The following is a 72,089-nucleotide window of genomic DNA, read 5'->3' on the forward strand; positions in this document are numbered from 1 at the left end:
CTTATGCCGAATTTTGGGATTTTGATCGAGATTTTGGTATCGGATTTGAGTAATTTTGGTATGAGTGAACTCATGAGTGAATGGGTGTTCATATTTTGTGACTTTTACCCGATTCCGGGACGTGGGCCCGGGGAGACCTTTTGGCGAGATTTTCTAATTTCTTGCTTTAGCTTTGATTTCATTAATTATATAGATTTTGGCTAGATTTGGGTCATTCGGAGCCGGATATTCATGGAAAAGGCATTGTTACCGATTGATTGAGCTTGGTTCGAGGTAAGTGGCTTGCCTAACCTTGTGAAGGGTAAATCCCCTTAGGATTTGGTGTTGTTATGATATGTGAGCGCCGTGTACGCAAGGTGACGAGTGTGTACATGGGGTATTTGTGAAAAAACCTGATTTTTACCGAGTAATAGCCAGTTTTTATCTTATCTGAGTATACTAGCATGTGTAGTTATCTTGTTAGCCTAGAATAGTATGTCTACGTGTCCTAATTGCCTATTTAAACTCTTTGCAGCATGTTTAGTAAATCCCGATTCTTTCTTGACTTGTACTTAGTCTAAATTATAGGTTTTCTTATTGTAACTGTTATATTCATTTGTTTGAGTTTCGTATTTACTTTGGGACTACGGGACGGTATCCCGGGAGATCCCCCCCTGCATATTTACTTTTGAGACTACGAGGCGGTTTCTCGGGAGATCTCCCTGCACATTTACTTTTGAGACTACGAGGCGGTTCCTCGGAGTTCTCCCTGCATATTTACTTTTGAGACTACGAGGCGGTACCTCGGGAGATCTCCTTGTACTTTTATTTTGGGACTACGAGACAGTATCTCGGGAGATCCCCTGTTGTTTATCCATGTGTTCTGCGTTGCTACTTTGCTATGTTCTCCTTGTTTAAATTCCAGCCTCTTAGTATATTGTTATACTCTCCTGCTTATTTATTATATACCAGTAGGGCCTTAACCTGACCTCGTCATTATTCGACCGAAGTTAGGCTTGGCACGTATTGGGTACAACTGTGGTGTACTCACGCCCTTTCCTGCACATGTTTTCCGTGTGCAGATCTAGGTTCCTTTTACCAGCCTCATCCTTAGTTGCAGTCGCTGCTATTTTTGGAGAACTTCAAGGTACATCTGCCCACGCTCGCAGATCCTCGGAGTCCCCCTCTATCCCCTTATGTTGATTCTTCTTTTATTTCTATAGACACTGATGTATAGAACAGTTAGAACTTCGTAAAAGCTTGTGACTTATGGTGTTCCGGGTCTTGGGAGTGTCATGTATATTTCGAGAGTTGATTATTGTATATGCCGAGCGGCATCTCAATTGCTTATTAAAATATCTGTTACTGTTACTATTAATTTTTATATTTTTCATTTCATTTCCGCAAGTGTTAGACTTACCTAGTCATAGAGACTAGGTGTCGTCACGACGATTCACGGAGGGAGAATTTGGGTCGTGACATGATTTAGCCATGAATATTGTTGTTTAACGTTGACTTAACCTTGATTACAATTCACTAATATATGGTTGTTTCTTCAATTCTGTGATTAATTGCTTAATTGTCTGGCCAGCAGTTAGGTTCTATTTACTATTTATGCTATGTTTGGAAAAGCCATGTTTAGATTAGAGAAGAATTGAAGAGAGCACGATCTTAATTCTGGGGGAGGGGGGTAGATTTGTGGTTAGGATAGAAATATACCTAGTCACTGTACTTAATTAATAGGGCAAGCTTAATGCGTTCTTAATAGATTGATTTCATAGGAATATAAGCGTTAATCTACTTTGAATAAGCGAGTAGTACTTCGGGAGAAGGCTACGAGAGCAATTGTTCGATTAATTAGTGTCACACCTCCTTTTTCCCGAAAGATAAGGGAGTTTTTCCAATTAAAGTGACATTAATCGAAATGGAATTATTTATTTAATTAGAGTCGCCACATGGGATAATTATGGTGTCTCATGTCACCGGTTTATTTTAAATCCCAAATCGAGAAAATTTGACTCTATTTATGGTCTGCGAATACAGAAGACCGGGTAAAGAATTCTGTTAACCCGGGAGAAGGTGTGAGGCACTCCCGAGTTCTGTGGTTTTAGCACGGTCGCTTAACAAATTACACTTGGCTTATATGTCTAATTATTATACGTTTTAAACCTATATGTATTACCGCTTCTATACAGCTTTTAATTATTTATGGAATTTATTTGAACGAGTCGCGATGTCGCGCACTCGTTATTTTTGTACATATTGCAAATCACGCAATGTGAAATGCACCCGCGCTTATAACATATTTATTATTATTATTTGAAGTTGAGGTCAAGTCGCGTGAAACGCATACTCGAATTGGGGTTTATGTATCATGACTATTCCACGGGAACCGTACCTATAGTCACGATGATTTATTATTGATCGCGCCTAAAGCAAACTACGGTGTTTATAAGTTGTGCGTTTTCCTAAGTTTGAGATTGCAGTGAAAGGCCATGGATTGTGAAAATTCTACTGACTCTGAAGTTATATGAACTGGGCTAAAATAATCCAACGTTCAAACACTAGGCTATTTAAACAAATTGCAATTACTAACACAACGTAGAGGTACATATGCAATTCATTCCATTAAATTTTCCTAACCCATTTCGTGTTCAAATTTACGGTACTGATTCATCGTTTTCAAACCACATCCATGTCAAAATCATAAGCCTTTTTAGTTCAGCAGAAGGTTTACAAATTAAAAAAAGACACTCTAATGAATGAAACTTAATTATGAATGATCAAATTATTTACAGAGTCGATGTGGCAACAATTCGGGTGATTATCACAATGCCATTCATATTACAATGACTATATTCAAATCTCAGCTTTCAACACCAAACTGTTACTACAATTTCCAGTAAACTCACAAATCAACATGTGCTTCGATGGAAACTTCACTAAATAATAGAATCACATACGAGAAAAAGCTAGGCAGATCTGCTGAAATTAAACAATTCTCAAGTAAAAAATATAATTAAACTTAACATGATTAGATAACCAACGCAGCATTCTTAGAAGGAAAGTAAGGATCAAATTAATTCAAATAGGCAACATGTTTTAATTTTACAAAGGAGAATAAGAGAGATCAAGACTCGAGCATATCCACAAAAATAACTGAACCGGAACTCAATAGTTTAATCATTTTCTAAAAGCATAAGATAGAGAAGTATCAAACTAACTTGGTCGCACAAAGAAAAAACTAGGATAAACTAAATAAAGGCAAGGACAAATTCAAATGGAGCTCAATGACTCTAGAAACAGCAAAATCAGCGAAAATCAAATGGCAAATTGAATCAGATCTCTTTAAAACCCGAAAGTGTGGAATAAACACAACAATAGAAGAGTAATTTTAGAAATTTCTTTTCATTCTAATCTCCCTCTGATTTTCGAGCCTTTTGTTCCAAATCTGAGAAATGGCTTTTGAATTTCAGAATCAAATTCATATGCTAGTTAGTACTTTTGAACGTGTGTGTGTGATCAGATGAGAGAGTGAAGGAGGAGGAGAGGCGGCCAGGGTTCTTTCTCAAGGGGAGGGACTATTATGGAGGGGGTTGGGAAGATAGTTCGTTTAAGGGGATGGGGAAGAAGAAACGACGTAGTTTAGATGAATACTACGTCGTTTAAAGAAGCTTGTTGGATCGGGCATACATGTGGGCTGAAACGGGTATAGAGGCAAAACTGAGCGGATATTTGGGATTGAAAGAGCAGCCCAATTCAATTGTAAAGTCAGCAGCCATGTTCTTTCTTTTCCTTTTTTATTATACTTTTGCAAAACTAGCCATTTTGGACTCAAATTTTAATTAAATCCAATTTGTGTGGCCAAACTATTTTAAATATTTTACCTACTGATTGACTAATGACCTAATTAATTAACTAATATAAAAATACATTTTTTGATTTTTAGATATTTAAATAATGCATTTAACAATGTAATTAAATCCTAAAATGTAATTTAAAATCTAAAATGCTATGAAATTAAGATTTGAATATTTTTATGATTTTTATGATTTATGATATTCCTAACAATGCGAATAAATGCAAAACCAAATAAAGAAAAACTCCAAAAATTCATAAAAATCATAAAAATTATATTTGGACTATTTTAGGACTAATTTCCATGTGGGGCAAATATTAGGTGCTCACAAATGCCCCTCTTTGCTCGAGAACATGAAGAGTTTTCGGACAAAGATAAAGTGAGCAATCATGAATAATTTTTGCCCGTTTGATACTCCTTTGGAAGCATTTTAAAAAAGTTTGACCGAACCTTGTGTGAGCAGCTTGACAGTGTCCTATGTCGCGTGACAACCATTGCTCATTGTATGCTTCTCTTGACATTCTTGAAGGCTTATCGGGAGGTCTTATTAGGAAGGTTTTTGTATAAGGTTGGAAAGAAAGGATGGCATGAAAGCTCCAAGTAGACTCAATATGATGGGTTGTACACTTACAACTCTTGGAATCGACTCTTAAAAAAAAAACTAAAACAAACTCATGTCCCAGTTTTAGATACTGGGAATTTTTGGATTTTTTTTTCTGAATTCTTATTTGGTTGGACCGAACCGTGTAAGGCTGCCTACGCATCCTTTTTTTTAAAGGAATCAGGTCAAACGTAGTTCAAACTTCTGACCTAACTATTATTTTTTTTCCATCTTTCTTTCTCTTTCTTTTTTTCCCTTTTTTTTTCTTTCTTTTTTTTCTCTTTTGTTTTCAAAGCAAGTTGCCCCAGCCTTTATTTTTCTGGGAGCATGGACCTTTGACTGTTCTTTTCTTCTTCTTCCTTTTCTTTCACTTGAACTTTAAGAATTGCCCCAGTTTGTACTCTTGGGGCATGGACCTCTTTTTTTTATTTCATTTTTTGACTAATAACTCTAAACTTGATTCCAAGATGGGGGTGTTCAAAGAAAATAATACAAGATCAAAAGGGGTAACGAAGGGTATAAAGTGTTTGGATAGCTGAAAAAGGGCCTCCCAGCCTCGAGCACACCAATCATAGTATCATTTCGTGATCACAGCATTGATGAGCATGTCTGTCTTCTTAGTGTGTTGTGGTCCAAAGACACTTCCCACCCATTGATGTCAAACTTTCAACCAATTTCAATTGATTCAACATTCTCAAATCTGATCTTCACAATGATTTTGAAGGTAAAGATATTTAACCTCCACGGGTATGACTATTCTAGTTCCACTTGAATTTTACTCGAACTTAATTCCAAGGTATTTCAACTCTTTTTCATCCTCAAAAGTGTCTTTTTATCAGTTATCCAATTCAAGCTTAAATCAATTAAGATCTGGCCAAACATTCTTCATGCATGTCATGTCACTAGAACTAGCAGCGAAAGAACTAAGCATGGAATGACACAAATGGACAAATTGTATTTCATTGAGTAAAGGATGGAATGGTTTAACAACATGACAAACAGCCTAAAATCCGAGTTACAACCCTAAAATAACTCGGATAATGAAAATAGCAACAGAACAGACAGACAAAACTCACACAAATAAAATAGAGGGATAGAAGGGGTTGACTCAATAAAACAAATAAAATCTGGATCATAACCCTGAAATAACCCAGATAATAGAAAAAACATCAAAACAAGCTACCAAGATTCCTTCCTAGTGAGAAGGGAATGACTTTTCACTTGCTAAGCCTGACATTTAGCCGCAAAATTGCTTATCATAATCATCAGGGCCTTCTCCAATGTCAATATCATTAACTTCAATCAGCAAGTTCCCAATAGGATACTCACGTTCCATGTCACCACGTATCATCCCCACAAAGTGTGCATCATCATGTACAGGTAAAGGATTCTGCGCGATATTCTGGGTGTCGCTGTCTTGGATCACAATCAGTTTTTCCTGAATCATCCTTTCAATTTCTCTTTTCAAATCCTGACAGCTTTCAACATTGTGCCCCTGGGCATTGGAATGGTATTCACACCTTTTAGAGGGTCAAAGCTTCGTGCACGTGGGTCCACATGATTTGGAGGAATAAGTGCAATCATGTGATAATGCTTTAACTTCTCAAACAAGCTTGCATAAAACTCTCCTATTGGTTTAAAATTATCTTTCAACCTTTGTTCCCCTCTATACCCCTGGCTTGGATGTGGATTATGGGGCACTTGAAAATTTTGTGTAGGCTAGTGGAGATTTTGCGGTGCTGGTGCTCGCCTTCTGGGGTATCTTGGTGGCTGGACAACATGCTGAGGTGGAGCAACAGAGTATTGTGGGCTCTGAGGTGGAGCAACATAGTTATGTCGGTTCTGAGGTGGATAGTAGTGCTCAGGGGAATCATAGAAAACCAGATGAGGCTGGTCATACCTTCGAGATATTCGCCTAGGACCTCTTCTCGACCCTGATGTCATCATGGTTTCTTCATCCTTCTCATTCATGTCACTAAAGTTAGCAGATTCAATTTGGACAGCCTGAGTTGCGGCTTTGAGAACTGTTTGACTTATAATTTTGCCTGTCTTAAGGCCATTCTCAACCATTTTCCCAATTTTGATTGCTTCCGAGAAGGATTTGCCAACTGCGGACATCATGTTTTGAAAATAATCTAGCTCTTGCGCCTGAAGGAAAATAGTGATTAGCTCGTGTTCATCCATGAGTGGCTTAACTCTAGCCGCTTGCTCTCTCCATTTAATGGTATATTCCCTGAAACTTTCAGTTGGTTTCTTCTTCAGGTTTGAAAGGGAATTACGGTTTGGGACAATGTCGATATTGTATTGGAACTGTTTGACAAAATCCCGGGCCATGTCATCCCAGACATGCTAGTGAGAGGTGTCTTGATCCATAAACCATTCGGAGGCTACTCCCATAAGGCTTTCCCCGAAATAAGCCATCAGCAATTCTTCCTTTCCTCTCGCACCTCTTAGTTGATTGCAATACCTTTTCAGGTGGGCTATGGGGTCTCCATGTCCATCATACTTTTCAAATTTGGGAGTCTTGAAATCAAGTAGCAAACGAACATCAGAGAACATACATAGATCCTTGAAGGCAATACTCTTCTGACCAGCCAACCCTTGCATGTTTTTCAATTGTTATTCTAAGCTTTTCATTCTTTGGGTCATTTCTTCCTGTGCCATCTTTCGGGCAGGTTTCTCAATCTTTGCAGGAAGATCAAATAGGTGCGAGTGGTACTCAGGAGAGTGGTATTTTTCTTGTTGGGTAGCAAATTGTGACTCATAAGTTTTCCTCTGCACCACCGTCGGTTGTGGGATGGTGAAGACGGGCATAACTATAGTGGTTGTCTGATTGGTTGTCAATGGCATACTTTGGGAGCGGGCAACAGAAGTTCTAGCTGTAGTCGTACAGTTGGATAAATACTGAACCCAGGTGGATAGGATTGATCAGACAATGAAATCGGAATGGTAGTAGTCGAGATGGATGTGAACTCTGGGAAACCATGAATAGAAAAAGGCGGTCCTTGGCCATCGGCCCATGCTTGACACATTTCAGTCATTTGCTGCTTCAGTACTCTATTTTCCTCAACCACAGTAGACTCTTGTTGAACCCTCTAACCCTGAGTCTCTTGAGCACTTATAACAGCTTCGATGTCAGTTGTGAAGGCATTTTTCCTTTGGATCTTGTGTTGCCAGCTTACCACAAACCGACCACCTTAAACTTTCTTTACAATTTCAAACAAGAGACACGTTAGAATGGACTCAGTTGGTCCTTATTATTATCAAGGGTTTTTTTTTTAATTTTAAAATGGTCGATCGAACCTGATGTGGGTTGCTTATGTATCATGTGGGAACATGAATCAGATCTTGTGTAGTTCGAGAAAATCAGGAATGGAGTAAATAAACTAACTTTTATTTTTACTTTTTATATCACTCAAACAATGAAAGCGTTTAGAAAAAGAATATATATTTTTTGCATTTCGTTTCTTCTTTTTTTTTGGAATTTTTGAAAGAAAGGCTTTTAAAGAGGAAAGCAAATATATTTTGTATTTTTGGTTTTGAATTTTTTTTTTTTTGAAATTTTCGAAAAAAAAGACTTCTAAAGAAGAAAGAAATTTTTTTTTTGGATTTTTGATTATTACTTTTGGATTTTTGGGAAAAAGACTTCTAAAAAAAGGTGGATAATATTTTTTGGATTTTGATTTGATTTGTTTTCTTTTTTCGAATGAAAGACTTCTACAAAGAAAATATTTTTGGGTTAAAGTTTTTTTTTTGGGATTTTCTAAGGAAAGACTTCGAAAGAAGGAATTAAAGGAAAATATTTTTGGATTTTTAAAAATTGAGGGCCGGAACCGATGAGGTTTGCCTACGTATCTCATATCCGGTGAGAATCAGACCCGCGTAGTTCGGCCAGTTTTGACGGAATAGGGAAACATGACTTTTTGAAAATATTGGCTTATTTTCTTTTCTTTCTTTTTTTCAAAATTTTGGAAGAGTTTCGGATTTCAAATACCTACCTCTCACTCTTTTTTTTTTTATTTTTTTTTATTTTCTTTCCCTATTCTAGAAGTCAGTCAACATACAAGCTGAAACAAACAAATGCGCAAGTAGCACGTAAGATGCATCAGGATGGTCTTTTTAATTTGAGTACACCTGTCCTAGACGGACCCAACCCCTGTGTTGAATCCCCAAAGTCAAAATGCACGTGATGCAAACAAACATACCTACTAGGGATACCGCATGAGGTTATGTTATTCTAGATTTAAACCCTGGGGTATATTATTCTAGACATGGCTTACCCGAGCGGACAATTCGAGCCAGAGTGGGCAACGCACCGGGAACCAAAAGGCCATCCGGCTTTGTAACTGATATGATCCTCGTTCTAAATTAGGGTATGACACTAACAGAAAATAAGTCATGACAGCGTATACTTCCCATAAAATTTAGAAGACTCAGAGAGAAGAAGGGCATCGCAACAGTTTTATATACAATTCATGCAATATCAAAGCGATAAAAAGCGACATTTAGCACATTAGGCTCAAATACGTAAAAAAATCAGATAATAAACAAAAGCCAAGTATAACAGTTATTCTAAACTCGAATTCTGAACCCTGAACCAGAGATTCTGAGTTCTTGTCCCCAACAGAGTCGCCAGAGCTGTCACACCTCCTTTTTCCCGAAGGATAGGGGAGTTTTTCCAATTAAAGTGATATAAATCGAAATAGGATTATTTATTTAATTCAGAGTTGCTGCTTGGGATAATTATGGTGTCTCAAGTCACCGGTTTATTTTAAATCCCAAATCGAGAAAATTTGAGTTTATTTATGATCCGCGAATACAGAAGACCGGGTAAGGAATTTTGTTAACCCGGGAGAAGGTGTGAAGCACTCCCAAGTTCTGTGATTTTAGCACAGTTGCTTAACAAATTACAGTTGGCTTAAATATCTAATTATTACACGTTTTAAACCTATATGTATTACCGCTTCTATACCGCTTTTAATTATTTATAAAATTTATTTGAACGAGTCGCAATGTCGCGCACTCGTTATTTTTGTACATATTGCAAATCACGCCACGTGAAATACATCCGCGATTTATAATATATTTATTATTATTATTTGAAGTTGAGGTCAAGTCGCGTGAAACGCACACTCGAATTGGGGTTTACGTATCATGACTATGCCATGGGAACCGTACCTATAGTCATAATAATTTATTATTGATCGTGCCTAAAGCAAACTACGGTGTTTATAAGTTGTTCGTTTTCCTAAGTTTGAGATTGCAGTTAAAGGCCATGGATTATGGAAAGTCTATTGACTCTAACTGGGCGAAAATAACCCAACGTTCAAACACTTGGCTATTTAAACAAATTGCAATTATTAACACAACATAGAGGTACATACGCAATTCATTCCATTAAATTTTCCTAACCCATTTCTTGTTCAAATTTGTTGTACTGACTTATCGTTTTCAAACCGCCATGTCAAAATCATAGGTCCTTCTAGTTCAGCAGAAGGTTTACAAATTAAAAAAGACACTCTAATGAATGAAACTTAATTATGAATGATCAAATTATTTACAGAGTCGATGTGGCAACAATTCGGGTGATTATCACAATGCCATTCATATTACAATGACTATCTTCAAATCTCAGCTTTCAACACCAAACTGTTGCTACAATTTCCAGTAAACTCACAAATCAACATGTACTTCGGTGGAAACTTCACTAAATAATAGAATCACATAAGAGAAAAAGCTAGGCAGATCTGCTGAAATTAAATAATTCTCAAGTAAAAAATGTAATTAAACTTAACATGATTAGATAACCAACGCATCATTCTTATAAGGAAAGTAGGGATTTAATTAATTCAAATAGGCATCACGTTTTAATTTTATAAAGGAGAATAACAGAGATCAAGACTCGAGCATAGCCACAAAAATAACTGAACCGGAACTTAATTGTTTAATCATTTTCTAAAAGTATAAGACAGAGAAGTTTCAAACTAACCTGGTCGCACAAAAAAAAGCTAGAATAAACCAAATAAAGGCAAGAACAAATTCGAATGGAGCTCAACGACTCTAGAAACAGCAAAATCAGCGGAAATCGAACGGCAATTTGAATCGGATCTCTTTAAAACCCCGAAAGTGTAGAATAAATATAGCAATAGAAGATTAATTTCAGAAATTGCTTTTGATTCTAATCTCCCTCTGATTTTCGAGCCTTTTGTTCCAAATCTCATAAATGGCTTTTGAATTTCAGAATTGAATTCATATGCTAGTGAGTGCTTTTGAACGTGTGTGTGTGATCAGATGAGAGAGTGAAGTAGGAGGAGAGGCGGCTAGGGTTCTTTCTCAAGGGGAGGGTCTATTATGGAGGAAATTGGGAAGATAGTTCGTTTAAGGGGATGGGGAAGAAGAAACGACGTAGTTTAGATGAATATTACGTCGTTTAAAGAAGCATGTTGGACCGGGCATACATGTGGGCTGAAACGGGTATAGGGTCAAAACTGAGCGGGTATTTGGGCTTGAAAGGGCAGCCCAATTCAATTGTAAAGTCAACAGCCCTGTTCTTTCTTTTCCTTCTTTATTAGACTTTTGCAAAATTAGCCATTTTGGACTCAAATTTTAATTTAATCCAATTTGCGTGGCCAAACTATTTTATATATTTTACTTACTGATTGACTAATGACGTAATTAATTAACTAACCTAAGAATGTATTTTTTGATTTTTAGATATTTAAATAATGTATTTAACAATGTAATTAAATCCTAAAATGCAATTTAAAATCTAAAATGTTATGAAATTAAGATTTGACCATTTTTATGATTTTTATGATTTACGATATTCCTAGCATGCATAAACAATACGAATAAATGCAAAACCAAATAAAGAAAAACTCCTAAAATTCATAAAAACCATAAAAATTATTTTTTTACTATTTTTAGGAGTAATTTCCATGTGGAGCAAAATTGAGGTGCTCACAATTAGCAACCATGAGTGAATTGTATGAAAGGGAGATTTAACTAGAACGCAATAGGATTGGTGAATCGATCACAACCATGGAATATTTGTCTATACTGAATACACAACAACCATTTTGTTGCTTGATAATTTAGTTACTAGTTATAATTATTGTTTAGTATAATCACACCTTTGAACTCGAATTGGCTCGACTGAATAATAATCTTAGTGAATTTAGTGGATAGTTAATACAAGTCTCTATGGGTTCGACACTCGACTTATCATTTTATTACTTGTACGACCACGTATACTTACGTGTGTGTCTGGGAGCAACAATTACCCCTAGAGGGAGAGACCACAATCGATCAGTATATACAAAACTCACGTTCTTTCTTACAAACACGAATTTTAGCAAGTAAAGGAAATGAAGAGTGATTTACAACAGAGAAAGACTTTTCATGGAGGAAGAGATTCTTGATTGCTCTTGATGGTGGCACGGTATTGGAGTTTCGAAAGAAGTCGTGAAGAGGAGAGGGAGTAAAGTCATGGAGTGGTTTAGGGGTTTATTCTATTAAGGGTATTTCGAGGACTAAAGAATAATATTAGAGATAGAAAAGTAAAAATTTTGGATCCTGTTTGGATTAGCTTATTTGAAGTAGTTGATAAATGTTAGATGCTGAAAAGCACTTTTAAGTGCTGAAACTGATTTAATAAATAAACAGTTACATGTTTGAATATAAGTGTTGAAATTGATAATAAGTTGCTGCAGTGTTTGATAAAAAAGTGTTGATAAGCTCTTTTTCTGTTAAAATGACAATCTTAGAACTGGTTACACTTATAAGAGTGTAATTTCTTCAAAATTTTAGATTCGAGATCGATTCAAATACAAAATATTATATTTGTCATTTTATTTTAAATATAACTGTGATTAGATAAGATAATTTTTATGATAAGCATATAATCATAAGTTATATAATAATAATTAATAAATTGACCAAAAAAATTCAGTAAACAAATAAACCTAAATAGGACAAACTATTTGAACAGAAAAAACAAACACTTAATGCGTACTGTTTGTGCCAAATTAAACTAAACATTCAACTATCGTAAATATCATGGGCAATTAGATCACGAACTGCCATCCAAAAATTATTATCTCCTTCATTTTCAACATTTTTTATATTTCCAACATTGACGCGTGCAGATCTTCCAACATCAGGATCAACAAGTGGCACATATCTCTCATTCTCAGCTTCTTGGAATGCATTGTCCACTTTATATTTCTTTCTAATGTAATTGTGAATTGCCATTGTAGCCAGTACAATATCTCTTTAAGTGTCACTATGATAGAAAGGCATATCTCTCAAAATAGACCATCTTGCTTTCCATACCCCAAATGTTCACTCTACAATATTTCTACAAGAAGAATGCAAATAATTGAACATTTTTTTATGTCCACTTGGGGCTCACAATTGCCGTATTGCACCTTGATAAAATTCTGCAAAGTGGTATCTCACATTATCCCCTTTGTATGGTGCCATATATCCCTTCATATGTGAATATCCTGCATCAACAAGATAATATTTATCCCCAGATAGATATGAAAAGTTCAGTTCGGGTCTACGAAGAGCCTCACCAAATATACGATTATCATGAGTAGCTCTTTCCCACCCAGCCTATGCAAATGTAAAACACATATTAAAGTCGACAACAGCAAGAATATTTTGAGTAGGGTAACCTATGCGCCCGATATATGATATCTCTTGACCTTGAGGTAATCTTGATTTTACATGCGTGCCATCAAGTGCTCCGATACAATCCTAAAAATATATACATGGATAAATTAAATGTAATTTTACAGCAAAAGGTTTTTGAGTTATAATGTAAAAACATAATAATATACTAATTAAAAAATGGTAAATTACTTTAAAGAAAGGAAGATATCATTGGTTACATGGCTTGTGATCTCCTGTGCCATTATTATAATTTGGATGTGGTTGAATTATATCTCTTGCAAGTTTACCAATGGCCTTTAAAACACTATAAAAATGTCTATGAATTGTTTCTCCTAAGTGCTGTAAAATCTCTTGTACTCACCGATTCCCGGTACCATGTGCACAAATCATCAAGAACATCCCTAACTCCTCATACACAGACATCTCACGTGTGGGTTTAAGATCATATTTATCAGTTAGATCTTTTCTTAAATCAAGAAACACTGACTTCCTCTGTCGAAAATTTTCATAACAACGAGTCTCATTTCCATGTAATATCTCGTCGATAAATATATTCCCAATGTGTTTAGATGTACGACATGGTTCCTTGCAAATGTATTTCTCATAATATATCAATATACTCTTACATGCAATTTGAAATAGTGCCATCCATTCCTTATCTTCTTGACTTTCCTCTTCTTCATTTTTTTCATTTAACAAGTCACTTGGATGACTAAATATCAACTTGTCAATATTCCAACAGGCCATTAAACTGAAAATAAAATAGATACACATACTGTTATGAATTAAAAATAATAAATACTAACTCTAAATTAGAGAGTCATCAATTATAATAAAAAAGTATATTGTTATGAATTAAAAATGACAAATGCTAACTCTAAAGTAGATAGTCATCAATTAAAATAAAGACATATAATGTCTAAACAAAAAATAATCATACCACCATTATGTCTGAACATGACACCAAATATAAAAAAATTATAAACTTCCATGCATATAGTTTAAAGAGCAGATTAAATAATATTTAATGCCAGTGTAATATCTCACAATAACTTCTCATACTGGATTAGATGGATTGTTCGGCACGAATGATCGTCTGTGATTATACTCCAACCAAGATTACCTTGCTTCATCAGTAGATAATTTGATAAATGCATGTCGCATCTCTTTCTGTGTCACCAAGTTTACAGCACAGCTAAAAATATCACTCCCTTCAAGAATACCAGGAATATTTTCTAAAATATCCATTCACTTCTCAATGGTTGGTTCTGATGCTGCATGAGATGTGCTTTTGTTAGATATAAACTCAATTAAGGAGTGTATCTCCTCTTTTAGCGATAATGAATTATTTTTTGTATTGCGCTTTTTCACTTGACTACTACTGCCACTGCCGTCTATTGACTTCACTTTCTAAGTGATGGCTTGGGGAATGTAATTGAATCTATATTCTGCAAGTCGTAACTTTCATCACTCCTTTCATTATTCCATTGTTCTACGTCATTATCATAAACATTATTTGTTCCATCATCATCTTGTTCTAACCCAACTTCAGACTCTTGTTCTTGATTCGCTGCACGTGCTCTCTCTCCAGTGGCAATAATATCAGTAAATAGAGCATCAGAACGGAACCATATCAGAGAGAGGTCTTTGTTTCTATATTTTTTGTATTTAGAATTCTCCTATAAAAATTTAAAATTGCTTTAAGTAAACAAAGGATATTAAGAATTAAAAGAGTTATTAAATAATTATAGAAAAACACAAGCAATTGTCACAACCCAAAATCCGACTAGTCGTGATGGCACCTAGCCCAACCCGTTAGGTAAGCCAATTAACCACTAACCAATTCTAATAATAATTAATAAATTAATTAAGTAAAGAAATATCTGAATCTAATACATTCCCCAAGAACTGGTAGTACAAATCATGAACTTCTAAGAATAGAATTTACAAAGCGGAAATGAAATAAATACATAGTCTATTTGAATAGTACATAAATAGAGTTTTACAAATCTAAAGCTACCACGAACAAGAGGCAGCTATAGCCGGGATGCAGTTATATCTTCAATCCAGCTCCCATCGAACACAGCAACAACAACAGCCAACATCTGCACGCAAGGTGCAGAATTATAGTATGAGTACAACCGACCCCATGTACTCAATAAGTAACAAACCTAACCTTATGTTGAAAGTAGTGACGAGCTTGTACCAAGGTCGGGTCCCAACTTCAATAACCAATAATAGTTCATAACAACATAAAACAAGTAATACCAGAAGTAACTCAACAATCAAATGTTCAACAAAACATGATTTCTGAAAATAGTTCCGCCTTTCGAGTACTTCAATCAAAAACCCAAATCTTTTACCAGAGTTACCAAAAATATGAATAAGTTTGAAGACAATAATTTTCCCAAAATCCTTTCCATAATAAATAAGATGTTTCATTTTTCTTTCCAGATAACCAGTGTAAAACAAATGCATCACTATGCCCATCTGTCAACATGTGTGAGAAATCATGAATGATGTTAACGTACAGCATGAAGAAAATACATCTTTATGTATGTATGTCATGTGTGCATGTCAATGCAATGCATCTCAGAGATGAACTCATGTACTCACACTCTCAGAGTACTCAATCTCACTGTCTCGCATTCTCTCTCACTATGCTCAAGGCTCAGCACACTCAATCACTCAGCACTGTATAATACCCACTGCGGCGTGCAGCCCGATCCACATATATATAGTTGACTGCGCTCACTGGGGGTGTGCAGACTCCGAAGGGGCTCCTTCAGCCCAAGCACTATATTGTTGCGGCGTGCAGTCCGATCCAATATTGTTGCGGCATGCAACCCGATCCAATATTGTTGCAGCGCGCAACCCGATCCTATATATATATATCCCAAAGGCTTGTTGCGGCGTGCAACTCAATCCATATAAAATATAATCAATATCATATGCTGCGGCGTACAGCCCAATCCCAGAAGGTCACTCTCACTCAGGCCCTCGGCCTCGCTCAGTCGTCAATCTCTCCAGTCTCACTCACGGGCTCACAATGCCATGAAACTAGCCCGATAACAATGATATGATGTATCAATAAACAGCAACTGAGACTGAGATATGATATGAATGCATGAATATGACTGAGTACAATATATCAATGATATCAGTTAGATGACAACAAGAAATGACCACTATGGGTCCTAACAATATCAGCATAAAGCCTAAACATGATATTTAGCATGATTGATAGCTTAACTACTTTATCACATTGTGATAACAGAGATATCAACAAAATAAGGCCACTATACAGTGCCATGGAAACAACGGAATCACAATTCACAGGGTGCATGCCTACACGCCCGTCACCTAGCATGTGCGTCACCTCAATACTAATCACATAACACATATTTTGGGGTTTCATACCCTCAGCAGTAAGATTAGAAGAGTTATATACCTCGAACAAGCCAATACCAATGCCGAGCAAGCCAAGCGATGCTCCAAAGATACCATCTCACGCGTTCTGACCTCCGAACGGCTCGAAACTAACAAAAAACAACTCAAATGCACCAAACAATGCTAAAGGAACCAATCCCTATCGAAAAAGATCAAATCTTGAATCAAAAGCCCAAAATCGGCCAAAAGCCCAACCCGGGCCCGCACCTCAGAACCCAGCAAGATTTACAAAATCCAACAGCTCATTCAATTACGAGTCCAACCATACTAGTTTTACTCAAATCCGCAATTCGATGTTCAAAACACAAAAATTTATATTATGAAACTTTAGGCCAAAACCCCCAATTTCTTCTTTAAAATTCATCAACCAAACGCTAAAATCGAAGATAGATTCATGAAATATAATCAAAACCGAGTAGAGAACACTTACCCCAATTCATAGGGTGAAAATTTCTTCAAGAATCGCCTCAATCCGAGCTCCATAGCTCCCAAAATGAAAAAAATGGTTGAAACCCTCGAAATAGAGTACTTTATAATCACTTAGCGAATCAATGAATCGCGATCGCGAAGAAGAAAATGCACTGCCCCTGAAAATACACTACGCGATCATGTAATAAGCTATGCAATAGCGAAGCACAAACTTCTCAGTCTCGAAAATAACCTACGCGAACGCAGCCCCAGGCTCGCGAACGCGATGAAGAAGCCATGAAGACCTGCCCAGCTCAGCTCTACAATTCGAACGCGTGAACACCTATGCGAATGTGATGCTCGATCTGCAGTAACCTATGCGAACGCGGAAACTCACCCGGGCCCCTCGGGATCACGTCCAAACATACCAACAAGTATCATAACATAACACGGACCTAGTTGAGGCCTCAAAACACACATAACAACATCGGAATGACGAATCACTCTTCAATTCAAATTCAATAAACTTTGAAACTTTAAACTTCCACAACCGATGCCGAAACCTATCAAATCACGTCCGATTGACCTCAAATTTTGCACACAAGTCACATTTGACATTACGGGCCTGCTCTAACTTCCAGAATCGGAATCCGACCCCGATATCAAAAAGTCCACTCCCGGTCAAACTTTCCAAAATTTTAACTTTCGCCATTTCGAGCCAAATTCAACCACGGACCTCTAAATCACTATCTGGACGCGCTCCTAAGTTCAAAATCACCTGACGGAGCTAATGGAAAATCAAAATTCTAATCCGAAGTCAAATGCTAAAAGGTCAAACTTGGTCAACTCTCCCAATTTAAAGCTTCAATAATGAAATTCATTCTTCCAATTCGATTCCGAAATACCTGAAAACCAAAACCGATGATTCACATAAGTCAAAATACATCATACGGAGCTACTCACACCCGTAAATAACAGAGCGAAGTGCAAATGCTCAAAACGACTAGTCGGGTCGTTACAGCAATGTACCTTTATTTTTTGCTCCCACCAATCATCACCTGCAATAATAATTTTTCTTGTGGGATCCCATCCTAAACCTGTCTCACCTCTCATTAACTGTTTAAAAAGAGTCCACTCGGATTTCATATGATCCTAATGGTTTTTCATTTGTTTTCTAGTATATTGTAAACCCATCTTCTTATTAAACTCATTTACCATATTCTTCCCTCCATCTTTCGACAAGTAAGTGTTTGGCCTATTTCCTTTTCTAACTTTTTGCTCACATAATTCAATGAATTTAATGTGTGCATATTCATCCCACTTAGCATTATTTTGTCCCAAAATAGTATCCGCCATAATTGAATGTAAATAATCTGAAGAGAATACAACATTTAGTTTATCCGAATTGAAAATTAGATGACAAATACCAATAGAAAGATCATTGCAACACAAGTTCAAAAAGATGCAAATATGACAACAAAAAGGAACGAAATACAGATATGCACGAGAGGTATGAGAATTAGCAAAAAGATAACCTTACTAGAAAGTAACAGTCTTCTTTTCTTTTTCGGAACCTGATCTTGAATGTTTTGCATAACAAGGAGCTCTCTATATGACATGTCTGATGTAAATTCTTTTTATATGACAAGTTCCTCCTCATAATCATATCTCAGAAGATTAAGATTATTGATAGAAAATTTGTTATATTTTTGGAGTGATTCCTCAGAAGACCGTTAAATCCTTAATTAAGCTTAGCAATATCTATATGATCTAGCTAGCTAGATTTTGCTTTGACCACTGCTCTCATAAAACGATCTAATTCAGAAAGTGAATCTGAGAGTCCAATTTCTTTATATTCCCGCTAGTCATGTTCATTCACTTGTAATTTCAAAAATTTCTTCACTTCCTTTTCCATATGAGTTGCCTGCTAAGCGTGGCTACTTTTTGCAACTTTATATAACTAGATAAACTATAGAATGGCACAGTTTTCCAACTTCTGATTTATCTTTGATATTCTGTAATAGGACACTAACCTACTTGAATACATAATCACCGAGGAAACGTCATTGGAGCATCAGGTCTCTTTACTTTCAATTCCAATTAGCCCGTATGAATAAAACTATGAACAAGAGATATATTAGAAGTATAGAACATAGTTTGAACTGAAAAGAGGTTTAAATATGTAGGCTAGGGTTCCTATAATATTACAATAAGATTTGTAATTCAAAATATAAATTTCAGTTTTAGTAGTTAATATTAGTTATCAGAACAATACTGCAACAAGATAGTTGAAGACCTAATGCATAACTTTATAGGATTCATCAGGGAGGACACTAGTATTTACATAAATACAAATATGCAAAGAAATAGAGAATTTGCTTACCTCAAATATTAGTGAGAATTGCAGACTTGAAGAGGCAGAGGGTTTAGGTTTGAATCAATACGTGAGGCGGTGAAGAAATAGGTTTGACATAGGGATACGTGAGTTTTGTTTTAAAAAGCATTATTTTAGGGATAAAATAGTAAAAATCTTGGTCAAATTTAAAGTGCTTATAAGCTAAAAAATCATAAGTTGGGGGTGACCAGCTTTTGGCTTATTTTTGGCTTATACGCACTTTTAACTTTGCCAAACACGTAGATAAGCCGAAAAGTATTTATAAGCTAATTTGACCAGCTTATACGCTTAGCCAAACACCCTCTTGGTCAAACAAAAAGTTCTTATAAGCAGAAAAATCATAAGTTGGGGATGACCAACTTATGGCTTTTGGCTTATGCTTATAAGCCCTTGACTTATAAGCACTTTTAATTTTATCAAATGCGTAAATAAACCGAAAAGTGCTTATAAACTAGTTTGACCAGCTTATAAGCTTAGCCAAACACCCTCTAAATCTGACAACTAGTTTTCCCCACGACATTGTAGAATTTCCACCTCTTAAACTTAAACAATTTTTAATGTTCGATAAGAACAAAACAAATGGCACAATCATAGTTGATTATAGTTATAACTTACGAGTAACAGTTGAGAATTTTTATTTAGTACTACTATGGAGTAGGGATGAAAAGAATTAACAAAATTGTCAAATTATTTAGGACAACTAAGCATTCAAAACCAAGATATAATTATGTAACGACCCCACCGATCATTTTGATCATTTGCATTTCCGTTCGGTGGTTCGAGGTTGCGAGTAGCTTAATATGATATATTATGACTAGAGTGTATGGTCGGTTTCAGTTTTTGAGCTGTTGGGGATTGATTTGGACTAATGATTCTCATTTTAGAAGCCTTAAATTGGAAGAGTTGACCAAATTTGACTTTTGCGTATTTGATCTCGGATCGGAGATTTGATGATTCCGCTAGATCCGTATGGTAATTTTGGACTTAGGCAAATGTCGGGATGTGGATTTGGAGGCTCCTAGGTTATTTTGGCTTGAATTGACAAGGTTGAAAAGTTGGAGGTTTGGAAGGTTGATAGGTTTGGTCGAGAGTTGACTTTACAGATATCGAATTCGGATTGAGATTTCGGGAGTTGGTATAGGTCTGTTGTATCATTTGGGACTTGCATGCAAATTTTGAGATAATTCCGGGTTGATTTCATATGGTTCGACATGAGTTTTGAAAGTTGAAAGTTTATTAGTTCATTAGGCTTGAATCGGGGTGCAATTCATAGTTTTTATGTTGTTTGTCATGATTTGAGGCCTCGAGTAGGTCCGTGTTATATTTTGGGATTGGTTGGTATGATTGGACGGGGTCCCGAGGGGCTTGGGTGCGTTTCAGATTGATTTCAGACCATTTTGGAGGTTGCATGAGCTGCTGGTTTCTCTGAGTTTTCAGGTGCTCCAGTTGAGCTTCGCGATCACAGGAGCACAGATGCGATCGCAATGGGTATTTTGTCAGTTGGGCTCATTGTTCATCGCATTCACGAGGGAGCCATCATGCTCGTAGATAAGGGAATCTGGGCTGGATAAACTTGTCCTTCGAGTTCGCAATCGCATTTCAGCAAAGGAGCTGGGGGTTTCGGTCAACGCGTTCGCGATGGTCTGATAGAGTGGAGCTACACGTTCTTGGGGCAGGAGTCACATTCGCGAAGTGCTTTTGCTGGCAGTGCTACTTTTCTTCTACGCGATCATGAGGGATATGCAGCAATCACGATGCATATAACTGGCAGTGCTTATAAGTACTCTATTTCGAGGGCTTTTGTTATTTTATCATATTTTGAGTTAGAGAGTTCAGTTTTGGGCGATTTTGGAGGGGATTTTCATGATTTGGATTGGAGTAAGTATTTTTTACTTAGATTTGGTTATATTTCATGATTCCAATCTCGATTTTAGTGTTTGATTGATGATTTGAATTGGAGAAATTGAGAATTTTAGTAAAAACTTTTTTAAAACATAAATTGATGATTTGAAGGCCGATTTGAGGTCAGAATTAAATTATTTTGGTATGGTTGGACTCGTATTTGAATGAGTGTTCAAAATTTATGAGTTTTGTCGGGTTTCAGGGTACAGATCCCGAGGTTGACGTTTTGGTTGGCTTTTTTATTCTTATTCAAGATCGAATCTTTATTATTCGGAATAGTTTTCTATGGCTTTTATTTATGATATTAAGTTATTTTGAATAGATTTGAGCCGTTTGTAGGTTGATTCACGCGAAAAGGAGTTATTAGTAGATTTATTTAGCTTCTTTGAGGTAAGTATCTTGCCTAACTTCTTGTGGGGGAAACAACCCCGTAGGATTTGATCTAATTGTATTATTTGAATTATGTAAAAGATTTGTACACGAGGTGACGAGTATGTACCCGGGCTTATATATCGAAATTGACCGATTTAGACTCTTAGGTTATAACTATGCTTTTAATTGAAGTTGTTGTTATATGGAATATCATTCATTGTCGATTTATTTCCCGTTTTATTTTATTGTTGTTGAAATTCTTTTATACACTATTGAAGTCATGGGCAATGCTTTATTGTGATATTGGTATTATTATTTTGGCAATATTATGGCATATGTGGAAATATTGCGGGGATTGGTTGTTGTTGTGCGGGACATAAGGGTGGAATTTCATTATTGGCGATTGTGTAGAGCGATACGGGTGGCTATTAATATACTGTTTGGGTGGATATTGTGTTATTGTTTGGATGGAGTGATACATGTGACTATTGTGTTATTGTTGGGGCAGAGCAATATGGGTGACTATTGATATATATTATTTTGGCGAAGCAATACGGGTGGCTATTATGATATTGTCAATACAGTGGGATAAGGGTGGCTATATGGGGATGTTATGTTATGGTCTGGGGGCATGTTTTTGATGAAAGAGGAGTATTATGGTAGTTACTTTTGATTTCCTTGTGTGTTTCATGCATATTACATGATTTGTTGTGTTGTTCCCAATATGCTACTCGGTGTCTCTAATATTAATTGATGATTCGAGCTGTGACAGTACACTTGCACATGCATATACCATAACATGTCATCTATACTAGTCCAGGAGTATGAAACTTAATGTTCATTGATCATGTACATGTATTCTTGTATATCTGCTTTCTTTGCGATGTGGTTTGGACTGGTAGCCCGTGACCACGCTGGGTAGATTGTGATATTGTGCCCGTGACTGCACCAGGCGGATTGTGATATTGAGCCCATGACTATGCCGGGTGGATTATGATATTGTGCCTGTGATCATGCCGGGCGATTTGTGATATTGACACGTAAGTTATCCGTACAACACGTGAGTTGTCAGTGCGGTTGCAGCTTAAATTGTGGCACAAGGTCTTTTTCGTACGGGGTATGTCTTATGTTGTGGCACTAGGTCTTTGCCATGCAAGAGTGATTGATAATGTGGGCACGAGGTACCATGTGTCTAAGATTCGTGATTTGTGACTTGAGATTTTTTATTATGAGGTGTGGTGCCTCGGGGTGACTCTTGTTGTAAATCCTATGTCGAAACGGTTTGATGATTAGAATTGTCATTATTTTTTCTTAATTGTTTTCACTTGTATTTTATCTGTGCTTTGATTATTTTGTTGCTTTATCATATGATTTCTCTTTGTGCCATTTGTTGACTTTGCTTTCCGCTAGCTTTATATTGATATGCACAGGTTATTTGATTAGTGAGTGTCTTTACTTGAATCTTGTCACTACTCCATTGAGGTTAGTCTTGATACTTACTAGATACCGACCATGGTATACATACTATACTTTTGTTCATTTTTGTGCAGATCCAGGTATTGGAGCTAGCAGATTCAAGTAGTAAGATCTTCTTGATCATGAGGATTCAAGGTAGAGCTGTTTGATCGTCGCAGTCCCTTGGAGTCCTTTCCTTACATTATTACTGTCAATTCTTTATCCGAATAGTATTGTATTTTGAGTTTTCTATGTATTTAGTAGAGTTCTTGACTCTGTACTACCTAGTCTTGGGGAATTTGTTTTGATTATTGCCGCATAGGATTGTATCACTTTTATTTCTTTATTTATATTAAACCATGTTTTCATTATGTCATGTTTAATTGGTTTAACTGTTGTAAGTGATCGGCTTACCTAATTTTAGAGACTAGGTGCCATCACGATCCTTAAGATAGGATTTTGGGTCGTGACAAGTTGGTATTAGAGCTCTAGGTTCAAAGGTTCTACGAGTTATGAGAAATTTTATTAGAGTCTTGCGGATCTGTACTAAGACGTTTTTTTTTGTCTTCGAGGGGCTACAAAACTAGTAGGAAAATTCCACTTATTTCATTCCTATCGTGCAGATTTATTGATTTCGGAGTTTGAGCCTTTGTAATTTTATTCTTTCACGGATGGTGAGGACACTCACTACCGAATCAGCTGAGAAGGCACTCGTGCCCCCTGCTAGAGCTGTGAGAGGCCAGGGCCGAAGTAGGGGCCGAGGAGGGGCACACGCTACAGCAAGAGCACCTGCCAGAGTAGCAGCTGATGAGCTACCAGTAGCTCTAATTGGGGTGCAGGCACCGGAGGGGCCTATACTAGCCCTAGACTTCAGGAGACTTTAGTGCACTTCCTGAGCATGTTTGGTACATTGGCTCAGGCGGGATTGATCCCAGTCGCACCAGTTACTTCTTAGGTTGGGGAAGAGCTCAAACTCCCTCTACCCGTACTCCAAAGCAGCGGGCCCATATTGATCAGGTTTCGAGTGTTATGTTAGTACAACCCATTATCAAGGTTCATCTTGAGGTCAGGTAAGTGGCATCAGAGGAGGAGCAGAAGAGACTTGAGAAGTTCAAGAAGTATTTTCTTCCTACTTTCAGTGGTGCAGTTTCTGAGGATACGCAGGGTTTTCTAGACCAGTGTCACCGTATTCTGCGCACTATAGGTATTGTGAAGGTGAGCGGGGTTGCCCTTACTACTTTTCAGATAACAGGGTCGGCGTACAGATGGTGGCAGGCTTTTAGGTAGTTCATCCCACAGACCCTTAGGGATGTGTGGCGCACCGAGTTTTAGCAGTTGCGGTAGAGGACTATGACCGTGTCCGAGTATGCTATGAGGTTCAGTGAGCTATCTCATCATGCACCTGCTTTGGTTTCTACTGTTAGATAGAGAGTCCACAAATTTATCAAGGGGCTCAGTTATGGTCTCAGACTTGGGATGGCATGGGAGTTAGAGATCCATTTCAACAAGTTATGGAGATTGCCAGGAGGTTAGAGCATATTCGGGATCAGGATAGGGAGTCCAAGAGGCCTCGAGGTCCTAGAGGATTTAGTAGATTCTACTCTTCGGCTCTGACCCATCATGGCGAAGGAGAGATCTTAACAACACTTGTTCATTTGAGCAGTTAGCCGAGCATTTTTATTCTTATTCAAATAGTACCCCAGTCATAATATTATACCAACTCTCGTCTTTTAGTCTCTTATTGCACTCTAATTCACTGCTCTTTACTTGTGCTGAGCTTTAATTGATAGTATTTTGCACTTATTGTGTATTTTATGCCTTGTAGGAATGATTCCGAATTATGTAGATATTGTGGAGCTAAATCAAATAATTGGAGCTTTGAAGTTTGAGTAAAATCCTAATGTATAAGCCGGGATCGTGTTCGGGGGTCGAGGATCACTTCTGGACGTCAAAAATCAAGGAAGAAGCAACACTTTGAGGAAATGCACTAATGTGACGCACCATTCGTAGTATTATGCGAGGTACAGTGCAAATATGCGTCAGAAATTTGAGAAGTTCAAAGACATGTAATTTTTGGGTCTGATAGAAAAATTCACTAATGCGAGCCATAGTGCGTAGCATCAGTACAAAATTCTGTCAGACAAGCTAAGTTCAGAGAGTTTACGACCGAGAAACTTGCACTAATGCTACGCACTCTGCGTAGCATAGTGTGACGCGTGAAAAGTAATAAGTTTGCAAATTTTCCTATTTCGGCTAAAAAGAGTGATTTCGTTTGGGCCCGACCCTACTTGGTATAAATGCATGGAAAACTGTTATTTTCTGGACTTTTGACATACTTTAGCCCTAAGGAAGCCAAGGAGAAGTTGGAGAAGCAAAAGCACAATGATTTCATCATTCCTTCCTCAATCAAGACCCGAGTTTGGTTTGAATTTATATTTTCCAATATGTTTATTATATTTGTGATGAATTACTCCATATCTATTGAGTAGTTAAATGGTTTGATGGATTTGGTGTATTGATGATTGTTTGAGGATTATAACTCTAGTTTTATGTATTAGAACGTTTTTGGATAATTTAATTATTGCATCTATAATCACTAGTTCATGTAATCGAGAGAGGCATAACTTGTGATATCTTTTCATTATATTGTTGGTTGAGTTCGTTAATTCTTCACGTGCTTAAATTGGTTCATCTTGTGAGGTTAAGACTTAACCGAGAGAGGAGGTTTTGTTGAACGTTTGAACTAATAATTGTGTGAATTTGAGAGACTCACTTGAACATTAGAAGTGAATTATCTAGAGTTAGATCCCAAACAATTATCTTGCACCTATCCTATCCCCTATTTTCTCCAATTGATACCTTTCTTGCTTATCTTTGTTTCGATTGTCATTAGTCAATAGCTTTAGATTCTTAGTTAATTTTAGTTAGAAATCATATAAATCTCAATTGTTGATCATCTTGGATAGAAATCAAGCTAGAAACTAGGAGAATACTGTTTAAATTCAATCCCTGTGGATACGATATTATGCTATACTATATTTGATTAGCGAGCATAATTTAAGTGTGTGTTTCGAAGGAGCGCAAAACACAACACCAAATTATTGCTCGCTAGTCAAAGATAGTATAGATTTATTATCGTCTCCACAGGGCTTGGATTTAAACACTGTTCGAATAATCTCCAGTTGATTACTATCCAGGAAAATTAACAATTGATTTGATAACTGTTACCATGGTGAACTACTAAAAATTAAGCAAATAACAATTGATCAAAAAAGACAGCAAATGAGCAACAAAGAAATATCAATGAGTGGGATAAGGGTATTTGACTAGATAGGTGAAAGATAACCGATTCGGGATCAAATTCTTGAGTTAATTCACTCTATAATATGGTTGATTCTCACGAATTCAACCGATAATCAGATTGCACTTGAAGTTAATGTTCGTCTTTCGATTAAACTTTAATTCAGTAATTAATCCAATTGAAGCACGGTGAATAATTGCAACAATCAAATGATGGTTATGATCTAAAGGGTAACTTCTCACGAATATTTTCCTATTTTCTAGTTAGATTAACAATTCAAGAGGCTCTTTCGATTACCTATTTGAATGACACATTTAAACTAGAGCATAAGATACGACAAAATTCAATATCAAACTCTTTCGTCGATTAAGCAAAACAACAAATAACTCACAATATAAATTAAAGCTCCATCAATTAATTCTAAAAAATATCAAGAATCGAATCCCTAATAACGTTATCAAAACACCGTATCTGTCAACACCCTAATGGAAATTACTCCATAACAATGGAGTAATACATCTCAAATAAGTTTAAGAACAAAGAAAACATCAAAGCTAATGATCTCGATGCAAACTCCCGTATTGCACCGATTGCAGGTTGTATTATTGATGAATTCTTGAGTCTTCTTGCCTTGGCTGGTTCTCCAAGCTTTCGTAGGTCAAACATCCCTTCAAAATCATGTTTTTGGGGTATTTATACCGTGTAAAAACAAGCCCGGATGATACTACTCTTTCCTAGCCGAACATGGATATCACTTTGATAGTTTTGCACAGCCGCGCTGCCCCATGCGGCGCGCTAGTGAGGAAATCCAGAGAGCTCGCATTTTTCATGTCATACTACTTTTGCACTACCGCGCCGCACCTCGTGGCGCCCCATGCGGCGTGGTAGTGGCTTTTTCTTAGAGTAAATTCATGTGTTCACTTTTTGATATCCGGACTTGTTCCTCGACGCCCGAACGTGATCACGGCCTAATTTCTTGGTTTACTCAGACTTCAAAACTCCAACTTGTTCGATTTCGCTCTAAATTACCTAAATAGCTCAAGAATCATTTCCTACACACGTTAAATGCAATAATTAGAGTGCAATACTACGGCTAAAATACTGGTTTCTAGCCTACCATCTTTAGGGCAGCAGTTAGACTATTGCTCGTCCTCCGCAATCAAACTGCACTTCACCTAGGGATGACCTTTTCATTAAACAACATCCCTAACACATCATGCAAGAATGTTTAAAATCAACTAAGCACCCTATCATAACATCTTGACCTCAAGACTCGACTCAAAAACACCACGCACATTTTCACAACGTGTGCACTTACTCTAACATAGAGGTCAAAGACTTTACCTTACCTTCACAAGTCATGTGCCCTCTCACAAACAATAGAGACTAGTTCCATATACAATAAAATTCAAGAGCAATTGGGACTCAAGATAGAAAGAATTCACTCTCTCTTAGACATAAACTTCATGCGCCACAGAATACGTACCATATGCTTGCCCGTAGTGTAATACTCTACTAATTTAGCTCATTCAGTCAAGAATCAAGTAGGACTTTAATTGGTTGTAATGTAGGCTGCGGGACGAGCAGGATACATTTTGATATAGTGACTACACCTCCCTAAGCACTTTAATACATATATATTAACAATTCCAACCTCACACTTATGTTGAACCAAACCCCAACCTTCACATCATATTAACATCAAGCTCCCAATTTCTTTAAGCACAGACAAAGCAAGATTTACCACAAGCAAGGAATAGTTTTCTTTATAATATATACAAACACCAACATTTTTTCTTTTTCTAGATTCTAATATTCTCTTCTTCTTTTTGCAATTCCCTACAAGTGGTTCTCATAATAAAATATTTTCAACAGTGCACCTTTCCCTTTTCTATAGTTCCACTCCAAACCCAACCCTACCTCCACCTAGCTTTTACAAGCTCATAAAAAACTCAAGTGCTCAAGAGAGGTCAACGGTTCAAACAGATAGGCAATTCAAACAAAGGGGTCAGGCTTGTATTGTGGTTACCAAAGAAATAGGATTACAGACTCAAAGTGGCTAACAAAGATAAACATTAATTAGGTGGCCAAAAGCATATACCTGGCTAAATAAAGAAATGCTTATATCACTTCCTAGACTGAACAAGACTGCTATTTCATTTTGCAAACACACAGGGCAAGTTCTAGACATCAACTGACATGCACATAATATCAACGAAAACCTCACTCACATATTGGCATTTAACTCACTCAGGATCAGATCTTTCCCGACGGTCTAGTCAAAGTAGTTAAGTAGAGTTACGTTCAAGCAATTTAAGGCACTTATCTAAAAGCCAAGAACTGAGCCTAGGCATCATGACTAAGGCACTTACCACTCTTAATGCATATGCAGTCTAGGGAAATTGCTTCAAATTAGCACTATGACTCAAGATTCTTGTAACGACCTGGCCGGTCATTTTGAGAATTTAAGTCCCGATCAACAAAATAAGGCCCTGAACAACTTCGTATTATGTGTATTGACTTGTGTTCATGGTCGAGTTCAGTTACCAGATGTTTCAGAGTGATTTGGGACACTTAGTCCCTAAAACGAAAGCTTAAGTCTTAGAATTTTGACCGTAGTCGAAACTGTGTGAAGATGACTCCGAAATAGAGTTTCGTCAGTTCTGTTAGCTCCGTTGCATGATTTTGGACTTAGGGGCATGTATGGACTATGAATTTGAGGTCTGTAGCTGATTTAGGCTTGAAATGGCAAAAGTTAATTTTTTAGAGATTTTGACCGGAAGTGGAATTTTTGATATCGGGGGCGGAATGCAATTCCGAGAGTTGGAAACAGCTCTGTTTTGTTATTTGGGACTTGGCTGCAAAATTTGACGTCATTCTGGGTTCGTTTGATAGGTTTCGGCACGAGTTTTAGAAGTTGGAAGTTTTGGAAGTTCATAAGTTCGATTTGTGGTGCGATTTGTATTTTTGGCATTGTTCGATGTGATTTGAGACCTCGAGCGAGTCTGTGTTAGGTTATAGAACTTGTTTGTGTGTTTACACAGGGTCCCGGGGGCCTCGTGTGTGTTTCGGATGGGCCTCAGGCCAATTTCTTCTATTTTTGGACTGCTGGTTTCTGGTGTCTGGTGCTCTCTTTCGCGATCACGTAGCTCCAGTCGCGATCGCGTAGTGTTCTAATGATCTCCCCATTTTTTTCTTCATCGCATTCACATTGTACCTTACACAATCGCGAAAATCTGCTTTCTTCTACTTCACGTTTGCATCTGTTCCCTCGCATTCACGCAGTAGAAACTAGGAGCTGGGGGCTGTTGGCTATTTATTCTTTGCGTTCGCATCATTTGCCCCAGGTTCGCATAAGCTACTGCCCATTGTTCATCGCATTTGCGTCCCTTCACTCGTGATCGCGAAGGGTCTTTCTTGGCAGCCTCAATTCTCTTCTCTGTGATCGCGATGCATAGTCGTCTGGGCAGAATATATGTTTTACCAAATCGAGGGTTAGGCAAATGTTCACCATATTTTGACTTGTGGAGCTCGGTTTTGAGCGATTCTTTGTGGGTTTTTCAAGCTATTCGATTGGGTAAGTGTTCCTCATCTAGAATTTTATATATTCCATAATTTTATCTTTATTTTTATCATTTAACTTATGTTTTGAGTTGAGGAAAATGGTAGTTTTTGAAGAAAATTTCCAAAATGAAAAATCATGATTTAAGGGACGAAATGGTATCAGAATTTGATAATTTTTGTATGGTTGGACTCATATAGGAATGGGTGTTCGTGTTTTGTAAAATTTGTCGGGTTCCGAGGTGAAGGCTCGGAGGTCGACTTTTGGACCGATTTTTAGATTTTGATAAAAATTGAAGCTTTATGATCCGGAATAGTTTCTTATGAGTTTTATTGTGCTTTGAAGCTATTTTGATTATATTTGAGCCGTCCGGAGGTCATTTCACCCGAGAAGTTCATTTTTGAGTATCGGTTTGTCTTCTTGAGGTAAGTATCTTGCCTAACTTTGTCTGGGGGATTTCCTCTTAGGATTTGAGTCTTCTATGTTGATTGTAGTCCATGTACGCGAGGTGACGAGTGTGTACTCAGAATTATTTGTGGAAAGTTGGCCTTTTAGGGTTCTTAGGTCCTTATATTCAGTGAGTATGAAGTTGTTCTTAATATGATTAAGTTCCTATTTACTAGTTTCACCTCTACATGCTTTAATTTGATTTAATTGCTTCGAGATTCACTCTTATTGCGTATTTGACTCTTATTTGATGTAAGTAAAGATTTTACCTCTTCTATTGTCATGCTATCTTATCATAACTGCTTATCTTTAATTGGAATTATTGTTATCTCATCTTTTAATTGTTGAGTCTTAATTGAGGTTATGATTATCTTTCTGCTGCTTATCCTTAATTGAATTGTTGAATATCCTTCGTAATTTCTCAACCTTAAGAGAAGTTAGATATCTTACATCTTAGTCGACTTGTTTTATTTGGGATTATTTGACTCGTGTTAGCTTCCCTGTTGTTGAAAGGTATATTGTGGGATCGTTGCTACATATTAGCTTTTCCCTTGTTGAGCTGTTCTATTTACGCCTAACATCCTTTAATGTGGTTATTCCTTGTGAATTGGTTGTAGCATTTCTTTTTTATTTAAAGTTCTTGAGTTGATTTACTTGTCGTACTTTGTATTATTATCATTGTTGTTGTTGTACTTGTTGTGGTGATGCACGAGATTTCTGCCGTGCGGTTGTTGTTATTGTGATGCACGAGGTTTCTGCCGTGCGGTTGTGGTTAATGTGATGCACGAGGTTTCTGCCATGCAGTTGTTGTTATGCGGTTGCACGAGGTTTCTGCCGTGCTATTGTTACTATTAAAATTTGCACATGCGGCGTGACAAGGCGGGATATATATTTGTGTGGGTTGCGCATTTAGCGAGACAATGTGGTAACATTGTTATGCACATGTGGCGAGACAAGGCGGGCACTTACCTTATTATTGCACTTACCGGTCGGTCGTTTTGAGAATTTAAGTCCCGATCAGCGGCATAAGGTCCTGAGCAGCTTTGTATTATGTGTATTGACTTGCGTGCATGGTCGAGTTCAGTTACCGGATGATTAAGAGTGATTTGGGATACTTAGTCCCTAAAATAGAAGCTTAAGTCTTAGGATTTTGAACGTAGTCAAAACTATGTGAAGACGACTCCGGAATGGAGTTCTGTTGGTTCTGTTAGCTCCGTTGGGTGATTTTGGACTTAGGAGCGTGTTCGGACTGTGAATTTGAGGTATGTAGCTGTTTTAGGCTTGAAATGGCAAAAGTTAATTTTTTTGAGATTTTGACCGGAAGTGGAATTTTTTATATCAGGGTCGGAATGCTATACCGAGAGTTGGAACTGCTCTGTTATGTTATTTGGGACTTGCCTTCAAAATTTGACGTCATTTCGGGTTGGTTTGATAGGTTTCGGCATGAGTTTTAGAAGTTGGGAGTTTTGGAAGTTCATAAGTTCGATACGTGGTGCGATTTGTATTTTTGGCGTTGTTCGCTGTGATTTGAGACCTCGAGCGAGTCTGTGTTAGGTTATGGAACTTGTTTGTGTGTTTAGACGGGGTCCGGGGGCCTTGGGTGTGTTTCGGATTGGCTTCGGGCCAATTTCTTCTATTTTTGGATTGCTGGTTACTGGTGTCTGGTGCTCTATTTCGCGATCGCATAGCTCCAGTCGTGATCGCGTAGTGTTCTATTGGTCTGCCCATTTTTTTTATTCATCGTGTTCGCATTGTACCTCACGCGATCGTGAAGGTATGCTTTCTTCTACTTCGCGTTCGCATTTGTTCCCTCGCTTCCGCGTAGTAGAAATTAGGAGCTGGGGGCTGTTGGATATTTCTTCTTCGTGTTCGCATTATTTGCCCCGCGTTCGCGTAAGCTCCTGCCCATTGTTGATCGTGTTCGCGTCCCTCCACTCGCGATCACGAAGGGTCTTTCTTGGCAGCCTCAATTCTCTTCTTCCCGATCACGATGTATAGTCATCTGGGTAGAATATAAGTTTTCCAAATCGAGGGATAGGCCATTTTCACCATATTTTGACTTGTAGAGCTCGGTTTTGAGCGATTCTTGGTGGGTTTTTCAAGCAATTCGATTGGGTAAGTGTTCCTCATCTAGTTTATATATTCTATGATTTTATCTTTTATTTTATCATTTTATTTATGTTTTGAGTTGAGGAAAATGGTAGTTTTTGAAGAAAATTTCCAAAATGAAAAATCATGATTTGAGGGACGAAATGATATTGGAATTTGATAATTTTTGTATGGTTGGACTCATATCGGAATGGGTGTTCGGGTTTTGTAAAATTTGTCAGGTTCCGAGGTGCAGGCCCGGAGGTCGACTTTTGGACCGATTTTTAGATTCTGATAAAAATTGAAGCTTTATGATCCGGAATAGTTTCTTATGTGTTTTATTGTGCTTTGAAGTTATTTTGATTAGATTTGAGCCGTCCGGAGGTCATTTCACCCGAGAAGTTCATTTTTGAGTATCGGTTTGTCTTCTTGAGGTAAGTATCTTGCCTAACCTTGTGTGGGGGATTTCCCCTTAGGATTTGAGTCTTCTATGTTGATTGTAGTCCATGTACGCGAGGTGACGAGTGCGTACTCGGACTTATTTGTGGAAAGTTGGCCTTTTAGGGTTCTTAGGTCCTTATATTCACTGAGTATGAAGTTGTTCTTGATATGATTAAGTTCCTATTTACTAGTTTCACCTCTACATGCTTTAATTTGAATTAATTTCTTCAGGATTCACTCTTATTGCCTATTTGACTCTTATTTGACTTAACTGAAGATTTTACCTCTTCTATTGTCATGCTATCTTTTCATAACTGCTTACCTATAATTGGAATTATTATTATCTCATCCTATAATTGTTCAGTCTTAATTGAGGTTATGATTATCTTTCCGCTGCTTATCCTTAATTGAATTGTTGAATATCCTTCGTAATTTCTCAACCTTAAAAGAAGTTAGATATCCTACATCTTAGTCGACTTGTTTTATTTGGGATTATTTGACTCGTGTTAGCTTCCCTATTGTTGAAAGGTATATTGTGGGATCATTGCTACATATTAGCTTTTCCCTTGTTAAGCTGTTCTCTTTACGTCTAACATCCTTTACTGTGGTTATTCCTTATGAATTGGTTCTACCGTTTCTTTGTGATTTAAAGTTTTGAGTTGATTTACTTGTCGTACTTTGTATTATTGTCATTGTTTCTGTTGTACCTATTGTGGTGATGCACGAGGTTTCTGCCGTGCGGTTGTGGTTATTGTGATGCACGAGGTTTCTGCCGTGCGGTTGTTGTTATTGTGATGCACGAGGTTTCTGCCGTGCGGTTGTTGTTATGGGGTTGCACGGGGTTTTAGCCGTGCTATTGTTACTATTGATATTTACACATGCGGCGTGACAAGTCGGGATATATATATATGTGGGTTGCACATGTGGCGAGACAAGGTGGGAATATTGCTATGCACGTGTGGCGAGACAAGGTGGGCACTTATCTTATTATTGCACACGTGGCGATACAAGGTGGGCTGTGTGAGGGATTAATTTGTGATGATGTTGTGATAGCCTGGGGGCATTCTGTTGTTGATATTTGTGTAGTGGTACACTTACCTATGTGAGCTTTATCTTGTGAAAGTTGTGAGGAAGTATTCTACATGTAGTCCGTTCTTTTTTTCCTTATGCTTATTTGCTGGTATGGACTATGTTAGGACACTTGCACAAGCATACACGTAGTTAAGCACTATTATCGGATAAGAGGTTTTCTTGATATTGTTGAGCATAGATGCTCACCCTTGTTTACTTGCTATGTGAGAATGTCTCTATTGGCACGTGAGTCGTCAATGCGGTTATGAATTGTAATGAGGGCACAGGATTCCAAGTGTTAGAGTTCAGGTATTGAGACCCATGAGTTGTGAATTGTTCGAGGTTCGGTACCTCGTGGAGTTGGATGACTAAAACCTGATGTAAAAGCAGTTGAAGTTGCTGAGTTATTACTTGTCCTTGCTGTATCTGTGACTTCAGATTTAGGTTGTGTTCCATTCACTTTTCTGTGACATTTTTATGGTATTCCGCTGATACTTGATGTTTCCTTTCTTATTGCCATTACTGTATTGTGAGCCATATTGCATAGTCCTTATGTAGATATCATATTTCTGCTGTTCATATGCTTATACTTGTTCAGTTTATTAGACCAGTGGGTATCTTGACTGTTCCTCGTCACTACTCCACCGAGGTTAGTCTTGATACTTACTGGGCACCGCTGTGGTGTGCACATTCTACACTTCTGCACATTTTTGTGCAGATCCATGTATTTGTTCGATAGTAGCTGTGCGGGTCGTTGCTGTGGAGACTCACGGTAAACCTGCTCCTGCGTTCGTAGGCTTCGTAGTCACCTTCAAGTTTTCGTTTTGCACTGTTTATTCTTATTTCTGGACAGTTGTATTTAGAAGTTTTCTAGCAAACACTCTGTAGAGCTTATGACTTGTACTACCGGTTTTGGAAATTGTAAATTTTAAGAGATTTCTATTTCAAATTGTTGGATGTTATTTAGATAATGTTGTTGTTTCAATTAGCGTTAGGCTTACCTAGTCCCTAAGACTAGGTGCCATCACGATACCCAAACGGAGGGAAAATTCGGTCGTGAAAATTCTTTACTCCTATAAAAAAGGAAACTAACTACACCCTGTACAAGTAAAAACCTTGGAAAAAAACCGCGGAATAAAGAAAAATCAAGGGGAAATTATTACTCTACCTATCAAAAGAAAATATTTTTATTATTTTTCTTTCGACTTTAATCCCTCAAGAAACCTGTCGAATGATATCCATCGTTGGGAAAAATCAAAAATTATTCAAACTTTTATGGTTTTTTTCTAATTTTTTTCTATCTGTAACTACTACAACTACCAAACAAAAAACTAAAACTAATATACATAAATACATAAACGTATCCCCAACCCCCATACTTTAAGTTGTGGCATGTCCCCGTGACACACAATTAAAAAGCATAAGGTAAAGGAAACTTCCATGAACATCTAGTCGGGGTTTGAGTCGAAGTCGGGCTCCATTTCTCGCCTTCGAACTAATGCGTACATCCAGGCAGACAGCTTCTTCTCGACCTTTTTGGGGTACACACCACACTTATCTTTCTCACTCAATGCAGCCTTCTCTTTCGAGCTCTTCACTTTCCACTCAACACTCACAGCTGATTTCCTTTTTGTGCCCCATTTGCTACATTCATATAAAAAGTCACCGTCTCCTCACCCACTCTAAGAACGTGTTTCCTCTGGTTTATATCAATATATCTCTACCCGTCGCTAAGAATGGTCTTCCCAGGATGAGGGGGACCTCTTTGTTCTCCCCCATATTCACCACTATAAAATCCACAGGAAATACAAACTTATCCTCCCGAATTAACACATCTTCCACTATTCCTTCGGGTATTAAAGTCGTTTGGTCCGCCAACTGCAAAGATTTTGGCACCAACCTTATCTCTCCAATCTCCTTCTCCAGTTTCCTATAATAGATAGAGACATTAAATTAATTGAGGCACCAGAATCACATAATGATTTATCAAAATAAATAGTTCCAACAGAGCAAGGTATAGTAAAACTCCCTGGATAGTTCCAACAGAGTTTGTTTTGTAAGATCGCACTACAATGCTCTGTGAGCTTGAACACTGAGGTCTCCTCTATTTTCCTTTTCTTTGTAAGGATCTCCTTCAAGAATTTGGCATAAGCAGGCATTTGTGAGAGAACCTTTGTGAACCTGTATCAGCACATCTAAAAATTTCTCAAACTGCTTGTCCAACGTTTCTCTACATAGCTTTTGAGGGAAAGGTAAAGTAGGAATAGGTTTTCTCTCCTCATGTTCCTCCATTTTTGCTTTTTCTTTCTTCTTCTTGGTCTCATTTTTCATCGGGCCTTTCTTCTTTTTGTTATCATTACTTTTGAGCTGCGCCCCACTTTCTTTTGCAATTAATCACATCCTTTTGGATTGGGGTGGGATCCTTCAACATTTGCCCACTCCTCAATGTCACATCATTCACTATTTCTTTGAGATTCTTTTTAGTATCAGCGGGGAGAATGCTGGAACCCTCTCAGATAATATTGTTGTAATCTGTCCCACTTAACTCTCTAGGTTTCGCAAACCAGTGCCCAAATCTTTGATAGCTGCTCCTTGAGTGTCCAGCCTCTCATATGTTTTGATAATGAAAGCCTTCATTAGATCCTCTATACCATGCTGAATGGGTTGTTGAGGCTAAAATTGCTGCCTCTGCTGATTTTGGAATGTTGGAGCTTCTTGTCCCTACGGTCTAGAGTTATTTTGTTGCCAAACATTCACAGTACCTCCAGGTGAACTCCACGAAAAATCGGGGTGCCTCTGACCCATTGCATTGAAATTGTAGTTTCCCACAGTATTTACTTCCTCAATTGAGTCTTGGCACTCATGAGTAGGGTCTCTTCTTCCACATATATCACAAGCTGCGTGAGGCTCACTTTGTATCTAGGCTAAGGTCAGCTTCCTTATCTCTTTGTCCATAGCATCAAGTTGTACCTGCACAGATGTGTTAGCATCAACCTGGCGAACACCAGTTGATCTTCTTCTTTATGCACTCTCAGAGGGCCATTGATTTACATCTTCAGATAACTCATCAAGAATTGTAACTATCACCTCTGGAGTCTTCTTCATCAATGGGCCTCCAGCTGCATTGCTTAATGTTCTACATGAGGCCAGTGTCAATCCTTCCCAAAAGTCCTGGAGTTGCATCCAGAGTTCAATTCCACTATGTTTACACTTTCTAACAATCTCCTTAAACCTCACCCATGCTTCAAAAATAGTTTCAGTATGTTTCTGGCAGAAGTTATGGATTTCACTTCTAAACTTGCCCGTTTTAACTGAGGAGAATTATTTATCAAGGAATTTTCTGGTCATCTCCTCCCTTGTTCTAATCGAACCTGTGGGCAAGCCTCGAAGCCACTACCTTGCATCATATGTAAAGGAAAAGGGGAATGCCCTTAAATACATTGCATCTTGTGACACACCATTGTACTGAAAGGTGTTCATAATCTCCTTGAAGTCCATTAGATGTGTGTTTGGATCTTCGTTTGGCTTCCCTCTCAAGACACATCAATTCTGAAGGGTTTGAAGCAACCCTTGCTTTAACTCGGAATTGTTTGCTGCAATTGGAGGTGGTCTCACACTTGATAATCCTTGATTGTAGACCGATCTAACATAATCGCCAAGTGGTCTCCCGGGCATGGGAGCTATATTTTCGAATTGGTCTGCACCTAAGGGTTGATTTTGAGCAATTCTACGACCCCTCTCTACTTCGTAGATAATCTGTGCATCTCCAATAGCTGCTTCTTCAGCATCCTGTGCAGCTTGTTCTCATCATTGGGCTGCTTCTCTCGCAGCCAAATCTACATTATAATCACCGTTTCTAGCTATATCTTCTTTGGTTGAGGTTGCCCAACCTTTTCTAATGTCTTAGTGAGATTTCTTCCCTTCCTCAGCTGTCGCAGTTATTTTTTAATTTCTGGCTCGTATGGTGGCACTTCCTTCGCAGAAATTCTATTCATGCACCACTTTGAACCTGTAACCTGTGCATAGTCAAAGAACACCAAATGTAGAAAAGAGAAAAATAAAATAAAAATAAAAGAAATATTCATGAATTAGCACTACAAACTATTTCAAACACAATTGATTGCCAATCCCTGGCAACGTCGCCAAAATTTGAAGAGCGCAAAACATAATACAAAATTATTACGCGCTAGTCAAAGATAGTATAGACTTATTATCGTCTCCACATGGATTGGATTTAAATAGTATTCGAATAATCTCCAGTTGATTACTATACAGAAAAATTAACACTTGATTTGATAACTTTTACAACGGTGAACTACTAAAAATTAAGTAAATAACAATTGATCACAAAAGACATAAGATGAGCAACAAAGAAATATCAATGAGATGGATAAGGGTATTTGACTAGATCGGTTAAAGATAATTGACTCGGGATCCAATTCTTGAGTTAATTCACTCTATAATACGGTTGATTCTCAGGAATTCAACCAATAATTATGTTGAACTTGAAGTTAATGTTCCTCTTTCGATTAAACGTTAATTCAGTAATTAATCCAATTGAAGCATGGTGAACAATAACAATAATCAAATGATGGTTATGATCTAAAGGGTAACTTCTCGCGAATATTTCCCTATTTTCTAGTTCGATTAATAATTCAAGAGGCTCTTTTGATTACCTATTTGAATCACGTATTTAAACTAGAGCATAAGATATGACGAAATTCAATATCAAACTCCTTTTTCGATTAAGCAAAACAATAAATAACTCATAATACAAATTAAAGCTCAATCAATTAATTCTAACAATTATCAAGAATCGAATCCCTAATCACGTTATCGAAACACCATATTTGATAAACACCCTAATGGAAATTACTTCATAACAATGGAGTAATACATCTCAAATAAGTTTAAGAACAAAGAAAACATCAAAGCTAATGATCTCGATACAAACTCCTATATTGCACCGATTGCAGGTTGTATTACTGATGAATTCTTGAATCTTCTTGCCTTGATTGGTTCTCCAATCTTTCGTAGCTCAAAAGTCCCTTCAAAACCGTATTTTTGGTGTATTTATACCATTTAGAAACAATCCCAGTAAACTACCCTTTCCTAGCCAAACTTGGAGATCACTCTACAAATTTTGCACAGCCGCGTCGTGCCGTGCGGCGCGCTAGTTAGGAAATCTAGAGAGCTCGCATTTTTCTTGTCAGACTACTTTTGCATTGTCGCGCCGCGCCTCGCAGTGCCCCATGCGGCCCAGTAGTGGCTTTTTCTCAGAGTAAATTCATCTGTTCAATTTGTGATATCCAAACTTGGTCGTCGACCCCAGAACCTGATCCCGGCCTAATTTCTTGGGCTTCTACTCAGACTTCAAAGCTCCAACTTGTTCTATTTTGCTCCAAATTACCTAAATAGCTCAGAATCATTTCCTACAAGGCATAAAACACGTAATAAGTATAATTCACTATCATTTAAGCTCAAACACAAATAAAATGCAATAATTATAGTGCAATACTATGGCTAAAACACTTGTTTCTTACCATCATTACGGCAGCAACATCTGAGGAGGAGAAACTTAGACTTTAGAGGTTTAAGAAGTATTACCTTCTTACTTTTAATGGTTTGGCTTCAGATGATGCACATGGTTTTCTAGAGGAGTGCCACTGTAATCTCCACACCATGGGTATTGTGGAGACGAGCGGGGTTGCTTTCACCACTTTGTAGTTGTCAGGAGCAGCATATCAGTGGTGGAGGGTGTATGAGGAGGGTAGCCCATCCGATGCAGCTGCACTTCCAAGGACTTAGTTTTTAGAGATATTCATGAGAGATTATATTCCTCAAACCCTTAGGGATGCATGGCACGCAGAGTTTGAGCAGCTGCACCAAGGTACTATGACAGTGTTAGAGTATGCTGTCCGATTCAGTAATTTGTCTAGGCATGCACCTACCTTTGTTTCTATCGTCAGAGAGCGAGTTCTTTGGTTTATCGAGGGACTCAACTATGGTATTAGATTTAGAATGGCTCAATATTTGGAGGAAGATACCCCATATTAGCAGCTGGTAAAGATTGCATGGAGGTTGGAGGGTATGCGGGGTCGTGAGAGAGAGGACATGGAGGCCAAAAGGCCTCGAGGTACTGGAGGATTTAGTGGTAGCCACGCTGCAGGTACAACCAGTCATGGTGGAGGCTATAAGAGTCGTCCAGTTCACTCAGCACTTCCAGCTTCTAGTGATGCTCCGGTTATTCTGAGATCTCAGGTTGAACACTTTGCTCAGCCACTTTCTAGTACACTTCCTGCACCGGGTGCCTTCAGTGGTCAGTCCAATCGACCAGGCCCGAACGAGTCCCAGCAGCCACACCCACCGAGAGCTTGACTTGAATGTGGTGATATCCGTCACATGGTTAGAGACTGTCCCAGACTCAGGAGGGGTGCACCTCCTCAGACTACTCAGGCTCCACGGATTCAGTCAGGTCCACAGACTTCTCAAGCCATGGTTGCTGCCCCAGTTGCCACTCCATCTACACATCCAGCTAGGGGTGGGGGACAAGCAGGTAGTGGTCACCCTAGAGGGGGAGGCCATGCTAGATTCTTTGCTTTTTCAGGTAGGATGGAGACAGTTTCTTCAGACATAGTTATTATGGGTATGGTTCCGATTTGTCATAGAGATACATCAGTCTTATTTGATCCGGGATCCACTTATTCATATGTGCCATCTTACTTTGCTCCATATTTTAATATATCTCATCATTCTTTAAGTTCTCCTATTTATGTGTCCATACTTATTTGAGATTCTATTATTGCGGACCGTGTGTATCGGTCGTGTTTAGTTGTTATCGGTGGTTTTAAGACCAAAGTTGATCTATTGTTACTTAGTATGGTATACATTGATGTTATCTTAGGCATGGACTGGATGTCGCCCTGTCATGCTATTCTTGATTGTCATGCCAAGACTGTGACATTAGCTATGCCAGGTTTGCCACAGTTATAGAGGAGGGATGCATTGGTTATGTTCCTAGCAGGTTTGTGTCATTTCAAAAGGCTAAGTGGTTGGTTGAGAAGGGGTGCATTGCTTATCTAGCATTTGTGAGAGATGTCGGTGCTGATACTCCTACCATTGAGTCAGTTCCGGTAGTGAGAGGCTTCCCAGATGTGATTCCAGCAGATCTTCCGGGCATGCTGCCCAATAGGGATTTTGATTTTGGTATTGACTTGTTGCCGAGCACTCAGCCCATTTCTATTCCACCATATCGTATGGCCCCAGCAAAGTTTAAGGAGTTAAAGAAGCAGTTGCAAGAGTTGCTGGGTAAGGGTTTCATTGGGGTGCTCCGGTATTACTTGTGAAGAAAAAGTATGGTTATATGCGCATGTGTATTGATTATTGATGGTTGAACAAGGTTATAGTGAATAACATGTATACATTGCCACGCATTGATGACCTATTTGATCAGCTACAGGGTGCCAGAGTTTTCTCAAAGATTGATTTGTGGTTAGGGTATCATCAGCTAAAGATTCCGATCCGGATATTCCGAAGACTACCTTTATGACTCGGTATGGTCACTACAAGTTCCTTGCCATGTCAACCAAAAGGTAAGATTCTACACCCTAACCCTTATTTTCGGAATTTAACTAAAAATGGGTAATTAGTAAATCAATTCTTGGGTGTGGGAGTTGTTTATTTTACATACATGTACAATCTAGGGTAGTAGGGAGATTATTGAGCTCTTTTAGGTTAACTTTGGGTAGTGGGGTGAAAGAATCCACCATAGAAGGACCTTAAAACCTTAATGCACGCCTACTGTTTGGTAAAATGCTCAAGTGAGGTAGAATTATGAACTCCTTCATAATTTGTGTTCAATTTTGCAATATCTCTAAATAGATCGAAGTGGCTAGGATCTCCGGAACATTATAATAAATTAAAAAGCTCGAGGTAAGGTATGTTGGCTAAACTTCTCTCTTAGAATTGAATTCCCACGATGATCTTGTAAGTCCCGAAGTATCCATTATGTATTGACTTTTCTGAATAAGTTTGGCGTCGGATGATGTATATATATGAATATGTTCAAATGTGTTCCGGAATGTTCTTATTAAATTATCCATTATCAAATATGTTCAAACGAGTATGTATCAAAATGTTGTGACTTCAAGTCAAGTCCAAATGAAAGTGATAACATCAAATTGTATAAGCGATCGTATGTACCTAAGATCCTAATTTTCTCAAGTATGTATTTAAAGTCTTAAATTAAAAAGCCTTGTTGTTGATTATCCATGATAATGATTGAAAATGGAATAGTGAGCTTGAATTATGTGTACAGCCAATGTGCCAAGAATGATATTGCGTTATGGCCAATAATGCCAACAAAATGAATGTCAGGTAAAAAAACATGAATTGAGTTGTAAATACTTTTAATAATAAATGCCTTGGGAGTATCTTTTAGCCACCGAGGAAGGGTAGGTCGGAACAACCTAACCCCGAAACTACACGTGTCGGTGTAGGAGTGAGTGACGGGTAAATCCCCGTGATAATGTGATGAGACTGTTTCCCCTTATATGGGATGAGATTGGTGTGTTGAGATGTTTTCCCATTAAATGGGATAAAGATTATTGCTAGCGAGATATGATGTGATGTCGATCCACACGGCATTGTGGTGAGATGGCTTAGCTGATCGGACGCCATGCCGCGTACATGGTGGTATTGTGAGTGTACGTCTCGGTGTGAGACAGCTTAGCCGGTCGGGCTGAGATTGGAATCCGTGCTAAAACACGGTGGTGTACCGATGCTAAAGATCTCCTAACTCAAATTATCAAAACCTACTTGAAATTTACGTTTCCCCTAATTTGACACTTTGATACCGTTTGAGTCTATTATTGATATCATGTTTTATTCTCCGTTTAGTATTGCTCGTTCTATTGAGAGGGTGTTTAGTTTTACATACTAGTACTATTCAGTATGTACTAACATCCTTTTTTCCGGGGGCGCTGCATCTTTAATGGATGCAGGTGGTTCCATAGCAGGTGGTATTGATCAGTGATAGCAGCACACCCTCTCCTCAACTGATTTGGTGAGCCCCACTTCATTTCGAAGTCCTGTGTCTTCTATCCTTTGTACATAGCGTTTTGAGGTATTGTCGGTGCCTTGTTGCCGGCACTGTCATAGCACTCTTTTGTTCCTGTTAGACGCTCTGTAGACATAGTGTGGGTTGTATCTATTTTTGGGAAAGTTAAAACTAAAAATGTTGTAATTGTATCATTTGTTTCACTTTAACTATGAATGTACAATGTACTGTTTTGAACATTTGCTAAGGGCGTAACTAATGGAAATGAAATGGTGTTGTTCACATGACTTCTTACTAACTAATTAATGAAATGTACTCTTCTCTTTATTTGTGGGTGAGTTGGGTAGACGGCACCGTGCAGGCTCGCTCGACCGGGGTTACTCTGTTGAGTGCCGGTCGCGTTCCCCTCGAGGTCGGGGCATGACAATCTGGGTGCCGCTATGATATATCATGATTTGAGGCAGCACTATTAGTGTAGGAGAATGAAGAAACAATGAAGTATGTAGCTCGGTGCCTAAATTGTCAGCAGGTGAAGTAAGAGCATCGGCGGCCAGGTGGTTTGCTTCAGAGACTTGAGATTCCCAAGTGGAAATGGGAGAGTGTTACCATGGACTTCGTGGTTGGGCTCCCACAGATTCAGAAGAAATTTGACGCGGTATGGGTGATTGTGGACAGGTTGACCAAGTTGGCTCATTTCATTCTGGTAGTGACTACATATACTTCAGAGCAGCTGGCTCAGATCTATATCCGCGAGATTGTTCGACTTCATAGCATGCCGGTATCTATCATCTCTGATCAGGGCATGTAGTTCACATCGCATTTTTGGAGGACTGTGCAGCGTGAGTTGGGCACACAAATTGAGTTGAACACAGTATTTCACTCATAGACAGATGGATAGTCTGAGCGCACCATTCAGATATTGGAGGATATGCCTCATGCATGTGTTATGGATTTCGGGGGTTGTTGGGATCAGTTCTTGCCAATTGTGGAGTTTGCCTGTAACAACAGCTACCAATCGAGTATTTAGATGGCTCCTTATAAGGCCCTATATGGGAGACGGTGTCATTCCCCAGTTGGTTGGTTTGAGCCGGGAGAGGCTAAGTTATTGGGCACCGATTTGGTTCGAGATGCCTTGGAGAAGGTCAAGTCGATCCAGCATCGGCTTTATATAGCCCAATCTAGGCAGAAGAGTTATGCGGACTGGAAGGTTCGTGATGTTGCATTCATGTTTGAAGAGCGAGTCTTGCTCCGGCATTCACACATGAAAGGTGTGATGAGGTTCGGGAAGAAGGGCAAGTTGAGCCCTAGGTATATCAAACCTTTTGAGATCTTTGAGAGGATTGGTGAGGTGGCCTACAAGCTTGCATTGCCACCTAGTGATAAGTTGGTATTTTACCAACTTATCACTTCTTGATACTTAGGATTTTGTATGATTTTGTTGAGAAACTAAAGCATTTATTGAGGTTTATTGGCATATTTTAGGTATCAAGTGATTTAGAGAAGATACGGAAGAAACCAAGGCAAAATGTGTTAAAATGAGAAAAAATGACTGTTGCTAGATAATGCTCTTCGCGATCGTGAATATTGACATGCGATCACGGAAGGCCAGGAAAATATACATCGCGAACGTAGGGCAAATTCTGTGAACGCGATGAAGAAAGTTGATCAGTGGTTGTCAAGTGCCCTACGCGAATGCGGGTTCTGGTTTGCGATCGAAGTGCTTTCCAACATTACTCTTCGTGATCGCAGGCCTCTTTTCGCAAACACGATTCACTCAACTGGGCAAAAATCTGTGCAGTTTTGACATTTTACGTTTTGTATCCCTAAACCATTTAATACATGACCTAGCTCATTTGTAAGACATCTTTGGCTTATTTTTCAGTCCCTTGACTAGAGAACACAAGTTTTGGAGCTAGGGTTCTTGCACACACACTTTGGTCTTGAAGATTTGAAGATTTTGGTTGAGAATTTCTTACCCATTTATGTTCATTTATTCATTTCCTTGCTTTGTATTGAATATGTAAGTGTGTAGTATTTTTTCCAACACTTGAATCTTGTTTATGGGAATATTCACATTTAAAGTGTGGATTAAATATCTTGTTGTGCTTATGTATTGAATGATTTTTATTTATATTGAAGTGAGCTATTGTTTCTTTAATTATTCTTCATCTTTAGTGTTTCCAAAGGGATTAGCTAACCCTAGGACTGGCCCATTAACTTCAAATTAGTTTTGGAAAAGATAATTTAGGGTTGGAAAAGATTAATTAACAAGAAGTTGAGGCGTTAACCCTCACTTTATAGATTCTACCTAGGGATAGGATTGAACTATTTGTAGCCATATTCGGGTGTACTTAATCTCTTAATTGGTTTGGGGATAATTCAATTAGGAAGTTTTGTTATTCTTCGGAAGAAGCTAATATAGAATTATTACCTGAGGCTAATTAATATAAACTCACTCATATTTGTAAAATCATGAAATACATTAGATCGTTACTTGAGTGTAGTTCCAATTGCATCCATGCTTGTAGCCATTGATCATTTTACTTGCTTTCTAGGTTAGTTTATATTTTAACAATTAGTTATAATATTTTCTAAAATCCTTTCTAAGTGTTTGTCTTAGCATAATAAGTGATAATTCTCTTACACGCCTAGTCGCCTACATATTGTTCTCTGTTGGATTCGATCCTGACTCATAGTTGGGTAAATTATATTGCATGCGACCGTGTCCATTTAATTTTTAGTAGTAGATTTGGATGTCATCACCTAGTTTATCTGCGATTCATCTGGAGTTCAATGTTTCTATGATTCGGAAGTATTATGGTGATCTGTCTCATGTTTTAGACTTCGGCTCAGTCAAATTGGACAAGGATTTGACTTATATTGAGGAGCCGATTGCTATGTTGGACAAACAGGTCCAGAAGTTGAGATCAAAGAACAGTGCTTCACTGAAAGTTCAATGGAGGGGTCATTCGGTCGAGGAAGCGACCTAGGAGACCTAGCATGACCTGCAGAGTCATTATCATCACCTTTCTCACCACATCAGATATGTCCTTATGCCTATTTGAGGACAAACGTTTATTTAAATAGGGGGAGAATGTGACGACCCGACCGGTCGTTTTGTGTTATTGCGCCCCCTTTCCCCTTTTTATGCTTCACACATTTGTGTTTATGGTTTTATAACTTACGGGGTTGGTAAGCTTCATTCAGGGAAGATTTTGGGTTGTTTTGGACCTTTTGATTCTTGACTTAGAAGATTAAATTAGAAATGTTGTCTAAGATTTGACTTTTGAGAAAATGACCCCCGAAATAGTGTTTTGATGGCTCCAATAGCTTCGTATCATGATTTCGGATTTGGGCGTATACCCAGAATTGAATTCCGAAGTCTGTAGGTTGATTTTGTGTGGTTTTGCGCAATTTGGCAATTTGAAGTTGAAAAGTTTGGCCGTAGGTTGATTTTTAGCTATCGAGTTCGGAATTTGATTTTGGGACTTGAAATGGGTCCGATTTGCTATTTAAAACTTGTCTGTAAAATTTAGCATCATTTGGAGTTGAATTGATATGATTTAGACGCTTAGTTGCAATTCTAGTAGTTCTTGAACTTTACTTTAAAATGTAACGACCCGGCCGGTCGTTTTGAGTGTTAGAGCTCCGATCCCCTATTAACTGCTTCTCCCATATCTATTTCTGCTATTGTGACTTGCCGGAAGGTTTCATTTTGGTTTTTTGGAGTGTTTTGGGACACTTAGTCCCTAAATGGATGTTTAAGCCTTAGGATTGGCACTGTAGTTAGAGTAGTATGAAGACGGCTCCAGAATGGAATTCCTTCAATTCTGTTAGCTCTGTTGGGTGATTTTGGGCTTTGGGGCGTGTCCGGATTGTGTTTTGGAGGTCCGTAGCTCATTTAGGCTTGAAATGGCGAAAGTCAAATTTTTGGAGTTTTGGGCCGGTAGTGGAATTTTTGATATCGGGGTCGGATTCCGATCCTGGAAGTTGGAGTATGTCCGTAGTGTTGAATATGACTTGTGTGCAAAATTTGGGGTCAATCGAACGTGGTTTGATAAGTTTTGGCATCGGTTGTAGAATTTTGATATTTCAAGTTCTTTAAGTTTGAATTGGAGGGTGATTCATGATTTTAGCGTTGTTTGATGTGATTTGAGAGCCCGACTAAGTTTGTATGGTGTTTTAGGATTGGTTAGTATGTTTGGTTGAGGTCCCGGGGGCCTCGGGTGAGTTTCGGGTGCTTAACGGACTAGTTTTTGGACTTGAAACATAGCAGATTTTCTTGTGTTTTTGGTGCAGACAATCCTTCATCACGTTCGCGAGAGAGGTCTCGCGATCGCGTAGAGCATCTGGGAAGGGCAGCTGAGTTGTTCTTCGCGTTTGCAACGTCGTTCCCGCATTCGCGAAGGTATGGAACTCTAAGGCTATGCGTTCGCGATACGGACCTCGCGTTCGCGTAGAGTCAACGGTCAGATGGGTTCCAGGCATGATAGCTTACGCGTTCACGATGAGTGTCCCGCGTTCGCGTAGGGTTAGGCTAGTTAAGCTTCGCATTCGCGACCGGTGCATCGCGTACGTGATTAGTATATTTTGGTCTGCAGCAGCTTGTGCTTCGCGAATGCGAGGCTTTGACCGCGTTCGCGAAGAAGGGCATACCTGGGCAAAATTTAAAGTTCAAAAATGAGGGTTTTGAGTTCATATCACAAAATTGAATTGGGAGCTCGGTAGAAGACAAAATTTCAAGAGATTTTCAGAGGAAGTCATTGGGTAATGATTCCTAACTCTTTTATGGTTATAACCCAATAATCTAACATTAATTTTATCATTTAATTTCGGATTTGGGGTGAAAAATTGGGAAAATTTGTGAAAAGTTTTTAGACCAAATTTTGGGGTTTTGATCGAGATTCTTGTATCGGATTTGAGTGAATTTGGTATGGTTGGACTCGTGAGTGAATGGGTGTTCATATTTGGTAACTTTTTTCCTATTCCGAGACGTGGGCCCAGGAGGCTTTTGAGCGATTTTTCAATTTCTTGCGTTAGCTTTGATTTCACTAGCTAGATTAGTTTCTTGTAGTTATATTTATGCTATGTAATTGATTTTGGCTAGATTTGGGCCACTCAGAGCCAGGTATTAGTGAGAAAGGCATTGTGACTGATTGATTGAGCTTGGTTCGAGGTAAGTGGCTTGCCTAACCTTGTGTGGGGGAACTCCCCTTAGGATTTGGTAATGCTTTTGATATATGAGCCCCGTGTACGTGAGGTGCCGAGCGCGTACACGGGCTATTGTTGCAAAAATCTGTTCTCATTAAGTAAAATACCTGTCTTCCTTTAACTGAGCTTCACTAACATATGAATTTATCATGTTTAGTCTAGAACAACATGTCTACGTGTCTTAATTGCTTATGTGAACTCTGTGCAGCATGCTTAGTGAAGTTCCTACTTCTTCCTTAACTGGTACTAATTTAAATCAGAAGATTTCATGATGTAGTTGTATTTCTTTTGTTTGCACTGCATATTTACTTTGGGACTATAGAATGGTATTCCGGTAGATCCCCCTGCTCTGTATATTTACTTTGGGACTACGGAACGATATTCCGGTAGATCCCCCTGCTCTGCATATTTACTTTTGGACTACGAAACAGTATTCCAGTAGATCTCCCTGCTCTGCATATTTATTTTGGGACTACGAAATGGTATTCCGGTAGATCCCCCCCCTGCTCTGCATATTTACTTTGGGACTACGGAACTGTATTCCGGTAGATCTGTAAGGCCCCGTTAAAATGTTTTCTAATTATTTAATATTTTAAAATATGCCAACGGTATTTGGGAATAATGTGTTAGAGTATTAAAGGAGACCTATGGGATAGAATCACATTATTTCAAAATGAAAAGTATATGTTTAAGGTGTGTTGAAACATACTAAGGAGTTTTGTGAATGGAAAGAATTCGTGTGGAACAAGTAGGATACATTAAGTGGAAAGGATGTCTCAATTCGCACAAGATCCTACTTCAAACGCATGCTGCTACCAAACTATAACGACTTATGAGGTGATCTACCTATCATATTGAAGCCCTTTGAGTCTATTATCTAACGCTTCAAACCGTTCGTGGACATTCCTACAAGAAGTTATGTTCAAATACCCAAAGGCTAGCATGTAGCTCGCTACAAAGCTCGCGAGGCCCGGTCTGTATCACGCTAGACCAGGTTATAACCCTCGCGAGGCCAGGTCTGTAGCCAGATCCAAAATTTTTGAGTATCCATTTTCCTATGTTTTAAACCCGACCCTAATCAGTTAAAATACCTACCTTGGACCATTTTGAACATATTTTCTGATATTTTGAGAGTGAGAGCGAGAGAGTCCTAGAGGGAGGAGTGAATATTCATCAAAATTGCTCTTCAACTCTCACTTAAAACCTTGAATATTATCAAGAGAGGCACCTAGGTCTTCTTCCTAAGAGGTAAGATTCTACACCCTAACCCTCAATTTTGAATTTTGTCTAGAAATGGGTAATTAGCAAGATAATTATTGGGTGTGAGGGTTGTTGTCTTGCATGCATGTATCCTTGAAGTTTATTGGGTGTGAGGGTTGTTGTCTTGCATGCATGTATCCTTGAAGTATGTGTGGAGGTTGTGAGTTAAACATGGTAGAAAATGGGTTGGGGAAAGATGTTACCCTTCATAAGGGGGCATTAAAACATTGATGCACACATAGTGTTTGATAATATGCTCAAATGCGCTAAAACCATGTTCATCTTCCTAATTTTGGTTCAATTTGTTATATTTCTAAAATAGATTGAAGTTGCTAAGAATTCCGGATCATTTTAGAGTTTAAGGAAGCTCCATTGAGGTATGTTGGCTAAACCCCCTTCTTCTTAGAATCAAATCCCAATGTGTTCATGTAATTGGAGTAAGTCCTTGATCATTATTGAATTGTCTATTCCTAATGTGGTTGTGTTGAAGGATGTTTGTTCAATGTTCATTCTAAATGCTTCATCGTGTCATCTTGCCATTTGAGAAATTGTTCAAAATGTGGAATATCTGTTAGGAATGTTAAGACTTCATGTCAAGATCGAAATGAAGGTTGTTGTGCCAAATTGTATGAAAAGCCTCTATGTGCCTAAGATTCTCAAACTTGCTCATATGTGAATCTAATGTCTTGAATGGGAATCCTTGTTGTTGAGGATAATGATAATGATATTTGAATGTAGAAAAAGGGGACTGGAAATATGAAATACAGTCAAGTGCCAAGAATCACTTTGTAATTGAAATCACTAGTGCCAATGAATTGAAAGTATAAGAAAGAAGTACTATGTGAAATGATTGACAGAAAATGGTTGATGTCTCAAGTGAGATGGCCTAGCTGATCAGGCCGAGATCGGACTCCATGTAAGAACACGGTGGTATCGTGGATTAAATTGTGAAAATGGTTGATGTCTCAAGTGAGATGGCCTAGCCGATCGTGCCGAGATCGGACTCCGTGTAAGAACACGATGGTATTGTGGATGGAATTGTGAAAATAGTTGATGTCTCAAGTGAGATGGCCTAGCCGATCGGGACGTGATCGGACGCCATACCGCACACATGGTGGTAACTGTGCTGGAAATGATAATTGGAATTGTGCATATGGTTGATGTCTCAAATGAGATGACCTAGTCGATCGGGTCGAGATCGGACTCCGTGTAAGATCACGGTGGTATTGTGGATTGTGGCATATGGCACTAAAGATTACCCAACCTAATAAGATAGAAATTGACTTGAGAACTTATATGATCCTTACTTGATGTTTTAGTATTGCTTTGAAGCTCTTATTGAACTCATGATTGTTTCCCACTTGTATTATTGTCCATTCTATTGAGATGGTGTTTTAGCTTTACATACTAGTACTATTCGACGGTACTAACGTCCCTTTTGCCGGGGGCGCTGCATCTTTAAATGGATGCAGGTGGTTACATAGCAGACAGTGTTGATTGTAGTTAGTGGTGCATCATCATCTTCTCAGTAGACGTGATGAGCCCCATTTCATTCCGTGGTCATGTATTGTACCTTTTGTTTATATTGTGGCCACATTTTGAGGTATAGCCGGAGCCTTGTTGCCGGCACCATCTTTACTCTCTTTTGTATCTTTAGAGGCTCCGTAGACACTACGTGGGTTGTATATGGGTGTTGGGAATGTTAAACCAGTTATGTTATGTTTGATCACTTGTTCCATTCGAACTTAAAGAAATATGTATTTTGAGACTTAAAGGCGTAATGGCTAATCAAATGATTTAGCATCGTATGTATGAACTTCCTGCTGTATAATTTATGAAATCATGTATTTTCTTGATCATGGGTGAATTGGGTAGAAAGAATCGAATAGGCTTGCTCGACCGGGTTTACTCGGCTGAGCGCCGGTCGCGCTTCTCGGTTTTGGGGCGTGACAAACTTGGTATCAGGGCCTAAGGTCTTAAAGTGTCCTAGGATGTCTCGAGAAGCCGTGTATAGTAGAGTCCTTCTTATCGGTGTGGTGTCGACCACATCTATAATGAGGAGGCTACTTGGATATTTAGGAATAATACCCTTATTTGATATTGTGAATCGTGCGATGAAACTGATTTTGAAATTGTTCTTCCTCTAACTCGTGCATTGAGGTTCCAGGTAAGTTTAAATGCTCTTTTGGTTTATTCCAAGTAATGTTGTCATGTGACATGACGAATGGGTAAAGGCCTGAATATTAAACAGATGGTACATTTATCATGTTGAATGAATGGTATGGCCATATGAGACAAGTATATAGTACCATGCGCATACTTTATATGAGAAGAGTGCTAGAAGTGATTATCCACCTCCAAAGAGGCATTGACGTGATAAATGAGACCTAAGATTAACTAGTACAAGTGGATAGTGTGGGAACCATGTGTATGATTCTAAGATATAAATTTGTTACATAGGCACGTGATATATGAAAGGCATGGCCTGGAGAGTAATGATAAATGTGTAGGTCTCTCACATGGGACAAAAAGTTATGAAAGGAGAGTCAATTGAACCCACAATGATAAGACCCTAGCACTATCAATGTTATAAAAATCCCAGGAATGTGCGAAGTTGTGTTACACTCCAAAAATTATATTGACACGAGGGATTTGGATCCCAAGCCTATGTGGCTGAATAAGAGTAGAGAACTTATGAGGTTAATACCATGGGGACTTAAATCTCCCTAATAGTCAATCATATACAAGAGGACTAGAGATGTGAAACATGTGTCCCTCGAATTGCTAAATTCAAGACTTGTGTCGAAAGGTGAAACATTCACCACAAGTGGGGAGGGAAGGACCATGGTGAGGCTACTTAAGTGCAATAAAACAAGAGTAGGGCCATGTAGCTATGATGTTTGGATATTTTGTTGAAGACATGTGTAGTCCAGAAAAGTGGTAAAGGATAACGTGATTCTCTGAAAGGAAATGCAAAAGATAAACCATTAGTACAAAAATAATGGGGAAGGTTAAGAAATGTATATTCTTTGTACGTGGCAATATACATGACAAGGTCAGCGATACTAGAAACTAAGAGTAAGGTTTGCAAAAGGGTTTTATATTATTAGAGAGTCAGGGACAATGGAACCCAAGGAAGTACTATAGATCAAATGTGAAAGGCTTGCGAGTTCTTAGAATGAGTTAATCACAGATTTGCGATTTAGCTATAGTTCCAAGGCATTAAGAAAGACAGAACGGGTAGGAGAGATAAATATGATGTTATAATAACCCAAGAGTGCATATGGACTTGATGGAGAGTCTTTTAAGAATCTTACAAGAAAGTAAGTGTTATGTGATACATGGATGAACACACTTTCCCATAGATATCCCAACAAGTGTCAAGAAGCGAGCAGGATGAATTCCCAACTAAGGGAAAAGACCACGTAACGTATGGAAGAGCACATAGCTATTCACTAACTTGGAGGAATGAGTCGAGAAGAATTGGAAGAAAAATCTATAAATTGAAATGGTCATGGTTATCGCAAAATAGTTCATATCAGAATGGTGGACTCGCCTAGAGCACAAGCGTTAATATAAGATATAAAGGATCAACTGTAATGCAGCCGACTTGAGTGACACTAAATATCAACTAAAAGATTTAGAGGGAGTTCACATCTACATCTTACATTAGAAAGTGAGACTGCTGGTGATGAAGTGGTGGTGTGATGAACTCAACAAACCAGGCACAATGATACTACGAGTTCATGAGAAGCAGACAAGTGTGTGGAACAATAAGGCTGTCAACTATGAATTAAGGGCAAAAAGGGAAATGTTCGAAACAGATTGAGAGAGGATGAACACTTGTTACGAACCAAATATGTTTAACATGATAGCTCTTAGACTGTAATACTAGTAAACACTATTGGTGACTACAATACGGGGAATAAGGTGAGTTACTCATCAAGGATGGAATCAGATGGACTAAGTCCTACACTTATAAGGAAAACAAGAAGTCGTCGTTGAAGAATTTAGGAGGATCTCAAGTTTCAGAAAAGGCCATGTTTAAGCCAATGACTTTTGGTGAAGTGAATATATATTAAGGGTGTTGATATGTGTTTTGGGAAGTGTTTAACAGTAAAGAGGGATCGTGAGAATGTTCACTATGGAAGTAGAGTGGTTTCTTAAAATCCTATAAGACTTATAAGGAGGAAAGATGGTGACTAAGAAAGGTATGAGCACGATGTTACTTCACATTTGAGGCATTGCCATGCAGGTTGATGTTATCAGGGTGTGCGCGCAAGCTAGTAGATGTTATTCATTTGAAACAGATGGTCGTATAAGAAAACTCACCTAGTAATGTATTTTGTTGAGAAATTTGGGAAAAACAAGTTGCAAGTACTAATAAAACTGTAACCATATAAAGGAAATTTTTCTAGAACTCAATTCCTAGGAGGTCATATGAAAGAGAAATGTGATATAGATGTTCCACTAATGATGCAATGTGGCAAAACGATAATTTATGCTTCTAGGCAAATCAAGAATCATATAAAGAACTACCCAACACATGACTTAGAACTTGTGGCGGTGGTTTTTGCATTGAAAATTTGGCGTCATTAATTGTATGGGGTCCATGTGGATGTATTCACGGACCACAAGAGTCTTTAATATATTTTCAAAAAAAAGGAGCTGAATTTGAGTCAGAGAAGATGGCTTGAGTTACTCAAGGATTTCGACATTGATATTCTATATCATCCGGGGAAGGCTAATGTTGTGGCAGATGCTCTTAGCCGGAAATCTACGGGCAGTTTAGCACACTTGGAGGCATATCAAAGGCCACTGACTAAGGAAGTTCACCGATTGGCTAGTTTGGGAGTTCGTCTTGCAGACTCTAGTGAAGGAGGGGTAATTATGCAAAATAGGGCTGAATCATCGCTTGTTGTGGAAGTCAAAGAGAAGCAATACAACGATCCATTGTTGGTGAAATTGAAAGAGGGGATACATAAACATAAGACCATGGCCTTTTCTCTTGGCATGGGTGATGGTACACTAAGGTACCAAGAGCGTCTATGTGTTCCAAATGTAGATGGTCTCCGAAAAAGAATCATGACAGAGGCTCACACTTCTAGGCATTTTGTGCACCCGGGTTCTACAAAAATATATCATGATCTTAAGGAAGTCTTCTGGAGGAATGATATGAAGAGGAAGGTAGCGACTTTGTGGGAAAATGTCTAAATTGTCAGCAAGTGAAGGCCAAACACCAAAGGCTCGGTGGGTTGGCATAGAACATAGAAACTCCAATGTGGAAGTGGGAAATGATTAATATGGACTTTGTGGTAGGATTACCTCGTACTCCTCATAAGTTCGACTTGATTTGGGTGATTGTGGATCGACTCACAAAATCAGCATACTTCTTGCCGGTTAAGTTTACCCATACAGTAAAATAATATGCTCAGTTGTATATCAAAGAAATAGTCAGGCTACATGGCACTCCGGTTTCCATCATTTTTGACCGGGGAGCACAATTCACTGCTAAGTTTTGGAAGAAATTTCAGCAAGATTTGGGTACTCAGTTGAATCTTAGTACAACCTTTCATCCAGAAACTAACGGGCAGGCAGGGCGGACTATTCAGACGCTTGGGGATATGTTGCGCGCTTGTGTTCTAGACTTCAAAGGTAGTTGGGATGATCATTTGCCACTCATATAATTTTCCTAGAACAATAGCTATAACGCTAGCATTTAGATGGCACCGTTCGAGGCTTTATATGGTAGGAGATGTAAATCTCCCATTGGGTGGTTTGAAATTGGGGAAGCAGAGTTAATATGGCCAGACCTCGTGCATCAGTCTATAGAAAAAGTTAAAATCATTAAGGAGAGGTTGAAGACTTCTTAGAGTAGTCAGAAGTCCTATTCGGATGTTCGGCGTAGGAATTTAAAGTTCAAAGAAGATGATTGGATATTCTTGAAGGTTTCTCCCATGAAGGGTGTAATGCGATTTGGTAAAAAAAAATAAAAAAAAGAAAAAGAAAAAGAAAATTGAGTCCAAGGTATGTCGGACCGTACAGAATCATTCATAGGATTGGTCAAGTGGCGTACAAACTTGAGCTACTACCTGAGATGTCATTAGTGAACCCAGTATTTCATGTTTCTATGTTGAAGAAAGTAGTTGGAGACCCGACACTCATTGTTCCGGTTGAAACTATTGAGATTAATGAGGAATTGACTTATGAAGAAATTCCATTTTCTATTCTTGTTAGGCAAGTCCGAAAGCTAAGAAATAAAGATATCGCCTCTGTGAAAGTGTTATGGCGACACTGGCAGGTTGAAGAGGACACTTGGGAGGCCGAAGAAGAAATGAAGAAGAAGTACCCTCATTTGTTTGAATAGCTATGTAATCATTTTTATGAAATTGTTCCCTATGAATTGTATGTCACTTGTACAATTTATGCTAAGGGTGTTCCTTTCCGGTAATGTATTGCTTTTAAGGACAAAGTTGGTGTTGTTGCATATTATGTTGCTTCGTTGGATTATGTATATGTTGTTAGGATTAGTTTATGAGGTTCTCTGACACGTGGATAGGCCCAAATACAGAGGAGACTCTGCCGAAATTTCTGAAAATTGTTTTTGGAGTTAGTCAAATTTGGGAGTTTGAGATGTGCGAAAAAAGAAGAGTTGTGTTATGTTAAGTGTTTGGGGACGGACTCTATTCCTCATTCGAGGACGAATGATCCTAAGCGGGGGAGAATGTAAGGCCCTGTTAAAATATTTTCTAATGATTTAATATTTTAAAGTACGCCAACGGTATTTGGGAATAATATGTTAGAGTATTAAAGGAGACCCATAGGATAGAACCACATTATTTTGAAATGAAAAGTATATGTTTAAGGTGTGTTGAATCATCCTAAGGAGTTTTGTGAATGGAAAGAATTCGTGTGGAATAAGTAGGATACATTAAGTGGAAAGGATGTCTCAATTCGCACAAGATCCTACTTCAAATGCATGCTGCTACCAAACTATAATGACTTATGAGGTGATCTACTTATCATATTAAATCCCTTTGAGTCTAGTTTCTATTGCTTCAAACCGTTCGTTATTTGGACATTCATACAAGAAGTTATGTTCAAATACCAAAGGCTAGCCTGTAGCTCACTAAAGAGCTCGTGAGGCCAGGTCTGTAGCACGCTAGACCAGGCTATAACCCTCACGAGGCCAGGTCTGTATATCGTTACCAAGATTGCAAGGCCAGGTCTATAGCAAGATCCAGAATTTTGGAGTATCCATTTTCCTATGTTTTAAACGCGACCCTATTCCGTTAAAACACCTACCTTGGACCATTTTGAACATATTTTCTCATATTTTGAGAGTGAGAGAGAGAGTGTCCTAGAGGGAGAAGTGAATATTCATAAAAATTGCTCATCAACTCTCATTTAAAACCTTGAAGATTATCAAGAGAGGAACCTAGGTCTTCTTCCTTAGAGGTAAGATTCTACACCCTAACCCTCAATTTTGAATTTTGTCTAGAAATGGGTAATTAGCAAGATAATTATTGGGTGTGAGGGTTGTTGTCTTGCATGCATGTATCCTTGAAGTATGTGTGGAGGTTGTGAGTTAAACATGGTAGAAAATGGGTTGGGGAAAGATGTAACCCTTCATAAAGGGGGCTTAAAAACATTGATGCACACATAGTGTTTGATAATATGCTCTAGTGCGCTAAAACCATTTTCATCTTCTTAATTTTGGTTCAACTTGTTATATTTCCAAAATAGATTTAAGGTGCTATGAATTCCGGATCATTTTAGAGTTTTAGGAAGCTCCATTGAGGTATGTTGGCTAAACCCCCTTCGTCTTAGAATCAAATCCCAATGTGTTCATGTAAGTGGAGTAAGTCCTTGATCATTATTGAATTGGCTATTCCTAATATGGTTGTGTTGAAGGATGTTTTTTCAATGTTCATTCTAAATGCTTCATAATGTCATCTTGCCATTTGAGAAATTGTTCAAAATGTGGAATATCTGTTAGGAATGTTAAGACTTCATGTCAAGATCGAAATGAAGGTTGTTGTGCCAAATTGTATGAAAAGCCTCTATGTGCCTAAGATTCTCAAACCTGCTCATATGTGAATCTAATGTCTTGAATGGGAAGCCTTATTGTTGAGGATAATGATAATGATATTTGAATGTAGAAAAAGGGGACTGGAAATATGAAATATGGCCAAGTGCCAAGAATGACTTTGTAATTGAAATCACTAGTGCCAATGAATTGAAAGTATATGAAAGAAGTACTACGTGAAATGATTGACAGAAAATGGTCGATGTCTCAAGTGAGATGGCCTAGCCAATCGGGCTAAGATCAGACTCTGTGTAAGAACACGGTGCTATTGTGGATTAGATTGTTAAAATGGTTGATGTATCAAGTGAGATGGCCTAGCCGATCGGGCCGATATCGGACTCCGTGTAAGAATACGATTGTATTGTGGATGGAATTTTGAAAATGGTTGATGTCTCAAGTGAGATGACCTAGCCGATCGGGACGCGATCGGATGCTATGCCGCACACATGGTGGTAACTGTGTTGGAAATGATAATTGGAATTATGGATATGGCTGATGTCTCAAATCAGATGACCTAGCCGATCGGGTCGAGATTGGACTCCGTGTAAGAACATGGTGGTATTGTGGATTGTGGCATATTGCACAAAAGATTACCTAACCTAATAAGATGGAAATTGACATGAGAACTTATGTGATCCTTACTTGATGTTTTAGTATTGTTTTGAAGCTCCTATTGAACTCATGGCTATTTCCCCCTTGTATTATTGTCCATTCTATTAAGATGGTGTTTTAGCTTTACATACTAGTACTATTCGACGGTACTAACGTCCCTTTTGCCGGCGGCGCTGCATCTTTAAATGGATGCAGGTGGTTACATAGCAGACAGTGTTGATCGCAGTTAGTGGTACATCATCATCTTCTCAGCAGACTCGGTGAGCCCCATTTCATTCAGGGGTCATGTATTCTACCTTTTGTTTATATTGTGGTCTCTTTTTGAGGTATAGCCGGGGCCTTGTTGCCGGCACCTTCTTTACTATCTTTTGTATCTTTAGAGGCTCCGTAGACGCTATGTAGGTTGTATATGGGTGTTCGGAATGTTAAACCAGTTATGTTGTGTTTGATCACTTGTTCCATTCGAACTATAATAAATATGTATTTTGAGACTTAAAGGCGCAATGGATAATCAAATGATTTAGCATCATGTGTATGAACTTCGTGCTGTACAATTTATGAAATCATGTCTTTTCTTGATCATGGGTGAATTGGGTAGAAAGAATCTAATATGCTTGCTCGAACGGGTTTACTCGGTTGAGCGCCGGTCGCGCTCTTCGGTTTTGGAGCGTGACAAGATCCCCCCCCTCCTCTGCATATTTACTTTGGGACTACAGGACTGTATCCTGGGAGATCCCCTGTTGTTATTTCTGTGTACTGAGCTGTTTACTTGCTATAATTTCATTCTTGTTAAATTTTAGTACTTATTTTTACTGCAATATTTTATTCTGTCTTAGTTTATTTTATATATACCAGTAGGCCCCTGACCTGATCTCGTCACTACTCGACCGAGGTTAGGCTTGCCACTTACTGGGTATCGTTGTGGTGTACTCATGCCCTTCCCTGCACATGTTTTTCATGTGCAGATCCAGGTACCGCTTATCAGCCGCATTATCAGTGAGGCGAGGCAGCTGTAGAGACTTCAAGGTATATCTGTCGCGTCCGCAGACCTCAGAGTCCCTATCTACTCTTCCCCATGTCAAATAATTCTTGTATTTCTTTTGTTAGATTCTGGAATATAGAAACATTGTTCTCTTTCTGTAGCTATGTAATATATTCTGGGTTTTGGGAATGCTATGTAGTATAATGAGGAGTTGGTTATTGTACATGCCAAGCGGTATGGTATTCAGTTATGGTGTTATTACTATAGTTAGTTGTTCGATTTAATGTTTTCGTTTCATTTCTGCGAAAGTGTTAGGCTTACCTAGTCGTAGAGACAAGGTGCCATCACGACGGTTTAAGTAGGGAGAACTTGGGTCGTGACAAATTGGCATCAGAGCTCTAGGTTCATAGAAGTCGTAAGTCACAAGCCGGTTTATTAGAGTCTCGCGGATCGGTACGGAGATGTCTGTACTTATCTTCAGGAGGCTATGGAACTGTTAGGAAAATTCCACTTCATTTGATTCCTTGTCGTGCGGGATTATTGACCTAGAAATTCTAAACTTCTGTCTTCTATTCTCTCATAGATGTTGAGGACACGTGCCACTGGAGATGACCAGGTACCCGCGCCCCCTACTAGAGCCGTCAGAGGCCGGGGACGGGATAGAGACCGAAGACGCCTATGTGGTGCAGCCAGAGCACCCGAGCGAGCTACTACAGACGAGCCACCAGCAGCTCCAGTCGGAGCACAGGCACCTAATACGCCTACTATTACTACTCCAGCACTTCAGGAGACCTTAGCACAGTTAATGAGCATGTTTGGTACATTGGTTCAAGCGGGGTTGATTCGGGTTTACCAGCTATTTCACAGACCGGGGGAGGGACCCAGACTCCTGCCGCCCACACTCCAGAGCAGCGAGTTCATGTTGGTCAGGTTCCAGGTGTCATGGCGACACAGCCTGTGGTCCCATTTCAGCAGGTGGTAGGGATCGCTTGCCGGGTAGAGGACAGGTGGGTCCAGGTGAGAGAGGATAGAAGAGGTCAGGAGAGAGAGTACAGGGAGGCGAGGAGACCTCGTAGACTGGAGAGATCCACTGGTCCTTATTTTGGAGGCAGGGTACAGCATGGTAGAGGTTTTGTGGGTCAGTCAATTCAGTTTGCGTTTCAGGCTTCGCACATTATTTCAGGTATTCATGGGTCTCAAGGTATCTGTACCGCAGATTTCCCACATCCACATCAGTAGCGATGTTATTTTGAGTGTGGAGACACTCGCCATATGGTGAGGAATTGCCCCAGACTTAGTAGGGGTGCACCTCCAAAGACTTCTCAGCCTCAGCGTGCTCCACCGGGTCCTTAGGCTATGATTACAGCACCAGCTGCCACCCCACCTGCTCAGCCAACTCGAGGTGGAGGTCGGGGAGGTAAAGGTCGCCCTAGAGGGGGAGACCAGGCCAGATATTATGCCCTTCCTACTCGTACAGAGGCAGTTGCTTCTGATTCTGTCATTACAGGTATTATTTGACCCAGGCTCTACATATTCTTATGTGTCCTCTTATTTTGCCCCGTATTTGGGCATATCTTGGGATTCTTTGAGTTCCACTATTTAGGTGTCTACTCCTATGGGAGATTCTCTTGTTGTGGACCATGTTTATCGGTCGTGTTTGATTATTCTTAGTGATTTTGAGACCAGAGCCGATTTATTATTGCTCAGCATGGTAGATTTTGATGTTATCTTGGGCATGGACTGGTTGTCGCCCCATTATGCTATTCTTGATTATCACTCCAAGACCGTGATGCTGGCTATACCAGGTTTACCGCGATTAGAGTGGAGGGGTACTTTAGATTACACTCCCAGTAGAGTTATTTCATTTCTTAAAGCTCAGTGAATGGTTGAGAAGGGGTGTGATGCGTATCTAGCCTATGTGAGAGATGTCAGTATTGATATCCCTACGGTTGAATCAGTACCAGTAGTGAGGGATTTCCCTGATGTGTTTCTAGCTGATCTTCCTGGCATGCCGCCCGACAGAGATATTGATTTCGGCATTGATTTGTTGTCGGGCACCCAGCCCATCTCTATTTCTCCATACCGTATGGCTCATCCTGAGTTGAAGGAGTTGAAGGAGCAGTTATAGGAGTTTCTTGATAAGGGCTTCATTCGGCCCAGTATGTCACCTTGGGGTGCTCCTGTCTTATTTGTGAAGAAGAATGATAGTTCTATACTGATGTGTATTGATTACCGCCAGTTGAACAAAGTCACAGTGAAGAACATGTATCCATTACCTCGTATTGATGAATTATTTGATCAGTTACAGGGTGCCAGAGTGTTTTCCAAGATTGACTTACGTTCAGGCTATCATCAGTTGAAGATTCGGGAGCCAGACATCCCGAAGACTACATTCAGGACTCGGTAAGGTCACTACGAGTTCCTTGTGATGTCTTTTGTGCTGACTAATGCCCCAGCAGCTTTTATGCACTTGATGCGCAGTGTGTTCTGGCCTTATCTTGACTCATTCGTCATTGTGTTTATTGACAACATTCTGGTATACTCCCGGAGTCGGGAGGATCATGAGCAGCATCTGAGGACGGTGCTTCAGACCTTGAGAGAAAAGAAGTTATATGCAAAATTTTCTAAGTGTGAGTTTTGGCTAGACTAAGTGGCATTCTTGGTCATGTAGTATCGGGTGATGGGATCAAGGTGGTTCCGAAGAAGGTGGAAGTAGTGCAGAGTTGGCCTAGACCGTCATCGGCTATGGAGATCCGTAGTTTTCTTGGTTTGGCGGGGTATTACTGTCGCTTTCTAGAGGGATTCTCATCTATTGCAGCACCTATGACCAGGCTGACCCATAAGGTGCTCCATTCAGGTGGACAGAGGAGTGTGAGGAGAGCTTTCAGAAACTCAAGACTGCTTTAACTACAGCCCCATTATTGGTATTGCCTTCAGGTTCGGGTTCTTATACAGTTTATTGTGACGAGTTGGCCTCGGTGCGGTGTTGATGCAGGACCCTAGAGTGATTGCCTACACATCCAGACAGCTGAAGGTGCATGAAAAGAACTATCCTATCTACGACCTTGAGCTAGTAGTTATTGTTCATGCCTTGAAGATTTGGAGGCACTAATTGTACGGCGTTCCTTGTGAGATCTGCACTGATGACCGGAGTTTGCAGCATCTGTTCAAGCAGAAGGATATTTATTTGCATCAGAGGAGGTGGTTAGAGCTGCTTAAGGATTATGGAATTACCATTTTGTACCATCCCGGGAAGGCCAGTGTTTTGGCCGATGCTTTGACTCGTCAGGCAGAGAGTTTGGGGAGTTTAGCATATCTACCAGCAGCAGAGAGGCATATGGCATTGGATGTTCAGGCCTTAGCCAGCCAGTTTGTAAGATTGGATATTTCTGAGCCGAGTTGAGTATTGGCTTGTGTGGTCTCTCGGTCTTCTCTTTATGATCGTATCAGGGAGCATCAGTATGATGACCCTCATCTACTTGTCCTTAAGGACACGATCCAGCACGGTGATTCTAAGGAAGTCACTATTGGAGATGATGGTGCATTGAGGATGCAGGGCAGGCTATGTTTGCCCAATGTAGATGGTTTGCATGAGTTGATTCTCTAGAAGGCTCACAGTTCGCGGTACTCTATTCATCCGGGTGCCGCGAAGATGTATAAGGACCTGAGGCAGCATTACTGGCGGAGGAGAATGAAGAAGTACATAGCGGAGTATGTGGCTCGGTGCCAAAATTTCCAGCAGGTGAAGTATGAGCATCAGTGACCAAGTGGGTTCCTTCAGAAGTTGGAGATTCCGGAATGGAAATGGGAGTGGATCACTATGGATTTCGTTGTTGGACTCCCATGGACTCAGCGGAGGTTTGATGCAATTTGGGTGATTGTGGATAGGCTGACCAAGTCAGCTCATTTCATTCCTGTGATGACTACTTATTCCTCTGAGCAGCTGGCTCAAGTTTATATCCGCGAGATTGTCAGGCTTCATGGCGTGCCGGTATCTATCATCTCTGACCGGGGTACGCAGTTTACATCACGGTTTTGGAGGGCCGTACAGCGTGAGTTGGGTACTCGAGTGGAGTTGAGCATAACATTTGACCCTCAGACGGATGGACAGTCCGAGCGCACTATTCAGATTCTTGAGGATATGCTTCGTGTATGTGTGATGGAGTTTGGAGGTTCTTGGGATCAGTTCTTGCCCCTTGCGGAGTTTGCCTACAACAACAGTTAGCAGTCCAGCATTCAAATGGCACCGTATGAGGCTCTGTATGGTAGGCGGTGTCGGTCCCCAGTAGGTTGGTTCGAGCCGGGCGAGGCTAGGTTATTGGGCACAGAGTTGGTTCAGGACGCTTTGGAGAAGGTTAAGGTGATTCAGGACAGACTTCGCATAGCCCAGTCCAGACAGAAGAGTTATGCGGATCGGAATGTTTGCGATGTGGCATTCATGGTTGGAGAGCGAGTCTTGCTCCGGGTTTCGCCTATGAAGGGTGTTATGAGGTTTAGAAATAAGGGTAAGCCGAGCCCAAGGTTTATTGGCCCCTATGAGGTGTTACGGCGAGTTGGGGAGGTTGTTTATGAGCTTGCCTTACATCCCATCCTAGCAGGAGTTAATCCGGTATTTCATGTTTCGATGCTCCGGACGTATCACGGCGATCCGTCTCACGTGTTGGCTTTCAGCTCAGTCCAGTTGGGCAAGGATCTATCCTATGTTGAGGAGCTAGTGGCTATGTGGACAGAAAGGTTCAAAAGTTGAGGTCAAAGAAGATTGCATCAGCAAAGGTTCAGTGGCGAGGTCAGCCGGTCAAGGAGGCGCTTTGGGAGACCGAGCAGGATATGCGCAACATTATCCTCATCTTTTTACCACTTCAGGTATGTCTCTATGCTCATTCGAGGACGAATGATTGTTTTAAGAGGGGGAGGATGTAACGACCCGGCTGGTCATTTTGAGGGTTAGAGCCCCGATCCCCTATTAACTGCTTCTCCCATATCTATTTCTACTATTGTGACTTGCCGGGAGGTTTCGTTTTGGTTTTTTGGAGTGTTTTGGGACACTTAGTCCCTAAATGGAGGTTTAAGCCTTAGAATTGGCACCGTAGGTGGAACAGTGTGAAGACGGCTCAGGAATGAAATTCCGTTAGCTCCGTTGGGTGATTTTGGGCTTAGGGGTGTGTCCGAATTGTATTTTGGAGGTCCGTAACTCATTTAGGCTTGAAGTGGCAAAAGTAGAATTTTTGGAGTTTTGGGTCGGTAGTGGAATTTTTGATATCGGGGTCAGATTTCTATCCCGGAAGTTGGAGTAGGTTCGTAGTGTTGAATATGACTTGTGTGCAAAATTAGGGGTCAATCGGACGTGGTTTCATAAGTTTCGGTATCGATTGTAAAATTTTGAAGTTTCAAGTTCTTTAAGATTGAATTGGAGGGTAATTCGTGATTTTAGCATTGTTTGATGTAATTTGAGGGCTCGACTAAGTTCGTATTGTGTTTTAGGATTGGTTAGTATGTTTGGTTGAGGTCCTAGGGGCCTCAGGTGAGTTTCGGGTGCTTAACGGGCTAGTTTTTGGACTTGATAGATAGTATATTTTCTAGTGTTTTTGTTGCAGACAATCCTTCATCGCGTTCGCAAGAGAGGTCTCGCGATCGCATCGAGCATCTGGGAAGGGCAGCTAAGTTGTTCTTCGCATTCGCGATGTTATTCCCCCGTTCGCGAAGGTATGGAACACTAAGGCTACGCGTTCGCGATAAGGACCTCGCGTTCACGTAGAGTCAACGGTCAGATGGGTTCCAGGCATGATAGCTTACGTGTTCGCGATGAATGTCCCGCATTCGCGTAAGTTCAGGTTAGTTGAGCTTCACGTTAGCGACCGGTGCATCGCATTTGCGATGAGTATATTTTAGTTTGAAGTAGCTTGTGCTTCGCGAACGCGAGGCTTTGACCGCGTTCGCGAAGAAGGGCATACCTCGGCAGAATTTAAAGTTCAAAAACGAGGGTTTTGAGTTCATATCACAAAAATGAATTGGGAGCTTGGTAGAAGACGAAATTTCGAGAGATTTTCATAAGAAGTCATTGGGTAATAATTCCTAACTCCTTTATGGTTATAACCCACTAATCTATCATTATTTTATCATTTAATTTCGCATTTGGGGTAAAAAATTGGGAAATATTGAGAAACATTCTTAGACCAAATTTTGGGGTTTTGATCGAGATTTTGGTATCGGATTTGAGTGAATTTGGTATGGTTGGACTCGTGAGTGAATGGGTGTTCATATTTGGTAACTTTTACCCGATTCTGAGACGTGGTCCCGGGGAGGCTTTTTGAGCGATTTTTCAATTTCGTGCGTTAGCTTTGATTTCACTAGCTAGATTAGTTTCTTGTAGTTATATTTATGCTATGTAATTGATTTTAGCTAGATTTGGGCCACTAGGAGCCGGATATTCGTGGGAAAGGCATTGTGACTAATTGATTGAGCTGGTTCGAGGTAAGTGGTTTGCCTAACCTTGTGTGGGGGAACTCCCCTTATGATTTGGTACTGCTTTTGATATATGAGCGCCGTGTACGTGAGCTGACGAGTGCGTACACAGTTTATTTTTGCAAAACTCCGTTCTCATTAAGTAAAATGACTGTCTTCCTTAAACTGAGCTACACTAGCATATGAATTTATCCTGTTTAGTCTAGAACAGCATGTCTATGTGTCTTAATTGCTTATGTGAACTATGTGCAGCATGCTTAGTGAATTTCCTATTTCTTCCTTGACTGGTACAAATTTAAATCGTAAGATTTCGTGATGTAGTTGTATTTCTTTTGTTTGGAATGCATATTTACTTTGGGACTACGGAACTTTATTCCGGTAGATCCCTCTGCTATGCATATTTAATTTGGGACTACGGAACGGTATTCCGGTAGATCCCCTTGCTCTGCATATTTACTTTGGGACTACGGAATTGTATTCTGGTAGATCCCCCCTACTCTGCATATTTATTTTGGGACTACGGAATGGTATTCCGGTAGATCCCCCCCTCCCCTGCTCTGCATATTTACTTTGGGACTACAGGACGGTATCCTGGGAGATCCCCTGTTTGTTATTTCTGTGTACTGAGCTGTTGACTTGCTATGATTTCATTCTTGTTATATTTTAGTAATTATTTTTACTGTAATATTTCATTATGTCTTAGTTTATTTTATGCATACTAGTAGGGCCCTGACCTGATCTCGTCACTACTCGACCGAGGTTAGGCTTGGCACTTACTGAGTACCGTTGTGGTGTACTCATGCCCTTCCCTGCCCATGTTTTTCGTGTGTAGATCCAGGTATTGCTTATCAGCCACATTATCATTAAGGTGAGGCAGCTGTAGAGACTTCAAGGTATATCTGCCGCGTCCGTAGACCTCGGAGTCCCTATCTACTCTTCCCCATGTCAAACACTTCTTGTATTTCTTTTATTAGATTCTGGAATATAGAAACACTGTTCTCTTTCTGTAGCTTGTGACTTATGATATTCTGGGTTTTGGGAATGCTATGTAGTATACTGAGGAGTTGGTTATTGTACATGCCAAGCGGCATGGTATTCAGTTATGGTGTTATTGCTACAGTTAGTTATTGAATTTAATGTTTTCGTTTCATTTCCACGAAAGTGTTAGCCTTACCTAATCGTAGAGACTAGGTGCCGTCACGACGGTTAATGAAGAGAGAACTTGGGTCGTGACATAAAACCTATGCATTTTAGTGTTTGATTCGTAGTTTTACATGTTATTTTTATATTTTGATCGCGCGAGCGAGTTCGTATAATGTTCTTAGACTTGTGTGGATGTTTGATTTGGAGCCCCGGGGGCTCGGATAAGTTTCAGACATATTGTGGAAGGTTTTGAACTGAAATACAAGATGTGGTGTGCTGATGCCTCAAGTATCGCATTTGCTAACACCAGGTTCGCAATTGCGAGTTTAGGAGGGGGGCCTCAGGTATCGCAATTGCGATACCTATCTCGCAATTGCGATGCCTGGCTCGCAATTGTGAATTAGCTCGGGATTTTGGGTAGCTCGCATTAGCGACCAAAGTGTCGCTTTTGCGAAGGGACAGGGTTCGCATTCGCGAACCTATTTGTCGCAATTGCGATGTCCCTGTAGATTGGTCAGTGGCCGCATTTGCGAGATTTGCTTCGCGATTGTGAGGGTTCGCAATTGCGAATCCAGTGTCGCAATTGCGACACCTGCAACTGAAAAAAATGTTAGAAAGTCGGGATTTCATATCATATTCTCTCATTTTTTTTAAACCCTAGACTCGGTAGGAGGCGATTTGGAGAAGAGATTTTCATCTACAAACTTTGGGTAAATGATTATAATCTATTCCTAACAATATTTTCTCAATATATAATATATTTTAACATCAAAATCATGTGAATCAAAGTAAAAATTGTGGAACATTGTCAAGTTTTTAAAAAATACGAATTCCATTTTTGAGAGTCGATTTGAACTCGAATTTTTAAACTAATCACATATATGGACTAGTGGGATTAGGGGTAGTGGGAATCTACCCTTGGACCCGGGATTTGACCGAGCGAGCCTCGAATTGACTTTTGTTGACTTTTTGGAAAAAAGTGTAAAGATCATAGCTTTATCTATTGTAATTGATTTCCCTTGCATTGTTTGATGATATTAAGTCGATTTTGGTTAGATTTGACCCGTATGGAGGTGAATTTTAGAGGAAATGCTATTTTCGAGTGTGGAATTGGACTAGTTGAGGTAAGTTTACTTTGTATGGGAGAACTATCCCTTAGGATTTGGGATTGATTGTGTCATTTCTGCTATGTGAAAGCCGTGTACGCAAGGTGACGAGTTGGTACACGGGTTGTATGTGGTATTTGAGCGGTTTTGACTACTTAGACTCTGTCCATGCTTTAATTGAATTGTCATATCATGTTCCAAATTTTTATAGTCTATCTATTCTTACTTGTGTTACTCTATCCTTACATGCCTTAAATGACTTTGTTAGCACTTGTTCTACATCCTACATGATAATTTGCTCTTATGCTTTAGTTGAACTTGTTACATGTTATCTCTTTCATTGTTGATTATCTCTATTTGAAGTTATTGTACATGTTATCTCTTTCATTATTCATTATCATTATTTGAAGTTATTGTTACACGTTATCTTTTTCATTATGAGTTATTCTTATTTGGTATCATGGTTCGATACTATCTTCCTCATTGTTGAGTTATTGGTGTTGAAGTTGTGAAAGCCATTATCACAGTGAGGCGAATTATTTGGCCGAAATTTGGCAATTTGAAAAGTTTGGCCATAGGTTGACTTTTAGCTATAGATTTCGGAATTTGATCTTGGGACTTGAAATAGGTCCATTTTGCTATTTAAAACTTGTCTGTAAAATTTGGCATCATTTGGAGTTGAATTGATATGATTCGGACGCTTAGTTGCAATTCTAGTAGTTTTTGAACTTTACTTTGAAACTTATGTGTTTTAGTGTTCGATTCGTAATTTTAGATGTTATTTTTATATATGATGTTTTTAGACTTGTGTGGATGTTTGATTTGGAGCCCCGGGGGCTCGGATAAGTTTCGGACATGTTTTGGAAGGTTTTGGGCTGAAATACAAGATATGGTGTGCTGATGCCTCAAGTATTGCATTTGCTAACACCATGTTCGCAATTGCGAGCATAGGAGGGTGGCCTATGGTAATGCAATTGCGATACCTAGCTCGCAATTGTGATGCCTGGCTCGCAATTGTGAATTAGCTCAGGATTTTGGGTAGCTCGAATTAGCGACCAAAGTGTCGCTTTTGCGAAGGGACAGGGCTCGCATATGCGAACCCATTTGTCGTAATTGCGATGTCCCTGTAGGTAGGTCAGTGGCCGCATTTGCGAGATTTGCTTTGCAATTGCGAACCCAGTGTCGCAATTGCGACACCTGCAACTGAACAAAATATTAGAAAGTCGGGATTTCATATCATATTCTCATTTTTGAACCCTAGACTCGGTAGGAGGCGATTTGGAGAAGATATTTTTATCTACAAACTTTGGGTAAATGATTATAATCTATTCCCAACTATATTTCCTCAATATATCATATATTGTAAGATCAAAATCATGTGAATCAAAGTAATAATTGTGGAACTTTGTCAAGTTTTAAAAAAAATTAGAATTCCAGTTTTGAGAGTCGATTTAAACTCGGATTATGAAACTAATAACATATATGGACTAGTGGGATTAGGGGTAGTGGGAATCTACCCTTGGACCCGGGATTTGACCGAGCGAGCCTCAGATTGACTTTTGTTGACTTTTTGAAAAAAGTGTAAATATCATAGCTTTATCTATTGTAATTGATTTTCCTTGCATTGTTTGATGATATTAAGTCGATTTTGGTTAGATTTGACCCGTGTGGAGGTGAATTTTAGAGAAAATGCTATTTCTGAGTATGGAATTGGACTAGTTGAGGTAAGTTTCTTGCCTAACTTTGTATGGAAGAACTATCCCTTAGGATTTGGGATTGATTGTGTCATTTTTGCTATGTGAAAGCCGTGTACGCAAAGTGACGAGTGGGTACACAGGTTGTATGTGATATTTGAGCGGTTTAGACTACTTAGACTCTTTCCATGCTTTAATTGAATTATCATATCATGTTCCAAATTCTCATAGTCAATATATTCTTACTTGTGTTACTCTATCCTTACATGCCTTAAATGACTTTGTTAGCACTTGTACTACATCCTACTTGATAATTTGCTCTTATACTTTAGTTGAACTTGTTACATGTTATCTCTTTCATTGTTCTTTATCATTATTTGAAGTCATTGTTACACGTTATCTTTTCCATTATGAGTTATTCTTATTTGGTATCGTGGTTCGATACTATCTTCCTCATTGTTGAGTTTTTGGTGTTGAAGTTGAGAAAGCTATTATCACATTGAGGCGAATTGTTAATTATTGAGAGATCTTTCTTGTTGAGAAATTTACATTTATTGTTATTGTTGATATTCTTGTACACATTGTGGTTGATCCATGTGAAAATATTGATATTGTTGATTATTGGCACGTTGTGATATATGGACACTTGTGGTGCGAGTTGTTATTGTGATGTGATATTGATGCACATGCGGCAGTATAAGGATAAGGGTTAATGTGCTTGCAGCGGCATAAGGTGGGACTTATATGCGTGCTGCTTGTAAGGGAGTTACGTGAAGCCACGCAGCGTCATAAGGTGGGCTAACGTGCGTGTAGCTATTTCGGAAAAAATATTTTCAAAACTATTTAAATGTAAGGCTCACGTGACATTATATGGAAACATTGTAACAAAACTTGAGAAATGTGAATACGAGGCGGTACCTCTGTTGTGGTTCTTGTTATATACGAGGCGGTACCTCGGTTGTGATTCTTATTGTACACGAGGCGGTATCTCATTACGATTTTTGTTGTATATCTCATGTTGCAACGCGTTATTGATGGGAACACGTCTTGTTGTTTTGTTCTTTCTTTTTTTATCAGTTATTGTCCGTATATGATCATTGTGGTTCTTTTCAGTCTCTTCCTTTATGTTATCTCTATGCTTACGATCTTTTAATTAGTATATAGCATTAACTTGCTTCATGTTACTTATTTCTCTATTTTCCATTACTTCTTGTTATTACATTTTCATTATGTTTATTATGTTCTAGTAAGTGTCTTGTCCTGGCCTCGTCACTACTCTACCGAGGTTAGGCTTGATACTTAGTGCGTACTGTTGTAGTATACTCATACTATGCTCATGCTCGTCGCTTTGTGCGGATCCAGGTGCATCTGCTCATGCCAAACATTAGCGATCGAGTGTTAGCTGCAATCCGGAGACTTCAAGGTATACTTGATCGGCGTCCATAGGCCTCGGAGTCACCTTCCCTTATCTTTCTTTTCTATTGCATTTTTCATTCAGACAGTGATGTAGTAGACATTCTAGTTTATTATGTAGAGCTTATGACTCAGTTTTACCGGTGTTGGGAAGTGTGTTGTTGAGATTCTATTTAAGAAGGATATATAAGTTTATCAGACTTGCTTTAGTATTTCTGCGAATTATTTCTTTGAAGTTATTATTAAATATTAGGCTTACCTAGTCGTAGAGATTAGGTGTCATCACAACATCCTACGGAGGGAAATTGGGGTCGTAACAAAACATAACCCAAACTTATGATTAGTACATTCAACCTTTAAATTTTCGACTTTTAATTTCCGTAGAAAGTAATCTATTCGAGAATTAAATATGTTTTCGGCTATCGATAGATTACACAAAGTTCGTAACATTTTCTCAGCATTGAGCACTACCTATTGGCTATACATATTTTATTGTTATTGTTCCCTCTTTAAAATATAAATAGCTGCTTCTATTTGTAAATCTAACTGAATTGATAAGTTAAGTGTTTGAAAAAAAAAAAATGCATGACAACCACACATCCGAAAAATTCAAAAAATAATTTCTTCCCAAAGTGCCAAATAGAAGAAATAAAAAAATTGCTGCAAGTTCGTGATTTGGTAGAAAAATCAACAAGGAAATCGACTTTATATATAGATTGTACGAGAAAAAATAAAAAATAAAAAATAAAAAATAAAAAATCCTAATTGACCTTTTTTTCGATGGAAGTTTATCAGGTATGCATTCTACATAGTGGTAAATGGGATAATGACAATATAGATACGTTCTTATACATCGGTATATATGTAATTATATAAAATTAGACACAGTTACACACACACACATATATATATATATATATATATATATATATATATATATATATATATATATATATATATATATAATATTTAAATAATACATCTATAGTATATGAGTGTGTATAAAGAACAATTATACATGTTTACGGTAGAAAATAACTTTTAGCCAC

At 38.9% G+C, this 72,089-nt stretch overlaps 1 protein-coding gene, 1 long non-coding RNA gene and 1 other non-coding gene across 3 annotated transcripts; 2 read left to right on the forward strand and 1 right to left on the reverse strand.

Moving 5' to 3' along the window:
• The first annotated feature begins 6,171 nt into the window (after window positions 1–6,171).
• LOC138896859 (uncharacterized) lies at window positions 6,172–6,456 on the forward strand. Its single transcript, XR_011410315.1, has 2 exons — window positions 6,172–6,256; window positions 6,287–6,456. It is a non-coding gene; the product is annotated as an uncharacterized lncRNA (long non-coding RNA).
• Window positions 6,457–12,848: 6,392 nt separating this feature from the next.
• LOC138897420 (uncharacterized) lies at window positions 12,849–14,366 on the reverse strand. Its single transcript, XM_070183388.1, has 4 exons — window positions 14,242–14,366; window positions 13,480–13,869; window positions 13,199–13,202; window positions 12,849–13,058 (listed from the first exon to the last, which is right to left on the reverse strand). The coding sequence occupies exons 1-4, from the start codon at window positions 14,364–14,366 to the stop codon at window positions 12,849–12,851; spliced, it is 729 nt and encodes a 242-aa protein (XP_070039489.1).
• A 22,837-nt stretch (window positions 14,367–37,203) lies between these two features.
• On the forward strand, window positions 37,204–37,310 carry LOC117279027 (small nucleolar RNA R71). The gene has a single exon (XR_004509420.1). It is a non-coding gene; the product is annotated as a small nucleolar RNA R71 (small nucleolar RNA).
• The last annotated feature ends 34,779 nt before the right edge of the window (window positions 37,311–72,089 follow it).

This window comes from Nicotiana tomentosiformis, chromosome 8 (assembly GCF_000390325.3).
Source record: "Nicotiana tomentosiformis chromosome 8, ASM39032v3, whole genome shotgun sequence".
NCBI classification, from domain to species: Eukaryota; Viridiplantae; Streptophyta; class Magnoliopsida; order Solanales; family Solanaceae; genus Nicotiana; species Nicotiana tomentosiformis.

Excerpts from the sequence above, each read along its gene's own strand:
- LOC138897420 (XM_070183388.1), bottom strand. The coding sequence starts at position 14,366 with ATGGATATTTTAGAAAATATTCCTGGTATTCTTGAAGGGAGTGATATT. Across the intron at positions 13,870-14,241 it reads TTATCTACTGATGAAGCAAG|TTTAATGGCCTGTTGGAATA; the intron begins GTAATCTTGGTT and ends TTTTATTTTCAG.